The sequence below is a fragment of the Mesoplodon mirus genome (assembly GCF_964341445.2).
Source record: "Mesoplodon mirus genome assembly, chromosome: 1".
In the NCBI taxonomy this organism is placed as follows: Eukaryota; Metazoa; Chordata; class Mammalia; order Artiodactyla; family Ziphiidae; genus Mesoplodon; species Mesoplodon mirus.
Genome location: NC_138976.1, coordinates 38,209,231 through 38,281,319, shown reverse-complemented (window position 1 = coordinate 38,281,319; position 72,089 = coordinate 38,209,231). Strand labels below are relative to the sequence as shown.

The following is a 72,089-nucleotide window of genomic DNA, read 5'->3' as shown; positions in this document are numbered from 1 at the left end:
CAGCGCTCCCGCCAGCCCGGCTGCCGGGACACAGTCACAGCTCTGCGCGCTGGGCAGTCCTAGTTTTATCTTGTCTAATTCCCAAACTGGGCGGGGAGCACAGGCGTCGTGCTTAGAGAACAAGAGATAGGCGAGGGAGGCGGGGAGGAGCAGCCAGGCAGCGACGCGAGCGGGAGCGAGTTAAAGACACAGTCGAGGCGACCGAGAGCAGGAACAAAGAGCGGGCTGCGCGGGCCTCGAGGCGCCGCACGCAACGCGCCGCCCGGCCAAGTTACACTCGCCTCCCGGTCGCCCCTCGCCGCCCATCCCTCCCCACTTCCCAGAGGCGCTCTCCGCAGCCCGGGCCGCGGGGCCCCGGCCTGTGTGGGAGGCACAGGCCCGGCCGGCCCTGCAAAGGGCTGGAGAGAATCGCTAATGAGCTGTGCGGCCCATTGATCCGGAGAACACTTCCTAATTAACTCTCAGTCACCTACTGGTGACAGCGCCTCAAAGGACAGCCCCAACCCCGACCTGCCCGCGGAGCGCCTGGCGCCCGAACCCCGCGCCCCCCCCCCCACCGCTACCCCAGGCAATTCCGGCGAGTGGCGGCGTAAACCCGCACACTAAAGGCCAGCCTCGGATTAAACCTGGACGGCATATTAATCACCGCCATCTCCCCCCTTCCTCCTCGCGGTGAAATCATGCCCAAAATAAACACGGGAACCAACACTGCAAAGCACAGACCAGCTAACAGGTCGGGGGTGGAGTGGGAAGTGTCGAGAAGCAAATGTATTTTCCAAGTGTCCACGTACAGGAGTCTCGGAGGCCGACAATTAAAATGCCTTCCACACAAACAATTCTGTTGGCCAAACGGAATCCAACACCTCGTAAGGATTGATTTCGGCCCGCGGTGTCCGTTTCCAGTGCCACAGGAAGTGTCAGATGGCTACAAATACCCAAGTTTGTCTGCGTTCACCACCCACCACCTTCTGGGGTGGGCCATTTCCTCCTCGTTTTTATTCCCAACTCATTTTAAGGATTTGTCTCCAGAGACTACCTACCCCTAGAATCAAATACCACTACCCCTCCTCTGGCCTTCTCTCAAAAAAGAAAAAAAACAAAAAAAAAAAACCCAGCTAAAACCCTGAGCTGTCTACTCTAGACACAAGAGGCTGTACAAATACCTATTTGAAGCGCGCTGGTTTCTTTTTTTAAGGTTTGTTTTTAAATACACATAACCCTCCCCCCTCCTTCGCTCTCCCATCCCCGCAACCCCCCAACCCTTTAGACGCCGGCGGCGCGCGCCCTCGCGCGCGGGCACTCACAGCCTCTAGCTGGAGATCGCGTACTTTCTGGAAAAGATTCATTAACTGCAAATTAAGCCTCGCCCCGGCTTCGGCCTACACGCGGCCAGGCTCAGCCGTCTCAGGGACCCGGGGACGTGCCCACTCGAGAGTGCAGGCGGCGGGAAGCCCGCCTGGACCACGCGTGCCTCGAGCCGCCCTACTCCGCACACGGCGCCCCGGGGCTTGCTTGGTCAACAGCAGGAGCACTTCGCCGCCGCCCCGAGCCCCCTAGTTGGCGGAGGCTCTGCAGCGCAGCCGCCCGCCTGCTCCGAGCGCGGGCCCCGCGGCGCAGCGGCGCCTCGCCCTCCCCGCCTCGGCCGAGGATCGCGCCCGGGTGCGCAAGTTCCTCTTCGCCCTCAGCCTCTGCGCCGCACGCCCTTCGAGTGGGACCAACTTTCTCCGGCCGCAGACTAGCACACGCCCTACAGGGCTTTCCACCAGACTCCACGCTACCCAGAGGACCCAGGTCTCGCCCCCCCGCCCGCCGCCGCCCCCGCCCCCGCCCCCGCACGATCTACCCCCACCCCTGGGGTCTCACAACTTAAAACCAACCCCACGACGTCGCGGGGAAGGTGGGGGTGGACCAGGGTGGCAGATTAAAATTTTAAAAGAACATTTACAAAACAAAGCGTCTGACCTGACTGGCTGGTTGGCGGGCGGGCCGAGTCGGAACCCCTCGCTCTGCTCGATTTCCTAGTATTTTTTTTTTAATCCACGTGATTCACGCTTTGGAGCAAGCCAAAAAAACCCCCCCAAAAAAACAAAAAACCGGGACTCCCCTCCCGAGTCGCGCGGCAGCGGCGGCAGGTCGAGCTCGGCTCGGCCCGGGGCGCCCGCCACACACACCCTCGCGCACGCACACGCCGTCGTTCCACGAGCAAGAACGAGCTGCCCCCGGAGAGGCGAGACGAGGCAGCGGCGGCTGGGGGTTTTTACAGTTCTTTCCCGAGTCGAAAAAGAAAGCAGACGGGAACCCGCCGCCCTCCCCTTCCTGCTACTGAGCTAACGCCGAGCCGAGCTTCCCAGCTTCCAGCCCAGCTCACCCCCCCCCGCCCCCCCCCGCCCGACTCGCGGCACTCAGCGACGACCGCGCTCCCGCGCACACAGGCACACACTGCCTGCAAACTTCCACTCCGCGAACTCCCTGCTCTCCTCCCAGCCCGCCCCCCGCCGCGCCCCTCCCTCCCCGAAGCCCACGCCGGGCCGCTTAGGTTGGCTGCATTTTTAATAACTTACAGCTAGGAAATAAAAACGAAAGCGAGCAAAGCAGCCAAAGTGAAGCTCGAGGCACAAGCTTCGAGGGGTACGCGAGAGAGTCAGAGGAGCCACCCGCCGCTAGTCTGGGCCCCGAGGGAGGGGGCCGACTGCAGCCCGCCGCACGCACGCCCGCCAGCCCGCGCAGCCTCCGCGAGGAAAGGTGTTCCGGGCACTGACCTGAAATCCCCAGCCGGGGAGTAAGCAGGGAGCCTGCGATCCGGCGCTTTGAAGTTTTCCCCGGAGCAGAGTCGAGGCAGCGAGGAGGAGCGACGGGAGGTGGGGTGGGTGGGGAGAGGTGTGCGGGGTTGGAGGAAAGTGGGGTGGCGATGTTGGCGATGGGAGAAGGGGCCGGGCCGGGGAAGCGCGGCAAACAGCAAAGTTTGCCGCCCCCGCTGCCCGCAACCCGCTCGCGGCGCCGCGCTCGCTCACCTCCCTCGCCGTCTGCTGCCAGCCGGCTGCCCTCGGGGTCGGCCCCGCCGAGGGGTGGGCTCTGGGCCGGGTGGGGGCGGGGGCGGGCTCAAAGCCTCCGGGCAGGTGGCGACAGCCCCGCGCGATCCTCCGGGCTCCGGCGGCTGGGCCGGGCTCGGCCGGGCTCAGCAGCTCTCGCGTTGCCGCTGCTGCCGCCCGCGCTCGGGCAGGAGCCCCAGCGCCATGTTGACGATTAGCCGCGAGCGCCCGCTCGGGCTGGGTGTGTGAATGTGTGTGTGTGAGTGTGTTGGCCAAGTCTTCCCTGCGCGGCGACAGCGCGGCTTGGGCTCCCCGCCCGGCAGCTCGCGGGCTCCCCCTCCGCCGCCGCTGCCGCTTCGCTCCCGCTCTCGGTCACGGTCTGGGCTCCGGCGCGTCTTACCCGCTGCCGCCGAGCTCGGTCCGCGTTCAGCAAGGAGCATAGCTCCGCCTCACCTCGCCGCTGGGAGCCCAGGTTCCATCTGCCGCCGCACGCCGCGATCCCAACGCGTCCCCCCTCCCTAGGTCCCTCCTCTTCCCCCTCCCCCTCCCTCCGCCCTCTCGCCCGCCCTCCCTCCCTCCCAGCAGCCGCCTCCCCTCCCCCCGCAGGCGCAGCGCTCGAGCGACAGCCGCCCGCCCGCCGCCGCCTCCAGCTCTCGCAAGTTTGAGCTCCCCCAGCCTCCGCTCACCTTCCGCTCACCCTCCGTTGCAGCGCCTGGGCGGTGGGGTGTCGGAGGGGTGATTCCCCAAGAAAGGTTTGCCCGAGTTTCCCCAGCCGTCATCGATTCCCGGCGCGTTTCGCCTATCTGGGTCCGAACCCCAGACCACTTGGGTGGCGTACCCCTCGCCCCTTGTCCTCCCCTCCCCCGCTTGGACCGAGTTGGCTGCGCACACCCCGCCCGGGCGCGCGTCCTGGGCGAGCGAGAGACCGACTTGGGCGGCGGCGGCGGCGCGGGCGGCCTGTTGATCCTGAGCCGAGGGGATGGGGGGCGGTGGGGGCGGCTCTCCCAGCCGCGCGCCGAGACTCCCCTCGCTACCCAGAAGGCCAGTGGAGGACCGCAATTACCGTAAAGCGCCTAGCACTCGGCTCAGCCAAAGCTGTCAAACCCCAGCGGCAGCCGCCGCTGCCTCCTCTCGCCACCAGCGCTGCGCTCTCCCGGTCGTGCGTCCCCTCCGAGACCAAGCAGAGCCTGGCGAGTGCGCGTCGGTGCCCATCCCCACCCTGGGTCCCCCCTTCCTCCCGGAGAAGCCCTTTACCATTTCGGTGTCAAGAGCTACCTGAAAACACTATCTTGGGCAACGGTGGCCGTTCCGCCCGAACTCCGCGCCCGAGTTCCCCGGACGTTTCGATTGTGTGGGAATTGTTTGGAGAGGCGGGGGATGGAGGAGGCAGCCCGTGGGGCACAAGGAGGCGGGAGTGGGGGCGGTAGGGGAGTGGAGATCCACCAGAATTTCTCCCCGTTCTCGGGCATTTCACAGTCTGCATCTCAGATGATTAGAGGGTCTGTCCTGACCCCTCACCCCTGCCTTGGGAGATTATCTCCCGCGTTTTATTTTCCTTGGCAGGGAGCAACTTTTGTCTTACACCGTTCGCTCCATAAATTTCCACTCGGTAACGTCGTGCTGATCGGAGCTCGGCGGCGGCGTACAGCCTGCGCCCGCAGCAGTTCAATTCAATTAATACGTGTTGAGCTTCTCCGGCGCACCCGGCGCGGCGCTGGGCGCGGGGGGAGGGCAGGGGCAGGCAGGCGAGAGGGGGAAGCGGCGAGGCGAGGTTCCGGCCTCCCCAGAGCGCAGAGCCTCTAGGGCGAGCCGAGAAGCCCCAGTTCGTGAAGCGGGCGGGAAGGGGTGGGAGCGGGGGAGGGGTGTTCCGGCCTAACCGGGCCCGGACACCGCCGCAAAAGGTGACCCCACTCCGTTGCTGGATAGGCTCTTTTTATGCTGAACGTGTGCCGGAGTCCAGCTCCAGCGAGTCCAGGGATACCCGAGGGATGGATAGCGTCGGCGAAGGAAATAATTCTATTACACTTCTTAAAGTATCAGCATTGCATGTTTCTCTTATGTATTTATTCTTCACAATCACAGGTTTATATATTGTAGTTGATTACATTACCAGGTACGTGGCCAAACAATATTAGCACAATCAAACCTCAAAATATTCTATAAAGATTTTTTTTAAAAAAATATCCCCTAGTTTCTAGATGTCTTATTAAAATATTTCCCCAAGTTCCCATTAATCACAGGTTATTTCTTAGTAACCAAGCCAAGCAGTTATATGATTATTTTAATTATAAAAGTTGGAGCTACTTGTTCCTATTTCTCTTCTTGCATGGGCAACCTTTTACAATGGTTCCATGAAAATATTTTCAGTGTACCTGCATGCTCTTTCTCGTTGTTTCCTTCAACTGAGACAGTGTTTTCTCCCTATCCTGGCAACCAATTCTGCTCTAGTCATTTGCTTTTCTAATTAATCTTCCTTTATAATAGAACCATAAATTTCCTATGTCATCAGGAACTCCGGCCCATGGCCATAACTCCATACTAGAGGGTGTTTTTCATAAAAACATCCCCTTAGTTCCAGGCTCTTAATTCTTTACCTATTTCTCCGGGGCTTTAGTGGGTACTTCCCATTCTGTGGTAGTTTCAGGAGGGGGAGTCCTAGAGGAATTTTTCTTTCACGTGGAGCAACATCCCCCCAAAATTGACCCTGTATGTAAATTTATTATCATAAAGCATAACAACGGAGCTGTAGTCCACCTTCCTGGCATGGCGCTGCCTTGCAGTTTCGTCTTCCATTGCTCATGACTTTGTCATGGTGCAATGGCTCCAGAATGGCTTCCAACAGGGAAGTAGGACCAGCTAGCAAAAGCACTTGAGGAAAGAGAGAGGGGTTGCCCCAAGATTTTGTTGCTGTTTAGTGGTGTCCTTAGTGGACAGATGTTCCCCCTCTAACCCCCTGGCCTCGTCCCAAGTGGAATGGCTGGTCTGGTGACAGCTGTAACATTTGGAAACAAAGAAGCTGAAGCCACATTAACAGATGGCTGCATCTCTTTCTTTCCCGAAGGATTTATCAGAATTGGCTTAAGAATAATATTAGCATATACGTATATAATAAGCCCTTTCCTTCTCTCTTTAAATTTGTACCAGCTATTAACAGGTTTCTCTCTCTCTCTCATCTTCCTCCCTCCCTCCTTCCCTCCCTCCCTCTCCTAAGCTGACCAGATCATCAGTTTCCGGACTTAAGGGGGAAAAAAGGCCAAGGATGTGCTCTCTTTACAGCTGAACCAGGGTTTATTTTCCCAGTGTTGAGCCATTCCCAAGTAGAGAGGCTCTTTGACACTAGGGTTCTCTGTGAGTGAACTTCTCACATTCAGCTTGCTTTTGGAATTGCCCATCACTAGGTCCAGGCCAGTTTTATCCTTGGATTTGGCCAGCAACCTAAACAGTATAATTGCACAAGGCCAAGGCAGTACTTTTAATCTAGGAAGAGTTCCCAACTCTCTGTTTAGCAGTTCCAAAATTAGGAGGTAGTGTAGCAAACAGTTTCAACAAGGCTCAGTAAGAATTCTTGACCCTAGAATGCGGGCTTTTTAAAAGCTGGAACAACCTAATTCATCTCTCTGAGTTTCACTTTCATAAAATTAGACCTCACAAAAGAGCAGGGGATTCTTAATATGTATCAAAGTGTATGTGGAATCTGGATGGGAATATTACATCTTTAATTTCACTAACCTCTAACTGGAATTTAGTATTTAGAATTTCCTTTAAATCTAAATGCAGACAACAAACCACAATAATATTAGGAGTACCTGTGACTATATCACCAGCAAATGTCACAGACAATTTCCTAAGGCACTTTTTATAGATATCTCAAAGTATCACTACTCTGATGTTACAATCAAATCATCATTACCTTTTTTGTTTTATCTAATAGAATATATCTATTTTAGAATGGTTTTAGATATACAAAAAAATTAAGGGGATAATACAGAGTTCTTATATATCTCATTCCCAATTTCCTCTATTATTGACACCGTACACTAGTGTGGTACCTTTTTTACAATTAATGAGCCAATATTAATACAATAATATTAACCAGAGTCTGTACTTTATTCAGATTTCTTTGGCTTTTGCCTAGTGACCTTAATTCCATTTCAGGCCTCCATCCAGGACACCACATTACATTTAGTTATCAAGCCCCCTTAGGCTCCTCTGGGCTGTGGTAGTTTCTCAGGCTTTTCTTGTTTTTGATAACCTTGACAGTTTTTTTTTAATTTATTTTATTTATTTATTTATTTTTGGCTGTGTTGGGTGTTCGTTCCTGCGCGCGGGCTTTCTCTAGTTGCAGAGAGTGGGGGCTACTCTTCGTTGCAGTGTGTGGGCCTCTCATTTCAGTGGTCTCTCTCGTTGTGGAGCACGGGCTGTAGGCGCGTGGGCCTCCGTAGTTGCAGCACATGGGCTCAGTAGTTGTGGCTCACGGGCTCTAGAGTGCAGGCTCAGTAGTTGTGGTGCACGGGCTTAGTTGCTCCCTGGCATGTGGGATCTTCCCAGGCCAGGGCTCGAACCCGTGTCCCCTGCATTGGCAGGCAGACTCTCAACCACTGCACCACCAGTGAAGCCCAACCTTGACGGTTTTGAGGCACAGTGATCAAGTGTTTTGTAGCATACCTCACTAATGTAAACTGTCCAATGCTTTTCTCATGGTAAGACTGGGATTATGGTTTATTGGGAGGACAACCAGATAAAGTGCCTTTTTTATAACATCATATCAAGGGTACATGCTATCAACGTGATTTGACTGTTGATGTTGACCTTGATAACCTGGCTGAGGTCGTGTCTCAGATTTCTCCACTGTAAAGTCACTCCTCCACCCCTTCCACACTACACTTGTTGGAAGGAAGTCACTATGTGAAGCACAAACCCAAAGAGTGGAGAGTTATGATCCACCTCCTTGAGGACAGAGTATATACATAAAGTATTTGGAATTCTTCCACACAGAATTGTCTATTTTCCCCTAAATATTAATTTATTCAATTATTGATATTTATTTATATCAGTATAGACTCGTGGATATCTATTTTATCCTTTGGGTTATAATCCAATACTACTTAATTTTGTTGTTTGAATTGTTCCAGCTTTGGCCATTGGGAGTGTTTGCTTTTGGCGACTGTGCTCCTTTGACATACTCCCTTTGGGGTGTGTGAGTTTGTGTGTGTGTGTGTATCTGTGTGTATATGTGTTTAGCATGCATGTTTGTGTGTGTGTTTAACACTTCCTGACTTTCTGGTACCACAAGATGCTCCAGGCTCATTTTGTGTATTTCCTGCCCCAGTCCTAGAATCAGTCGTTTCTCTGAGGAACCCTGATTCCTTTTATTGGAGAGTAGTAATAGAAACCAAGAGCTGGGCTCTAGATGTGCTGTTGCTAATGGGCTATTATTTGATTAGGCTCTCTTAACTGAGAGAACAAAGAAATATATATGTATACTAACCCATGTATATACACATATCAGTAAATATTTCTATATATAACTATCTATATCTATATTGAGCTGAGTGTATACTGATGTCTGCAACTATAATCCATTAACGCTGAGATTAGTTTAGCTGTCTCCTTGTTTATCTGTAAATTCATACTTCAATATTGAGAAATGTGGCTACCACCATCCACCATCTATTTATTTAATTGTTCAATTTCAGTACACATGTATCAGAATGGTTAACCTATCACCCCAACATCACTATTTTTAAGTATAGTAGTTAATAGAGTCTCTGTTATATCTTGTTATTTAATGAGTTTAAATACCCATTCGTTTCTATATCACAAATTTGGTTTTTAAAATATTCTAATGACTGCATTTAAAACATAGTAACTAGTTTCTTTTTAGATTCTATGTATTATATTTTATGAATTTAAAAGTGTTATTTTAAGACTATTTAAATGGGCTACTCCATATTGTCAAAGGGATCCACAGTAAAAAGAAGGTTAGGATCTCAACCTCACAAAGATTATTGTCAGTTTATAATGAGATGATGTGAAATTGTCTGGTGCAAATGTTGGGAGTTCATGCTTGATAAGTGTTAGCTTTGTCCACTTGGGCAGGCTTCTTTCTCCTCTAAAGTTCTAAATACCTTGGAAGAGAGAACATGCTAAACCTTATGGTTAATAATTTATAATGTAGTGGAAGGATTTGCTAGGTATCAGTGTTGGAGGTAAAGGTCCATATAAGGTTGATGGAGGATGAGAAGAAGACAAGGATGACCCTGAAGGTCAGGGGTTTTGTAGTTGAACAGACTGGGGATTGGATCCTTCCATTCATAGCCTGACTTTGTCTCATTTTTGAAATAAGGAAAACAATGGCTATTACATAGGCTTGTCCTTAAGAGTGAAAGTAGATGTTTAATCTTTTCTTTCAATTTGTTTGAGACAGTGGGGATTAAGTGTGGCGATTTGGGACAGTTACATAACATATTGGATTGTCCTTCCTTGTATAGTTTTCACTCTGTGAAGCCAGACTCACTGGAGGTATAGATAGTTTCTCATGATAATTCAGTCTGCTTCATCCATGAAAGTACTCTTGCCAGGTGCTTTTTACTCATAGAAGACAATCAGTGTTGATGGTGCTTGGGAAAAACAAAAATTAAAGATATTAAATGGCAGGAATTAACTGCTTCAGATACTATACCATGGCGAGAGACATAGGGGAAAGAGAAAGAAAAAAAATGAAACGAGAAATGTCTTACATCAACATGTATGGTTTGAATCTATCTGCTTGGAACTTGACATACACCAGTATGCCAGATAATTTAATTTAATGAATAGTGGCTAGGGTGAGGTGAAATAGAGCAGTTTTTTAATCTATGAATTTTCATTGAACAACCCTTTTTTAAAAAACAATCTTTGGATCATGACTTTAAGGTCTGCAGTAATTCCTTTCTGATATTCTGGAATTAGAGATCAAATGGCCTCATGATATCATGGGTCTCCGCAAAGGACAATATGAAAACCTGAGCCAGAGGCCCTGGGTGCCTGAAGCTGCCAGCATTAGAACCACTCCTTTGGGTTAAGGAGTCCTTACAGAAAGGACTCATTTAAATGCAAATATACTATCAAGAGGGCTAACCATGTATCCAGTACCTGATTAGCAGCCATTAACAATTTAGCAGAGATTAGCTTCTCCGATTCATTATGGAGAGGAGTTGTCAGGGTGATTTGGCCCAGGCATCTGTCATCCACTGACAGCCAGGTCTCCTGCCCTCTTCACTACATAGGGGTCTGCCTAAAGCTGGGAACTTAGTTTACTAGGAAAGAATTGGGCACTCATTGCATGACAATCAATATTGTTTTACATAATTTTGACTTATGAGAAAGGGTAGGAGGAGAATTTCTATAATAATAGTACCTTCGTGTGTGTGTGTGTGTGTGTGTGTGTGTGTGTGTGGTAGCTGCTCAGCTTAGGTTGATTAATCGTACTCTACAGAAATCTTAAAATTTTATGATAAACATCTACCCTTTCAATGAGGCCAGAAAGTATATTATGTAAAATATGCACAAATGTAGTCCAGGGATGGCAAAGCTATAGTAACAGAAATAGAATTGCGTTCAAGTAATTATAGCTGGACTAAAAATTTCCTGCATTAATATGAAAGCACGGATACAAGAGTACAAGAAAATGATCATTCATATGAAGATTGATATTTCATATTGAATATCTGTAACAGAAATAGGAAAATGAAGAAGGGAAATGACTACAAACAGAACAGTAACTGTTTCTTTAGACATCGCTAAGAATTCACCTTGTTTTTACTGGTAAGGAGTTGACATATAATACCAGATCTGTATAATACAGGTAGTATTCTATAATTGGAAGTCTAGATTTAATTGCAAAATGTATGTGTACTTAAGTGAGATGCTTGGTAAATGGCACATGATACATTCAATAGTGTGGTGTAAGTAATTCTCAAATAAACCCTTTTTAAAAAAAATCATCATGTAAAAGTCATGAAATAAAACAATGTACTTAGGCATTGCTCTTTAAATTTTTTAACCTTAAGTTTTTAAAGAATCTAAGAAAACTAAAAAATCCATTCTGGAGAAAGGTATACTTTGAATAAAACTTTTGTGTTGTAATGAATAGATTATTAAATAGTATTTATAAAGAATTATGTCTCTATAGTTATTCATTTTTTATAAAAATGAATATTCAACTTTTCAAATCAAATTTAAGCTAATAAGAAGAGGAAATTGAAATTTGATTAAAAAGTAAGTTTCAATGAACTGTGTTTGGTCATCAGGCAGGTTGATGTTCATCCATTCAGCATATATTGATGGAGTGTCTAATATGTGCTGCTGTTCTAGGCACTAGAGCACTAGGCTCTAGGAGTGAAAAAATAAATCTCTTCTTTATGGATCTTATGTTCCAGTGGAAGGAGACCACCATAAATACATAAATATAGCATGTTAGGTAGTGGAAGGACCATGAAGGAGCAGCGTAATGATGCAAGGTTTAGGGCAAGTATATAGGGTGGTCAGGGAACATTTGAGCAGAGATTTGAAAGAAGTATGGGAGCAAACCGTATGAATACACTGAAAAAGAGGCTTGGTGTATGCAGGTGCGTGGGCTTATACTTTATGTGTTCCAGAGACTAGGAGGTTAGTTTGTTTGTAGTGAAATGATCAAAGGGGAAATTGTTAGAAGATAAGGTTTGAAGGCTAGGTTAGTGAAAAATCACTTAGGGTCTTTTAGGCGATGGTCAAGAGAGAACTTTAGAGGATTAAGAATTTGTTTTTGGACATACTAAATTTGTGATGGCATGTGTGGACATGTGAAGTAGACAACTGGATATACTAGTCTGAAATTCAGCAGCAAGAGATTATCATGGCTGTAGATGAAAATCGGTAAATCATCATGGTATTTAAAGTCTTTAGATTTAAAGATGAAATCACTTTATAAGTAGGTGTAGGCAGAGAATACATGACGTTGAAGGACTGAGCCAGGAGACACTCCATCATCTAGAGGATTCGGCAAAGGATATAAGAAGTGAGCAGGGAGATAAGAGGAACTGTCTCATGAGCCAAGTGGTAGGTGTTAGAAGGAAGAGGGAGTTATTATTAATCCTACTGGTAGATTAAGATGAGAACTGATCATTTAATATAGGACTTGGCAACATATAATAGATATCACTAATAACCTTAAGAAGAATAGTTTCTGTGTAGTGGAGAGGACAAAAATAGGTAAGTGGGAGATAAGGAAATGAAACATTAAGTAGAGCTATATTGTTTGAGTAGTTTTGCTCTAAAGAGGAGCAGGGCAATGGGGCAATGATTCGAACTGGATATGGGAAGAAAGAAAGAATTTTTCCCTTTAAGATGGGAGGTATTAGATCTTTGCATGCTAATGAAAGCATCTGGTAGAGAGCAAATAATGGAAGATACAGGGAAGAGGAGACACAGCAGAAGAGAAATCCCTGATTAGGCCAGAAGGGAGGTATCCAGTGCAGAGTAGAGGGTTCGGCCTTAGAACAGAGGACAAACATTTCTTCTGCCAAAGGAAGAAGGAAGGCAGAACACGTGGTTTCAGATAGATCCAGGTAGGATGGTAGACTTGGTGTTTGGAGTTCACGGATATTCAATTTTGATCCCTCCTGTATTCTCAGTGAATTAGGAAGCAGCTGAGAATTTAGAGGAAGACATGTTATAGATGTAAAGAAAGGGGAGTTATGGAATTGTTCTCTAGGACAGAAGAAAAGAGAATTGATTAAGCAATCAGTTTTCTAGTAAGTACTAAGAGTTCACATGGGGTAAAATGATTATGAATTTAACTGAGGCAAATTACAAAGGTTGCTCGTTTTTTTCTCCAGCCATGTTTAGTTGTTTGGCCCAGATGCTGAATTGGCATAAGTTCTATTTCACTAGGGCTGGCATTTTGCACTGCCAATATGACTGAGAGTGAGGACCAAGGGACTTCACAGTGTCTCTGCAAAAGAGTGATTCTAATGACAGACCATGGGCTCTAATCAGGGTAAGCAGAGAACTGAGGAATTATGCTTTGAGCACTACACTTGATTTTAACTGCATGTTGGAACACAAAACTGAAAATCTTGACTGATAATGGTATGGTAAGGGCAAACACAGCTAGATCCTCCACATTTCACTCTGTTACACAGGAATTCTCCATGTTTCTTTCAGCTGAATTCCTGTCTGTAATTTCTTGATCCTTAATTCAGTGACATTATCTGAGGTGAGGTATGCATTTTTGATAAAGTCTTTCAGAAATGCATTTTACAAGACTACTTTTAATTTTAAAGTTGTTAGACTAGAAATAAGTTTAACAGAGCTTGCAGTGTTTTCAAGTGCTTTTCTTTTCTCTAAAGAGACATCTGTTTGACTATTACACCGAGCACCATCCTTCAGGTGTTCTTCCTCTGGCATTGAAAATAGGAGTAAAATGTAAAAATTAAACAAACATATTATCTTCAAACAGATATGTATCACTGTTTTCTTTCTAATATGGGCCAAATCTTGCTATTGACACCATGTCTATTTTTTTCCCAGTGTAACTAGTTTATTACTAGTTTTCCCTTCATTGTGTGTATGAGACATGTTTGCCCCCTCACGGATGAATCTGGAACTGTCACCACAAATCTTTTCTTGTTTTTATTAGGGAAAAATAGACTGAAAGTATAGATATTGTGGTCAATGGGAATTATTTTTGAAGGAAAGGTTGAGGCTGACCAAAAGAGGTTGAAATCACTAGATGTTTAACCTTCTTCAATTAGTTTCAGAACTTGGGATTATGTTAAGAACCACACTTTAAGTGAATCTGGAAGAAGATGATAGAGAAAAAAGTTTAAATTTTGACATCCTTTTAAACTATGAGAACACAGAATTGTGAAGAAAGCTAGTCTCACTCTTATTTAAATATTAAAATGCTTAATGTTTGTAACTTAACTCAGAAGGATGAGATGGCTTTTCTTAAATTAGTTTAAGATTATATAAATATAAATAAAGGAAAACCTGCCATTGATTAGTCTTTACTTGCTACATATAGAATTATACAAGTTATGAGAAAGTCCATTCTTAGGACTGTGTGAACAACAATGAATCTGACTTTCCCTTAAGTGTTTTCCCTAACATTCTAGAAAACTTAACTTCAATGTGCTGAATTAGACATTTATGACTTATTTGATTGTCACTGTTTTAGTTTCTAGGAATAAGACCCAGTTTCTTTCCTCAAAAGAGGTGCAAGTTGATATAGAGACAAAAATTGCAGTAAAGTGTAATAAATTCCACTGCAGAAGTCTATACTTGATATCAATTAATATAAGTGCAAGCAATGTATTTTAAGTTCATTCTAGAGGAGTAGTTCAGAATAGCTTCATAGAGGAGAAGACCTGAGCTATCTTGGGAGATGTTTAAACAGATGAGGAGTGGAGCCGGAGTTGGGAAGGCAAAGGCAGTGTAGCCTTAGAATGCAAATGTTCACAGACATGATCTTGTGGCTTACTCACCATTCTTACCAACCTAATAAGGACACCTGCTGGTAGCTTCATCATCATCATCATCATTATCAACATCATCATCACCATCATGTTAATAAAGAATGGAGGGACTTCCGGGTAAGATGGCGGAAGAGTAAGACGCGGAGATCACCTTCCTCCCCACGGATACACCAGAAATACAGCTACACGTGGAACAACTCCTACAGAACACCTACTGAACGCTGGCAGAAGACCCCAGACCTCCCAAAAGGCAAGAAACTCCCCACATACCTGGGTAGGGCAAAGCGGAGAGATCTGCACACAGAGGATCGGTGCCGAGCGGCACTCACCAGCCCGAGAGGCTTGTCTGCTCGCCTGCCGGGGCGCGCAGCGCTGGAAGCTGAGGCTCGGGCTTCGGTCAGAGCGCAGGGAGAGGACTGGGGCTGGCGGCGAGAACTCAGCCTGAAGGGGGCTAATGTGCCACAGCTAGCCGGGAGGGAGTCCGGGAAAACTCTGGAGCTGCCGAAGAGGCAAGAGACTTTTTCTTCCCTCTTGGTTTCCTGGTGCGCGAGGAGAGGGGATTAAGAGCGCTGCTTAAAGGGGCTCCACAGACGGGCACGAGTCGCGACTGAAAGCGCGGAGCCCAGTGACGGGCGTGGGACGCTGGGGCTGCTGCTGCCGCCGCCAAGAAGCCTGTGTGCGAGCGCAGGTCACTGCCCACACCGCCCTTCCGGGAGCCTGTGCAGCCCGCCACTGCCGGGGTACCGGGATCCAGGGGCGGCTTCCCTGGGAGAACGCACGGCGCGCCTCGGGCTGGTGCAACGTCACGCCGACCTCTGCCGCTGCAGGCTCGCCCCGCACTCAGTGCCCCTCCCTCCCTCCCGGCCTGAGTGAGCCAGAGTCCCCGAAGAGGCTGCTCCTTTAACCCTGTCCTATCTGAGCGAAGAGCAGACGCCCTCCGGCTACCTACACGCAGAGGCGGGGCCAAATCCAAAGCTGAGACCCAGGAGCTGTGAGAACAAAGAAGAGAAAGGGAAACCTCTCCCAGCAGCCTCAGAAGCAGCGGATTAAAGCTCCACAATCAACTTGATGTATCCTGCATCTGTGGAATACATGAATAGACAACACATCATCCCAAATTGAGGAGCCCGGAGTCAGTGCTGTGCCTCTGAGGTGGGAGAGCCAACTTCAGGACACTGGTCCACAAGAGACCTCCCAGCTCCACATAATATCAAACGGCGAAAATCTTCCAGAGATCTCCATCTCAACACCAGCACCCAGCTTCACTCAACGACCAGCAGGCTACAGTGCTGGACACCCTGAGCCAAACAACTAGCAAGACAGGAACACAACGCCACCCATTAGCAGAGAGGCTGCCTAAAATCATAAAAAGTCCACAGACACCCCAAAACACACCACCAGACGTGGACCTGCCCACCAGAAAGACAAGATCCAGCCTCATCCACCAGAACACAGGCACTAGTCCCCTCCACCAGGAAGCCTACACAACCCACTAAACCAACCTTAGCCACTGGGGACAGACACCAAAAACAACAGGAACTACGAACCTGCAGCCTGCAAAAAGGAGACCCCAAACACAGTAACATAAGCAAAATGAGAAGACAGAAAAACACACAGCAGGAGAAGGAGCAAGATAAAAACCCACCAGACCTAACAAATGAAGAGGTAATAGGCACTCTACCTGAAAAAGAATTCAGAATAATGATGGTAAAGATGATCCAAGATTCTATTTCCCAGATCCAAAATCTTGGAAATAGAATAGACAAAATGCAAGAAACAGTTAACAAGGACCTAGAAGAACTAAAGATGAATCAAGCATCGATTAAAAACACAATAAATGAAATAAAAAATACTCTAGATGGGATCAATAGCAGAATAACTGAGGCAGAGGAACGGATAAGTGAGGTGGAAGATAAAATAGTGGAAATAACTGCTGCAGAGCAAAATAAAGAAAAAAGAATGAAAAGAACAGAGGACAGTCTCAGAGACCTCTGGGACAACATTAAACGCACCAACATTCGAATTATAGGGGTTCCAGAAGAAGAAGAGAAAAAGAAAGGGACTGAGAAAATATTTGAAGAGATTATAGTTGAAAACTTCCCTAATATGGGAAAGGAAATAGTTAATCAAGTCCAGGAGGCACAGAGAGTCCCATACAGAATAAATCCAAGGAGAAATACGCCAAGACACATATTAATCAAACTGTCAAAAATTAAACACAAAGAAATCATATTAAAAGCAGCAAGGCAAAAACAACAAATAACACACAAGGGAATCCCCATCAGGATAACAGCTGATCTCTCAGCAGAAACTCTACAAGCCAGAAGGGAGTGGCAGGACATACTTAAAGTGATGAAGGAGAAAAACCTGCAACCAAGATTACTCTACCCAGCAAGGATCTCATTCAGATTTGATGGAGAAATTAAAACGTTTACAGACAAGCAAAAGCTGAGAGAGTTCAGCACCACCAAACCAGCTTTACAACAAATGCTAAAGGAACTTCTCTAGGCAAGAAACACAACAGAAGGAATATACCTACAATAACGAACCCAAAACAATTAAGAAAATGGGAATAGGAACATACATATCGATAATTACCTTAAATGTAAATGGACTAAATGCTCCCACCAAAAGACACAGAGTGGCTGAATGGATACAAAAACAAGACCCATCTATATGCTGTCTACAAGAGACCCACTTCAGACCTAGAGACACATACAGACTGAAAGTAAGGGGATGGAAAAAGATATTCCATGCAAATGGAAACCAAAAGAAAGCTGGAGTAGCAATTCTCATATCAGACAAAATAGACTTTAAAATAAGGACTACTAGAAGAGACAAAGAAGGACACTACATAATGATCAAGGGATCGATCCAAGAAGAAGATATAACAATTGTAAATATTTATGCACCAAACATAGGAGCACCTCAATACATAAGGCAAATACTAACAGCCATAAAAGGAGAAATCGACAGTAACACAATCATAGTAGGGGACTTTAACACCCCACTTTCACCAATGGACAGATCATCCAAAATGAAAATAAATAAGGAAACACAAGCTTTAAATGATACATTAAACAAGATGGACTTAATTGATATTTATAGGACATTCCATCCAAAAACAACAGAATACACATTTTTCTCAAGTGCTCATGGAACATTCTCCAGGATAGATCATATCTTGGGTCACAAATCAAGCCTTGGTAAATTTAAGAAAATTGAAATTGTATCAAGTATCTTTTCCGACCACAATGCTATGAGACTAGATATCAATTACAGGAAAAGAGCTGTAAAAAATACAAACACATGGAGGCTAAACAATACACTACTTAATAACGAAGTGATCACTGAAGAAATCAAAGAGGAAATTAAAAAATACCTAGAAACAAATGACAATGGAGACACGACGACCCAAAACCTATGGGATGCAGCAAAAGCAGTTCTAAGAGGGAAGTTTATAGCAATACAATCCCACCTTAAGAAACAGGAAACATCTCGAATAAACAACCTAACCTTGCACCTAAAGCAATTAGAGAAAGAAGAACAAAAACATCCCAAAGTTAGCAGAAGGAAAGAAATTATAAAAATCAGATCAGAAATAAATGAAAAAGAAATGAAGGAAACGATAGCAAAGATCAATAAAAATAAAAGCTGGTTCTTTGAGAAGATAAACAAAATTGATAAACCATTAGCCAGACTCATCAAGAAAAAAAGGGAGAAGACTCAAATCAATAGAATTAGAAATGAAAAAGGAGAAGTAACAACTGACACTACAGAAATACAAAAGATCATGAGAGATTACTATAAGCAACTCTATGCCAATAAAATGGACAACCTGGAAGAAATGGACAAATTCTTAGAAATGCACAACCTGCCAAGACTGAATCAGGAAGAAATAGAAAATATGAACAGACCAATCACAAGCACTGAAATTGAAACTGTGATAAAAAATCTTCCAACAAACAAAAGCCCAGGACCAGATGGCTTCACAGGCGAATTCTATCAAGCATTTAGAGAAGAGCTAACACCTATCCTTCTGAAACTCTTCCAAAATATAGCAGAGGGAGGAACACTCCCAAACTCATTCTACGAGGCCACCATCACCTTGATACCAAAACCAGGCAAGGATGTCACAAAGAAAGAAAACTACAGGCCAATATCACTGATGAACATAGATGCAAAAATCCTCAACAAAATACTAGCAAACAGAATCCAACTAAACATTAAAACGATCATACACCATGATCAAGTGGGGTTTATTCCAGGAATGCAAGGATTCTTCAATATACGCAAATCAATCAACGTGATACACCATATTAACAAATTGAAGGAGAAAAACCATATGATCATCTCAATAGATGCAGAGAAAGCTTTCGACAAAATTCAACACCCATTTATGATAAAAACCCTGCAGAAAGTAGGCATAGAGGGAACTTTCCTCAACATAATAAAGGCCATATATGACAAACCCACAGCCAGCATCGTCCTCAATGGTGAAAAACTGAAACCATTTCCACTAAGATCAGGAACTAGACAAGGTTGCCCACTTTCACCACTCTTATTCAACCTAGTTTTGGAAGTTTTAGCCACAGCAATCAGAGAAGAAAAGGAAATAAAAGGAATCCAAATTGGAAAAGAAGAAGTAAAGCTGTCACTGTTTGCAGATGACATGATACTATACATAGAGAATCCTAAAGATGCTACCAGAAAACTACTAGAGTTAATCAATGAATTTGGTAAAGTTGCAGGATACAAAATTAATGCACAGAAATCTCTGGCATTCCTATATACTGATGATGAAAAATCTGAAAGTGAAATCAAGGAATCACTCCCATTTACCATTGCAACAAAAAGAATAAAATATCTAGGAATAAACCTACCTAAGGAGACAAAAGACCTGTATGCAGAAAATTATAAGACACTGATGAAAGAAATTAAAGATGATACAAATAGATGGAGAGATGTACCATGTTCTTGGATTGGAAGAATCAACATTGTGAAAATGACTCTACTACCCAAAGCAATCTACAGGTTCAATGCAATCCCTATCAAACTACCACTGGCATTTTTCACAGAACTAGAACAAAAAATTTCACAATTTGTATGGAAACACAAAAGACCCCGAATAGCCAAAGCAATCTTGAGAACGAAAAATGGAGCTGGAGGAATCAGGCTCCCTGACTTCAGACTATACTACAAAGCTACAGTAATCAAGACAGTATGGTACTGGCACAAAAACAGAAAGATAGATCAATGGAACAGGATAGAAAGCCCAGAGTTAAACCCACGGACATATGGTCACCTTATCTTTGATAAAGGAGGCAGGAATGTACAGTGGAGAAAGGACAGTCTCTTCAATAAGTGGTGCTGGGAAAACTGGATAGGGACATGTAAAAGTATGAGATTAGATCACTCCCTAACACCATACACAAAAATAAGCTCAAAATGGATTAAAGACCTAAATGTAAGGCCAGACACTATCAAACTCTTAGAGGAACACATAGGCAGAACACTCTATGACATAAATCACAGCAAGATCCTTTTTGACCCACCTCCTAGAGAAATGGAAATAAAGACAAAAATAAACAAATGGGACCTAATGAAACTTAAAAGCTTTTGCACAGCAAAGGAAACCATAAACAAGACCAAAAGACAACCCTCAGAATGGGAGAAAATATTTGCAAATGAAGCAACTGACAAAGGATTAATCTCCAAAATTTATAAGCAGCTCATGCAGCTCAATAACAAAAAAACAAACAACCCAATCCAAAAATGGGCAGAAGACCTAAATAGACATTTCTCCACAGAAGATATACAGACTGCCAACAAACACATGAAAGGATGCTCAACATCTTTACTCATTAGAGAAATGCAAATCAAAACTACAATGAGATATCATCTCACACCAGTCAGAATGGCCATCATCAAAAAATCTAGAAACAATAAATGCTGGAGAGGGTGTGGAAAAAAGGGAACACTCTTGCACTGCTGGTGGGAATGTGAATTGGTACAGCCGCTATGGAGAACGGTATGGAGGTTCCTTAAAAAACTACAAATAGAACTACCATATGACCCAGCAATCCCACTACTGGGCATATACCCTGAGAAAACCATAATTCAAAAAGAGACATGTACCAAAATGTTCATAGCAGCCCTATTTACAATAGCCCGGAGATGGAAACAACCTAAGTGTCCATCATCGGATGAATGGATAAAGAAGATGTGGCACATATATACAATGGAATATTACTCAGCCATAAAAAGAAATGAAATTGAGCTATTTGTAATGAGGTGGATAGACCTAGAGTCTGTCATACAGAGTGAAGTAAGTCAGAAAGAGAAAGACAAATACTGTATGCTAACACATATATATGGAATTTAAGAAAAAAAAAATGTCATGAAGAACATAGGGGTAAGACAGGAATAAAGACACAGACCTACTAGAGAATGGACTTGAGGATATGGGGAGGGGGAAGGGTAAGCTGTGACAAAGTGAAAGAGCGGCATGGACATATATACACTACCAAACGTGAGGTAGATAGCTAGTGGGAAGCAGCCGCATAGCACAGGGAGGTCAGCTCGGTACTTTGTGACCGCCTGGAGGGGTGGGATAGGGAGGGTGGGAGGGAGACGCAAAAGGGAGGGGTTATGGAAACATATGTATATGTATAACTGATTAAATTTGTTATAAAAAAAATAAAAATAAAATAATATGCTCATTGAAAACAAAAAAAAAAAAAAAAAAAAAAAAGAATGGATATTTTTGCCAGGTAGTCAAACAAGCTCTTTACATGTAGCACCTAGATGTTTTCTATGATCCGCCTTATGAGTTCAATCATTGTAATTATTCTCATTTTTCACATACAAAAATGAAGACTTAGAGAGATTAAGTAATTTGTTCCAATCTTGGTGTGTGCCCTTTCAACTCCATGCTCTGTACCTCTGTGCTTAACAGGCTAGGATGATTTGCCCATATTAAGGGCTCAAATATTGGTTGATAAGTATAATAATCTCATAAAAGGTAAAGTGAAGTAATCTGCTTTGATGTTTCTGATGCAGTTTGGTGAATGCATTTAAGTGCCAATAGATGAATAATAAAAGTTAGAAACACACAAAAAATAGAGAATAAAACTTCATATATGTATGTCTGTTGGGAACAAAAAATCCTCTTGAATGTCTAACTTCTTAGTAAATATCAGGATATCACATACACATCATTGGGCAGCATCAATGGAGGATCCTCTGTACCCTGCAAGAGGGCAATGTTATAGATGCACAGAAAGAAAATTCATATTTCATGCACATTATAAATAAGGACATACTATGATCACTCTTTAAGAATGAAGTAATTTGAATTTTTAAATTTTCCTTATCAATTGGTGTATATGAATCATGTTAGGTGAAGAATTATTGGTTGATTGGACATTTTATGTTTTAATTCTTTACAGAAAACAGTAAACAAATCCTTTTAGGCTTAAAATATCACATTCAGCAAATGAGTTATTATACTGAAGAAAGTGATGAATTCAGTTAGGTGTCTGGAATCTAAAATATTATTATATAAGAAGTAATTGAAGGAACTGGGAATAGATGACATGAAGCGAGACCAGGAGATAAGTAGGGGGTCGCTCTAAACTATTTTAGGAGCTGTCCTATGAAAAAGGGTTTAGACCAAGTAGACAGGTTTAGGTTCATAAAAGGATGAATATTTTGACAAGTAGAACCTTTCAACTATAAAATGGTCCGACTGCATTTTAAACTCAAGAACTCCCTGTTACTGAAGTGCTTTAACAGAGGTTGAAGTTAAGCAGTTGGAAAAGTAAGAGCCTTTACAGTGAGAAAATTCTATGATTCTATGGTTTTCAACTCATAAATCTGTGTAGTTCATTCATGTTACTCATTGTATACACTTAAGTATATTGTTCCTTGAAATGGCCATTCAAAGTTGTTTCCTGTGCCACACACTATGAATGTTAGGGCTGGTCCTGTGTAAATCTTACCCCTATTGAATTAGTATTAACCCTAAACAAGCAGCTTTCTTCCATAAGGAAACAAAAAAAGAGGTTCAGAAATGTCCAAACTAAGTTTTTATAAAACTGTGTTATCAAATCTTATTTATCAAAGAACTTCAAACAGGGGCTTCCCTGGTGGTGCAGTGGTTGAGAGTCCACCTGCCGATGCAGGGGACATGGGTTCGTGCCCCGGTCCGGGAAGATCCCACATGCTGCGGAGCGGCTAGGCCCGTGAGCCATGGCTGCTGAGCCTGCGCATCCGGAGCCTGTGCTCCGCAACGGGAGAGGCCACAACAGTGAGAGGCCTGCGTACCGCAAAAAAAAAAAAAAAAAAAAAAAAAAAAAGGGAAGATGCAGACCTGTATGCTTCAGGATTTTCTCAGCAAAACCCCACACAATTTCTTTACTATTCCAGCCAAGTATGGCCTAGCCCTACCCTCATCCCTGTTTTTCTTGGTTTAGTAATAAAGAAACATAGATGGAAATAAAGAAGAGATATCAGGTAGAAAGATATAAAATAGTGGGGAAAATAATATAAGTGAAGTCAAGTACCACCACCATTTACTAGAAGTGAACTTTCAGCACCAACATTAATATTTTTTCCTCTTATATCTGTAAATGATAATAACTAATATGTACATAACAATTTTCAATTTAATCAAATCTCATTTTTATAACTAACTACTTCACAACAAGTAACATGCTAAGGCAACATCAATAGATGAAAAAAGGTAGTCCCTGGCCCCAAGGAATGTTGCCCAGGAGAACACAGATAATATGTAAAAAATACAATTACAATACAGTGTAGCGAGTGCAACAATCAGGCATGCAGAAGTGCAAGGGTAGCAAAAAGGAGCATGTGATCACAACACTAAAAAGAAGACTGCACAAAAGACATAATATGTAAACTGAGGTTTGAAAAATGAAGTGGGTTGCCCAGGTACCCCATAGGGAGAAAGGAATTTTGAAGGAGGGAAAAGCATAAATGAAGACAGTGAATTGTTCATATAATCCAGAAGTGAAGTAGGCAATGGCAGGAGAAATGATTGGACACAGGCATCATGAATACTTGAGTGTCTGCATTTTAGCAAGTCCATTCTAAAGGAAACTTTGAGGATCAACTCGGGGGCGGGGGGCCGTGGGGGGACAGAACTAGTTATTCCTGCAAGAAACACTGGAACCAGTTTCTACCAACCCACCAAAATAACGACTTCAAAGGCAACATGGTATCACAGAAAGGGCTTGTTTGTTTGTTTGTTTTTAGTTCATTAGGCCTCACTTAAAATTCTGATTCCACAATGCACTTGCTTTGGGATCTTGAACAACACTCATAACCTCTGCAAGTTTCAGGGTAGTAAGTTTATGTGATTACCTTCATCTGTAATATCCCTGCGATGCAATCTTAATGGAAACTCAAGTTCAGGTCAAAGACAAGTTTCTCTGTGACTTCTCTGAATTGATTCAAAAGCCATCTCTCCCATCCTCATTTGGCTTCTCTTATGAAATCTCATAAAAACTTCTATGACCTCTTTCGGTTTTTTTTGTTGTTGTTATTGTCTGTTTGTTCGTTTGTTTTTTAATGGAAGTATAGTTGATTTACAATGTTGTGTTACTTTCAGGTGTACAGCACAGTGATTCTTTTTTCACATTCTTTTCCCTTATAAGTTATTACAAAATAGTGAGTAGAGTTCCCTGTGCCATAGAGGAGATCCTTGTTGTATCAATTCTATGCCTTCTTTGAATGACCGTAGCACTTGTTGTCTGTATCATTTTTATGTCTCTGGTTGCTTTGTGACTGAAAATGAAAAATTTCTATTTGTTCATGTCCTGGCCCTTCCTTAAAAATGTGTTCATTTATGTATTTCATATTTATTGACTACATCTTAGACACCGTGTTAACTGCTGGTTCTAGATGTTAGTAAAATATAGACCTTCCTGCTCAAAAGGTCACAGTATTTGTGGGAAAACAAAAAAATGAACAACCTATGTCTCAAAGAGCTTTGTACTTCCCAAAGAGAAGATACCTAGTAGGTACAATAAATACATGTATCATACATAAATGTATAAATAGTTAATGGGATTAAAAACTAGAGATAACTGCTTTTCGATTCTGAGGAAATGATGATTATATTTCACCAGGAGCTCAATACCACTCTGAGAATGAGGGCTTAACCCCCATCCTGACTCACTGCATCGCTTTTCTGTATAAAAATACACAAGCCTGTACATACGCTCTAGAAAAGGCTTATCTGGCATGAATTTTAGACAGCAAGAAGAAAACTTCAAGAGGTTCAGAGAAGCATCAGGAAGCTCACATGATTTTCTGGCACTAATACAACTTGCTTGACAGGAAAATAGAGCTGTAAATCTCACAAAATTATATGATCTTTGAAGAACTTCAAAGCCTCCTGCTATTAATTGGAAATCCTAGAAGAGCCGCTTCTTTTAAAGCATACTGATAATATGCTTTCCAGCTTAATATTCAGAAGCCTATGTTTTGGCTAAGTAGCTTCAGGAAAGAAGGAAACTTGTGGTTCAGTTCCATCTACTCTGGAACCTCTGGTCAAAACATCTACTTCTGTGCTCAGCCATCTTATCACCTGTAAAATGGAGGCAACTCTAAGAACACATAGTTACACAGATGTTGCACAGTTTCATGTGTCATTGTCTTCGTTTGTTTCAGAAAAACCAATAACATCTAAGCTACTCCTGCAAAGAGTGCAATGTTACTTGGAGTCATCTAGTGCAGCTCTGTCAAAGGAAAGAAAAGGAAAGGGGCCTAGAATAACTACAATTTTCCCAAGAGGACACTGTTATTTTATGGTAAATCTGAGTCAAGAACCCTGATCTCTTTGATGCCATTCCATTGTTCTTTTGTTGGGTTGTGAACAACCCAGAGAAAGAAAGAGAAATAAAACTCCTATGTGCTGTGTCACTGGTACAGGACGTGACAAGATTGGAATTGGAGAACTACATATTAACAGGTATTTGGGAAATTCTTCAAACTAATTAAGATATATACCAGGTACATAAAAAACAGTATGTTTTCTCAAGATGATTCTGTGGAATGAACGGAACTGGTAACTGAAGGTGTCTGTGTGCTGCAGTTCCAAACAGGATGGGTGAATGCTTGTTTTCTGGCACCATGAAGACTCCACCCCAACATACACATTAAAATAAAATTAACATTTCAACTGGGTCATATTTAATTCTGCATGCTCTTGTAAGTCAGCAAAATATTCCATATATCATTTAAGTTGTCACTCACTTTTTTTTTTTTTTTTTTTTTTTGCGGTACGTGGGCCTCTCACTGTTGTGGCCTCTCCCGTTGTGGAGCACAGGCTCCGGACGTGCAGGCTCAGCGGCCATGGCTCACGGGCCCAGCCACTCCGTGGCATGTGGGATCTTCCCAGACCGGGGCACGAACCCGTGTCCCCTGCATCGGCAGGCGGACTCTCAACCACTGCGCCACCAGGGAAGCCCCATATCTAATTTTTGTATTTGGACTCTTCTAATTTTTTATATACATTGGAAAATAACTCATGTCTTTCTAAGGTGTATATCTTTGATTATATTTTCTATTTTCATATAGCTTCTTGTATTCGCTACACAAAACAGGTGTAAATAATGGCTGCATATAACTAATCAATAATCAGCCATTTTGTCCAGATTTTCAAATGTGTTGGTATAAAGCTACCATAGTATTCTTTTGTAATTTAAAAAAATTCTCTCTGTTTTATAGCTAGTCCCATGTCTATCATATTTGCCAAATATTGCTTATTTTATTGGTCTTTGTAAAGAACAAGCTTTTGGGTTTTTTTCTCAAGTTTACTGCTTTTCTTCTCTATTTTTGACTTTTCTCTTGATTAATTTTGTCCTTCCACTCTTTGGGATTTACCTTGTTCTTTTTCTATGTCTACTGTCCATTTCCTGTAGCTTCAAGAGCCATTTTCAACAACTCAACGAGCTCTGCCAGCTGTGTCATGGCCACTTCATCATATGCTATTAAAACTTAATCTCATATACTGGGTGAAGACTCAGCAGTCTTATTTTGCTTTCAAAATTGTTCTATGGCCTTGGATCCTTCTTCTTCTCCTAAATTAGCACTATCATCAGGGAAAATTCTAGTGGGCCTAGAATTCTAGGCTTGCCTTTCCTGCAGTTTCATAATCAAAGAAAACACATTTCCACCCTTTTTTTGATGTTGATCGAAAATTTAGCAACACTTCTTTGCACTGTATTCAAATCCCAAAATAGAAGCAAGCCTTCATGCACACAGGCTCACTGAAATGTCATAATTTTAAACTATATATGACCTGGAACAATGAGCTTTCCAAATACTCCACACTCTTCCTAGGTGTTCAGACTTTCTCATTCCTACAACATCTTTTACACATGGTCGATTTGTGTCATAAGTTCTTCCTCACTCCCACTTCTGAGTATATATCCAAAGGAAACATCATCATGATTTGAAGAGATATCTGTACTCCCATGTTCATTGTAGCATTATGCAGAAGAGCCAAGGTATGGAAACAACCTAAATGTCCATAGATTAATGGATAAAGGAAATATGGTATATATATACAATAGAATATTATTCAACCTTAAAAAAGAAGAAAATCCTATCATTTCAGTCAACATGGATAAAGCTGGAGGACACTATGCTAAGTGAAGTAAGACAAAGACAAATAGTGCATGATGTCACTTATATGTGGACTCTAAAAAAATAATGAAATAAATCAACTATTCCCTCCCTGGACATTTTCCTCAGCAGAATCTAGCAGCCTCTACTATGAGTCTTATCTTTTTTTTATTGTTTGTACCAGATCACAACCCCAGGGAACCTATGTATTTACTGATGTATATCTAGATTATAGTTTACCATTGTTCTTTTCCTTTGTAATTCATTCCTTCCACTTCTGGCATCAGAACCTCATTTTTACTTTGGAGAAGTCCTTGTGATTCAGGTAGGCTGTGTGTCTCCTCCCTAGGCTGTGTGACTTGGGGCTGGCTAGACACAGTGTTTTACATATACTCTATATGTCTTAAGTACTTATTTCCCTGTTTTCCATCATTTTCCCTCCAAATTTTTGTGTAGTTATTTTTTAATTGACATTTGTAATCCTTTCTTTTGTTTGACTAAGGTACTGTTCAACCTATCTTCTGAGTGCTTAACTTCAGCTTTTTTAATTCTAGAAGTTTCTTTTGGTTGCATTTCACAGATAATTTTTGCTTAAATTGTACATGTTGTCCTTTTGTAATACATTAATCATAATTTAAAATAATAGTTTCATTGAGGTATAATTTACTTTCCATATTATTTAAAGTGTACAATTTAATGTGTTATGCATCTACCACCACAATCAATTTTAGAACTTTCATCCACCCCCCAAAAGAAAAAGAATCTATTATAGGTCACTCACTCCCCCATTTCTCCAAACCCTAGGCAGCCACTAATATACTTTGTCTCTACAGAATTGTCTAGACTGGACATTGCATACAAATGGAATCATACAATTACTTAGCATGTTTTCAAGGTTAATCCATGTTGTAGCATGCATCAGTACTTGATTTCTTTTTATGGCTGAATAATATTCCATGGTGTGGATATTACTATGTTTCATTTATCCATTCCCAGTAAATGGCCATTTGGGTTATTTCCACTTTGGGGCTCTTACGAATAATGCTGCTGTGGTTGGATTTACATGCAAGTTTTGTATGCAGGTCTAGATTTGTTTTTTAAATTAACAGACTATTTCAGAGAAATTTCTGGTTTACAGAAAAATTAAGCAGAAAGGACAGAGTTCTCATACCTCCTTACCTCTCTACCCAGTTTCCCCTATTATTAACATCTTACATTAGCGTAATACATTTGTTATAGTTAATGAACCAATACTGATACATTATTACTAACTAATGTCGATGGTTTACTTTAGACTTCACTCTTTGTTTTGTACATTATATGATTTTTGACAAATGTGCAATAACCTGTATCCACCATTACAGAAAGATACACAGGAGTTTTTTGCCTTTAAAATTCCGTGCTTCACCCATCCTTTTCTCCCTCCCCACAACCTCTGGCAACCACTGATCTTTTGACTGTCTTCACACTTTTGAGTTTTCCTAAATTTCATATAGCTGGAATCATATAATATGCATGTAGCCTTTGCAGATTGGCTTTTTTTTCACTTAGCAATATGCATTTAAGCTTCTTCCATGTCTTTTCATGGCTTCATAGCCTTTTCTCTTTATTGCTCAATGCTATTCCTTTGTACGATATACCATAGTTTGTTTATCCATTCACCTATTGAAAAACATCTTGGTTGATTTCAAGTTTTGGCAATTATGAAAGAAACTATTATAAACATCCATGTGCAGGTTTTTATGCAGACATAACTTTTCAGTTCCTATGGGTAAATACCAAAGAGCATGATTACTAGATCACTGTATGGTAAAAGTATGTTTAGTTTTGTAAGAAACTGCCAAGTATCCTGCTAGCAGCAAATGAGAACTTCAGTTGTTCTGCATCGTCAACAAATCTGGTATTTCAGTGTTTGGATTTTAGCCATTTGAATAGGTGTGTAGTGGTATCTCGTTATTGTTCTAATTTAAAATTCCCTGATGACATGGAATGTGTAGCATCTTTTCATATGCTTATTTGCCATGTGTCTATTTTCTTTGTTTAATCATAGTTGTTTTGTTTTGTTTTTTAACCAACACCTACTAACTCTTGTCCTCCTGTGTCTATTTATATTGTCTTTTTTCTTTCTTTCTTTCTTTCTTTTTTGAGCTTTTGATCATTTAGCCTTTTTCCTGGTATGTCCAATTATTTTTTATATTAAAATTGGGCTTAACTTATTTTAGGAAACTATAAAGATACCTCCACATTCTGGATGTTGTTATCGTTCTCTTGAAGATTTCCTTTTGCTCATGGAAGACAGTTACTATAGGGACTGGAAACCTTAGTCCATTCTCAGTTTGAGCTCATTCAAAGCTGTTTTGCAGTCTGTGTGAAGGGTGCTCTATTTCTGTCTTGTCCTTCCTCTATGGGTGTTGGTTGCCCTTTGGGATTACCATGTGAAAGTTTGGATTCTCCCTATTCCCAACTACCCTTGTATTCGTTAGGCTTTAAATGTAATGGTTCCCCCAGCCCTGTGAGACTAAGGATACGTGTAGCTTGTCATTCCATTAGTTGTTGCTTTTATCTTGAGCTCTTGCCGTTTGGCTTCTGTGGTTACAGTCTTTTGAACTCCTTGGCTTTTCAGCTCCTAGGCTGTATGAGTTGAATCAGCAAATGCCCCAAGGAGAAAAGCTGCACCAAATGTCAAGCTTGCGTCTGTGTTTCCCTTCTCTCCAGAACTTGGCCCACATGTCTTGGTGTCTCTCTAACATTTGGATGCTGGCGAACAGATGTTTTCTTACTTTATCCAGGTTTTCTAAAATTTCTTTAGACTTCACCTGATCTTATGTTATTATTGAAGTATCATCTCAATTATCCCTAGGAAGAACATTTACAATTTTATGGGTTTTTTTTTATTTTCTATATTACCGCAGTTTCTGTAGAGACCTTTTATCTGATTGTTCAGTCTAGTTCCTGTGTTACCAGTAAGATGGAGATAGGTGGAGGCTAAGAATATTGGGGGGAAAATCACTGATGAATGATATGTCTCGTTCTTTTTGTTTTTCCTCTCCTTATTTATTCTGGCAGCCTACATTTGCCCTTCTTGATTTGACCCAGTTGCCCAAATAAGCAACCCACTCTGGCAAAGACCTGACTTTACTCTCATAAATGTCTGCATGTTAGGATAAGCTAGATGATGAACACCATGCCAAAGGTCTTTGTGTGACCAGTCAGAATGGCCATCATCAAAAAATCTACAAACAATAAATGCTGGAGAGGGTGTGGAGAAAACGGAACCCTCTTGCACTTTTGGTGGGAATGTAAGTTGATAGAGCTACTATGGAGTACAGTATGGAGGTTCCCTAAAAAACTAAAAATAGAAGTACTGTACGACCCAGCAATCCCACTACTGGGCATATACCCTAAAAAAACCATAATTCGAAAAGAGACATGTACCACCATGTTCACTGAGGCAGTATTTACAATCACCAGGACATGGAAACAACCTAAGTGTCCATCAACAGATGAATGATAAAGATGTGGCACATATATACAATGGAATATTACTCAGCCATAAAAAGAAATGAAATTGAGTTATTTGCAGTGAGGTGGATGGACCTAGAGACTGTCATACAGAGTGAAGTAAGTCAGAAAGAGAAAAACAAATATCATATGCTAACACAGATATATGGAATCTAAAAAAAAAAATTTGTTCTGAAGAACCTAGGGGCAGGACAGGAATAAAGACGCAGACATAGAGAATGGACTTGAGGACACGGGGAGGGGAAGGGTAAGCTGGGATGAAGTGACAGAGTGGCTTGGACATATGTACACCACCAAATGTAAAATAGATACTAGTGGGAAGAAGCCACATAGCACAGGGAGATCAGCTCGGTGCTTTGTGACCCTCTAGAGGGGTGGGGTAGGGAGGATGGGAGGGAGACACAAGAGGGAGGAGATATGGGGATATATGTATATGTATAGCTGACTCACTTTGTTATAAAGCAGAAACTAACACAGCATTGTAAAGCAATTATACTCCAATAAAGATGTTAAAAAGACAAAAAGTGAGAGAGTAAAAAATTTCAAAAGAATTGGCCACACTTCTCCAACAGATTCTCTAACATTTAGCAAAACAAAATTCACACTGAATCTGGTTTATGAGTAAAAGACAAGTCAACTTTAAAGTGGATCATAGATGACATTCTTTTCCATGTGCCCGCTTTGGAGCCATATTTCTGCTGACCACTCAAAACCTTCCTCTTGAGTATTCTGTGATATATTAGAACCAGGAATAAGGGATGTTAGTGCTGGAAGGGTCAGCCAGTGGTCTGCGATTTAATTCACATATCCTTTCTGCACCAGACTCTTTAAGATCATTGAGTTAGCCTAAGAATTTTGAAGCTGTAGAATTCAAGACAGTACATTACAATATGCCAATATTACTATTCTCCTGCTCTGACATTCTCCACTGATGGACAGATGAAGGAGAAGGAAGGGCAGTCAGCAGTAACTGAGAGTAAATGAAACTGGAATATTATAATTCAGTATCATTTGAGTGACTGAATTGGCTGGCAGAGTGTTCTCCAGTTAAGGGTGAGGGAAGATTAATTCTGCACATGACACCACTACTGTGTTTATACAAGTCTACTGGGACAGTTGTTTGCCTTGAATTGTTTTCTTCATTCATTTCAGTCAGACAGTTGTGTTGACTGATTTTCCTTTTTGATGTATGAAATGACTGTTTGACTGAATTTACCATTTAATTTCCACTAATGTACTGTAAAAATGATACATTAGTCAAATTGGATTGGCAGGTATGAAAATGTTTACCCCAGAACTAGACAGAAATATAATATTGTCTTCTACAGAAATGTAAGTCATATGCCCTGGATTTTGGGGAAATGTTCCAATTTTAACTATTTTACCACGTTTCAAAAATGTAGGGTCACTGATCCCATAGTAAAAATAAGAAGATCTGTGAAGTCCAGAAAAACATAGTTTTGTGTGACTCTGACAATCACATAACACAAGAGAAAAAACTATTATGAGATAAACTTTACTGAGTTTCATACTTATCAAGAGGTGTTTCTATGTTAAACTTTTGAGTCTTATTCTAGAAGTTCTTTAGGAACAAACACTTCAAATATATTCATAGAAAACCCTCTTTATTTATAATTTCATTCTTCCAATATTTATAGTTACTATGACAGGCCATTTCTCCATGTCCCATCCCATGATTCTCTGCTCCTATTGAACATTTGGAAATTGGTGGCATGAGCAGGAAAGTGAAGCAGTTTTTGAGATTATTGAATAATGCTGATTTTATAAAGACTGCTTTATTCCATAGTTAACAAACTTATAATGGTATCGATGGTTGGATACTACTCTTAGAGATGAAAAAGGTCTTAAAGAAACTTCCGTATTCCATTCACCAATCTGTGTTCAAAGAAAAATTAATTCCATTCAAATTTAACATATTAGCTTAATAATAATTCTTAATCTTAAAATAATCTATCTGTGAGAATGGGAATTTTGGGTAGGAAAAAGTGACAGAAGATGGGACATAAAGAGAATTCATAGAAAGACAAAACAGAATTTTTTAAATGGTGGGTACGAACCTCTGTTTCCAACTGTATCAGTTTACCTTAGGAAAACATACTAGAAAGGCCAGATAAATCATAAGCAACATTTGACTGTGAGTGTTAGAAAGCTACTGAGGTAGCCATGACCTAGAAAAATAAAATAGAGAAAGAAACTCACTGAAGTAAGAACAATATTCTGCACATGCTTTTCTAGCCCAGTCATTTAGAAACTACTGATGAAGAGCAAAAGTCTGAGAAACCAAAGGTGGTTCCTTAGAGGTAGAAAAGCCAGTAGATCTTAGGACAATGTCATAGGACTAAGGAAACCAGAGTTGGAATTGAGAAATAACAAGGCAGCTAGAATTTTAACGACCAAAATCACAGAGAGAGTAAAGATTCAGAGAACGGAGCTGGATTCAGCAACAGTGTTCCTTTGCAGTATTTTCCATGTATAATAGGTAGACAAGGCAAGATTCTAAGATGTCAAACAAAAGCTAACTGAAGACAAAGCAAAGACTTAGTTGGCTCATAATGCTGAAGAGACAAAATTAGGGTTCAGAACCTATGAAAGATTTGTGGCCCAATGGAAAACTAATGATATGAATTAGGACATTGAAAGTCCCCACATATGTGTGTGTGTGTGTGTGTGTGTGTGTGTGTCTGTGTGTTAGGAAGGTTGATGCAACGTCTACACTGAACCTTATAAAGAAGGAAAATGAGTATGAAGTTGGTCCAGTGACTGAGGTGATCTTCCCCTCTGCTCCCTACCTAAGAATAGGAAATTCTCTTCTCAAGAAAATACAGTTGACCCTTGAACAAGGTAGGGGTTAGAGACGCTGACTCCCTGTACAGTCAAAAATCCACATATAACATTATGGTCAGCCCTTCTTATCTGTGGTTCTGAATCTGAGGATTCAACCAACCACAGATCATGTAGTACTGTATTACTTGTTGAAAAAAAATCCATGTATAAGTGGATCTGTGCAGTTCAAACCCAGGTTGTTCAAAGGGCAACTGTAATGTCATTCAGATTCTCTACAACTTGTCATATCCCAAGTCTGGTATTCACTGAAGAACCACCAAGACTACCAAGAAAAGGAGAATTAGGATAAAAAACAAAACAGAATCAGAATCATAGATAACCTAAACATTAAAGTTCATACATATTTTGGTAAATATTATCAAGTTCAAGAAAATAGATGACAAGGTGGAGAACTTAACTTGACAACTAGAAACTACAAACTGATTGAAGTTGAACTGATAGAATTAAAAATTATATGAAATTTAAAACTTGGTAGTGGATTGGACACAGGTAAAGAGAGGTAAGTGAACTGGAAGATAGAGTAGTAACAATATTAAGACTAAAGCATGGGAAACGAAAAGAATAAAAAGTACACAAAAGTGCATTTGAGACATATGGGCCACAGTAAACATTTTTATCATATGTGTAAACTGGAGTCCAAAGACAAAAGGAGAGAGAGATTGGGATGAAAACAATATTTCAGAAATATTAACAGTTGAGAGTTCTCTAAAACTAAAAAGAATATATGGAGCCATAAATAAGCACTAAAAAATGCAACAAGAACAAATACAAAGAAAACCACACCTAAGATCACCACAGTACAATTCATGAATAGTAAAGAAAAACATGATATCCTAAAAGCAGCCTGACGAAAAAGAGAGAGATTACTTTCAAAGGAACAATAGGATTAAGATTACAGTTTTCATCTCAACGAAACTGACTGGATACTAGAAAATAATGGAATAACATTTTTAAGTGCTAAAGAAAAGAACTGCCCATTGGGAATTCTAGAGGCAGAGAAAATGTTGTTTGGAAGGAAAGACGAAATAAGGAAATTTACAGACAAACAAAATTTAGAAAATATGTTCTCATCAGAACTGACTGAATTAAATTATAACGGGAGACCCGCAGGCAGAAGGAAGATTATCACAGACGAAAATAAGGACTTTATAAAGTATTATGTATAACAGAAAGGATAAATAAGTGGATTAACCTAAATAAAATCTAACTGCACAAAAGAGTAATAAAAATATATCAAAAATTATAATGCATTAAAACAAATGGAAGAGGAAAAAGTAGTAAAAGAAATTTAAGATCTCAGCATTGCTTGAGAAGCAGTAAAAGAGCTAATAAGTCATGGCACATGTGGAACTGCTACTTATGTAAAAATAACAAGCTAATACAAGGGAAAATGGAATTTGAAGAAATCTAAAAGGAAGAAAGAAGAGCAAAAGGGACATAACAAGGTGGGACAAATAGTAAACGAGGAGTAAACGGTCTATAAGAAAATACATTAAGTGTAAATACTCAAATTAAAGGACAAGGATTATTGAAACAAACAAAAAACCTAATTCTATGCCACCTACAAGAGACAAGAGTCAGACTGAAAATTAAGGGATTCAAAAATGATGTCATAACAACAATAAGTAAAATTGAAGAAGATTTTTTAATGTTAACATAGGTTTGAAAGCAAAAAGTATCACTGGCGATAAGGCAGGATAATAAAACCCACTGTTACTTTACAAGGAATATATTATAAATCTAAAATTCAATGCAATAGATGAAGGGAAATTCCAAAAAACTAAGTAGAAATAGAAAAACCTAAATTACCTAGATCAGTAACATAGAACCACAACAACAAATCAGCAGATTAGAGAAGATCTGAATAACATCATTAATAACTTTGGCCTAAATTTACATAAAACACTGCACCAACAATGATGGAATATATATATTACGCAGAAATTTTTAGGTGCACGTGGCACATTTATAAAATTGACTATATTCCGGTTATAAAACAAGACTCCGAATAAGCAAGAAATTTAAAAATATATAACCAATATTTTACCAAATAGTTGGATATTAAAAACATACTTCTGATCATTATGTAGGTCAAAGATAAAGTCGCAATGGGAATTAGAATTTTATTAATTGAATGATAATGAAAATATGCCATAACAAAACCTGTGGGTTGCAAATAAAGCTGTGGTCACAGAGAAGTTTATGTATTCAAATTATATTCTGTAAATGTAAAAGGGACAGGAATAAAGCAACTAGAAGATCACCTATCACCCTGAGGTAGGCAGCTCCTGAACTGTACCTGGTGGGGAAGGCAGGGCAGAACTTTAGGAGGCCAGCTGAGAGCACGGTGAACGCCACGTCAGGAGCAGTCTCCAAGAAAGAGCATTTAGTGGACAAAGGGATGACGAAAATATATTTAAGAGCTAGCACCTGACTCCTCTTAAGGATGACTTAACGTTGTTGGGGAAAAAATAAGAAGTGCTCGGTGTAGAAGGTGAATAGCTTTATAATTCCCAGGAGAATCTTGGTACCAGGACCACACAATGAAGAACTTGGAGTCCCCGTGGCTAATCCAGCAGAGAGAAAAGGAGAAACAGAGATGCGAGAGAAAATAAAGGGAACTCTTGGTGCAATTTGGTGCTGCTGCAGGCCCAAGTCCGGGTATGTACTCTCTATCTCCACATCTTAAATAAAAGCCACCATGTTCCTCAGTCTTTCAGGTACTTAGAATTTCTCTTTAGAACCTGAAAATGGGGTCAGGTTTCCTGTCTGCATTGCTACAGTACAAAATAGAGGCAGGATGTTTGAAATAGTTCTCCATCTGGCAGAGGAAGCCTTGAAGGTGTGAGCCACTCACTGCAAACTAGCAGGACATGAAGGATTCTTGAGCAGATCTGAAGCTACTGGGAGGCCTTTCAGGAGTTAAATCCCATAGTAAATACTGTACCTTCAATGGCCCCTTCTCCCTCTCTGTCCAGTCTTCCTCCACTCCCATGGGGGCCCAAAGGGGTTAAATGAGCACTCTTTGACTTGGATTTGGTGGTCCCAGAACTTGACTTGGGCTTGGAGACTTCCATGAAAAGTCTGCCTTCCACCTACTGGCTTGGATTTCTTGGTCTCTCTGCTCCAGGCTAATCCCTTCAACCTGCTTTTTCCATTTCTGCCAATAATCCCCCTCTCCAGACCTTGCTAATGCTCTTCTGGGGCAGGAGGAGACTTACTGAGGACAATGTTTATCTCTAGAGGGAGAGGTGACCACATGACTTCACAGTGGTCATCCCCTTGATTACTCAGTTTCTGTCTAGATTAGTCGTGGGTGTCTGTGCACCCCAGCCTCACCCCAGGAGGCTGTAGAACACTGTCCTTACCTCAGCCCTGAGCCTCTCTCTATCCTCCTTCCCTCTCTCTCCTTACCCATTTTTACCCACAGACTCGCAGGCTTTCTGGACCTCTGAGGAAGATAAGCGCTTCACAGAACCTCTGCTACAGAACCAAACATACTGAAATGACTCTTTACGAAGATATTGAAACAACAGAAAAAGAATACATGAGGATTGTTTCTCCTGAGCGTTCAATTACCTAGGGGGCCTTTAGCAAACTTTGATTGATAAATCTAACCTTTCTTTCCTTGGCAATAGTTGATCACACTGTGAGGAAAACAAGTTAGAGAATGGAAAAATAATACTTGGATTTCAAGGAAATAATAAAGATGCAGGGACTATCTTTGACTTTTGCAAGGTGAGAAGAGAGTTTACATTTTGATTATTTGATGGCAGGAATCCCTTTTAAAACAGGGCCAGTCTGCATGATGCATTTACAAATCAACCTTTTCAAATATAGCCATAACCCCCACAAGATTTCTTGATTTCTCTGGGGTCAGAGAAACCATCACATTTCACAGTGGTGCCCTGTATATGAAAGTGATAAACATAACCTGGAAGCACAGCAGTGGCTAAAAATATGGAGCTGGCAGCCATTCGTTGAAATAATTTTTTGCTTTTAATTCATTGCATAAAATGCTAATGTCCAAATTCAGGCAGGTAGATCTTACCAACCATCACGAGCTTCAACCCTGCTAACAGCTAAGTATGCACTTTTAAACCCTACTTTGACTGCTCCAGAAACTTACTGGGTTTCTTTAATGCCTCTGTTACTATTTCCTTTGTGTCATTTTGCTTTTCTTTAAAAACATAGCTGTGTGACCTTCGGGAAGTTATATTATTTCCCTGAGACTTGGTTGCCGTCTCTGTGAATATCTGGGTATAAGTTTAGTATTGTGCAATAGAATTTTTGGTGATAATGAAAATATTCTATAACTGTACTATGCAAAGCAGTATTCAATAGCTACATGGAGCTAATAAACATCTTTGAAATATGGCAAATGCAACTGAGGAACTGAATTTTTAATCTTCTTTTTAAATTTGTTTACATATAACTAATGCCACGTGGCTAGCATCTGTTGACAGTACAGATCTACATAATATTTTAAGGACACTCTCCACTCAAAAACTCTACCATTCATTAACTCAACCTAAATATTTTTGCCCTCTGACAAACAGAAAATAATTTATGCTTCCCTTGAAATTATCTGTCAAGACCTTTATCAGTTTGGGGACATTATATTCTTAAAATTGACTTTGCTTTATGAAATTTAATAATGTTGGAGTTCCCTGCCCTTGGTACCACCTTTGTGATGATGGGAAGTATTGTGGATGATCAAGTACCATTTCAAGAGATCATGGAGAGAAACCTCCTTCTGGATTTAATTTCATTATGAGGATGCCAAAATGCTAAATTACTTAAAATAAAACCCATACTGTTTTTATGCTAAGTTATATTCTACATGTAGGTGGAAAAATGTTTAAAATATTTTTAAAGAACTACACACCTGGGCTTCCCTGGTGGCGCAGTGGTTGAGAGTCCGTCTGCCGATGCAGGGGACACTGGTTCATGCCCCGGTCCGGGAAGATCCCACATGCCGCGGAGTGGCTGGGCCCGTGAGCCATGGCCGCTGGGCCTGCGTGTCTGGAGCCTGTGCTCTGCAACGGGAGAGGCCACAACAGTGAGAGGCCCGCGTACCACAAAAAAAAAAAAAAAAAAAAAAAAAGAAGTATCTGAAATAAACCTAAATTCAGTGTTAATCAGATTGGCCTACTTTCTCAGGTGGACTGGAATCCACTGCTCTTTCCCCTCAACTCCCTGATGTCAGTGGCACTTTCCGGAGATGAGGTGGCCTTCTCTGCCTACTGCAGAAGCTCAGTTCCCCTCGGGCCCACTCCCTGTCTGAATCCCACACTTGAGGCCAGATGCCAGCCTTCCCAGAACATTTGTGGTCTCATTTCAGTTTTTGACCTGCTCAGACTGAGTCCCTGTAGACTCTTTCTCAGCTTGAAACCTGATCTTCAACCCCTTTCCCTGACCTCGATGGTTACCTTCCTACTTTAGGCCTCAGGTGCTTTAGCTATAAAATGATATAGTTGCCCTTAATTCTAAAGTCTTATTTCTAAAGCTCTACAATGTGGTGGCTCCTTAAAAATGTTTTGTCTTTGCTGGTTTTAATTTTGTAGAGAATTAAAACCACAGCTACTCTAAAAGACAGTAAGTTACATTGGATAAGGAAAGTGTGCTTTGGTAGTTAGATTAACAGGGATGGAAGACGACTTATCATAAGATACTCATGATCCATTCTCGTGAGAGTCAGGTGAAGAAGGGGAAGAGAATTAATAAAATACCAAACCATTGTGACAAATTAAGTTAACCAAGATGTAGCTGATTAGTTACTACTTGAACAAGCCACACATATCCAATTCAAGTTTTCCATTATTTTTCTAAGAAGGGATCCCAGTGAACTGAGTCCCATGTTCAGGAACTCCACGTTCAATGGCTTAGTCTTTAAAAACTGTTATGTTGCTGGAAGATGAAATATTGCCCATCAGTCCTAATTGATGTTTAGCTATCACGCACATTTGAAATAAATTTATTACTTTGCCTGATCTCAGTGTAATACATTCCAAAGGGGCAAAGAGCGCATGAAAATTTATGGAGTCTCCATTTCTACACTAAAGTGTGCAATAAATTACATATTATTTGGCCGTGAAATTCACAAGCCATAGAAACCACACCATTAACAATGTATACAGTGGTAAACAGCAGGTAATGATAATGATATAAAACAAAATAGACTGTGTAGGTTGGCACTGCTGCCAATAAAGCAATCATTAAATGCATTCATATGCATCTATGCTAGGTAAGCTATTTGAGGGCAATTGTCATGAATTCTACATACCTGTCAGGATATTATATATAGCCCAGCTTCTATGGCCTGTTTTCAGAGACGCTGAGAAAGGGTTACTGTGGGTAAATTCAGACATTTTCTCAATATAGAATTTGGTCAACATGCATTCTGAACAGCAAAATTTCACATTGCTTTCAATTTTCCTACAGTAATTGCCACCTCAACAAATGCAGGATTAAGTATAATGGATTATAAGAAGTTAGAAAGGAAAGATGGAAGAAAAGAAGGAGGGTAGAAAAAAGGTGGGTATGGAGTACTTCAACATTTACGTAAAGAGTGGACCTAAAACTAACTTGAGGTTACCATAAACTATTAGCATATGATATAGAAGCTTAAATGAAAAAATAAAAAAACCCAGCAAGGGAAACTCAAAGATTCTTTGTTTTTTCACTTTACTGCATATACACATCCATCTTAAACAATCTATATGCTCAAATCCAATAAGAGAGCATTATTTTGCAAGGCTATTTGGGTTCTATCAGCATGTAAAGGTCGGACAACTCAACTTTAGCAGAGTTAGCCTTCAGGTGAATAATTGCTTCTTTCAGGTTGTGAGCATTTCAATTTTCCAGAAATGTTTCCCAAAAAATGAAAACTAAAAGAGTCCTAGGACAGCGTTCTTTAGAAGCTTTATAGTACCAAGGTTTTTGGAGGAAGAGTATCCTTGTCGATTATCAATACAATGATTCCAAGCAGGTCAATTTATGCTGAGAATATTATATAACAGAACCCACTTCACCTCCATTATACTGACAATGATCTTCCTTACTTCAACCTTGTGCTTCTTAGTAAAGTTGAAAATACTGAGCCAAGAACAGACAGTGACAATGCCAGAGACTCAGATGTACCTATAGGTGCCTCCAGACAACATCAGCCACCCAGGCTAAAGCCCTGGTTGAAAACATCCCAACATGAATGAATCTCAAAAACCATATGCTGAGCAAGTGAAGCCAGATCAAAAGGGCGCCTACTGTATTATTCAACCTACATGAAATTCTAAACTGGGCAAAATTCATCTCTAAAGATAAAAATCAGATCTGTGGTTGCCTTGGGGTGGGAGATGGGGATACTTTTGCAAAAGCCTAGGAGGAAACTTTCTAGGGTTTTAGAATTATTATCGATCTTTATGAGGGTGGTAGTTATACAAATGTATACATTAATTAAAAGCCACTGAACCGTTCACTAAAAATGTCTGCATTTTATTGTATGTAAATGATACCTTAATAAGGTTGATTACAAAATGAACCAAAACCAAAACAAAGCAGAAGAAAAACCTCTCAAGACCTCAAAGGAAATACACTGTTTTCTTCCAGGGTACCAGATTGGAAATGAGGCACTGCTTTGTTCTACCCGCAGATTATCCCGAGGATTATCTAGTCTATTTTAAAGCACTAGAGTCCCCTATCAGAAAAACTCACCCCATGTTTAATTACTTTGATTTCTTCTCTGCCCCTTCTCCCACATGGTGAAGTCATTTACGGAAGAAAAACCAGCTTTTTCCAACTTTGCATCATCACATATTCTTTCCAAAGCTATTATTTATGGAATAAAATTTGGCTACACTTTGTAAAAATCTAGCTTTTTGAGCCTTACAAATCTTAACAGTTAACCTATTGCCTCCTTTGGAATTTGGAAAAAACATTATTTTCAAAATGAATAGCTGAGATTTGACATTTTTGTTTTTTGTGATTTTCTCTTCCCCTAAGAGAGAAGTGAGTAGGAATGAGAAACACATACATAAAGAAAAAACAAATTATCTTGCTTGGCTTCCCTGGTGGCGCAGTGGTTGAGAGTCTGCCTGCCAGTGCAGGGGACGCGGGTTCGAGCCCTGGTCTGGGGAGATCCCACATGCCGCAGAGCAGCTGGGCCTGTGGGCCACAACTGCTGAGCCTGCGTGTCCGGAGCTTGTGCTCCACAAGAAGAGAGGCCGTGACAGTGAGAGGCCCGCGCACCTTGATGAGGAGTGGCCCCTGCTTGCCACAACTAGAGAAAGCCCTGGCACAGAAACGAGGACCCAACACAGCCAAAAATAAATGAATGAATGAATGAATGAATTAAAAACAAAAAACAAACAACAAAAACTGGTGTGGCTGCTGCCGGAGGGAATGACTCTAAGCACCGGGTAAACGATCCTCTGCAAGTAAATTTCCCATTTAAAAAAAACAAATTATCTTGCTGCCTTTGCATGGTTATAAGTTATAGGAGGCCCTTTTCAACAATAATCTATTATCAGAATCAATAAAATATAATCTCCATGAAGCCCAGGCCAGGATATTTGTCTCTTTTTCAGCAGATTGCAATACAAACCACATTCATGGATATGCTTCTTCATGATCTTTGTAATACTGTAACAGCTGACCATTTCCTCATGCCTCTTCACCTTAACTTAAACTTGGTTTTTCATTAATGACCTCACATTTCCTTCTCTATCACCTGGTTGTCAGCCTCTTTTCCAACTCCAACTCGCATTTCACTCTGGAACCTAAGGAAGACTCACACCTTCCTGCTATTTAGTGGTACCTCAAGGTCATTACCATATTGTGATCACCCTGAAGAACAGCCAGACAATTGTTATTGCAGAGCCATCTGACAGTTTGTAGCTCTAAAAATTAACTAAGGACCGTATTTGTCAAAAATACCCTAGTTTAAGATTTTGGTAATATAGCAACAGTAATTCTGAAGTCATTTATGACGATCAGTGTGGGAAGCACCCTCCTTCGGGAAGATCCTTTGCCATACAATACACTTTCCCTGTCAGGTAATAAGGAAGCACGGCCGTGGAAATTAAACTTTTGCGGAAGGAAATACTTGGCCTCGAGAAGGCTTGAAGTTCATACATTTTTCTTGAATTAGATTCCCCATTAATGACTTTATCCACAGAGAGGTAATTATCAGAATTATGTAAGCAATTAAGGAGATGCTACTCCACATTCTTTCAGCTTGTTGACCTTTCTCACTTTATTTCATGTGGCTATCTGAAACATCAGTGATTTACATGTCTTTCTTTTTCTTTTTTAACAGATTTCTCTGTGTGTGTGTGTCCCCATGATGAAAACATCATTAAAATAAAATATCATGAATAGACTCTTAAGAAGCAGAGTCTACTTAAAGTCCTGGAAAATGTGAAAGCACTAATATTCATGGACAACTCTACACTCTGAACGCTACTCCAAATTTTATTGATCTCTATTTTGTCTAGGAGTTTTTCAAATTTTCTACCATGATCATTTGTTAGTTTTATAATTACATAATAAAGGCATTACATCATACAATCTTTTGTTATCCATTGCAGTTTTAAAACTATTCCTTTCCTTGTCCTCAGCAGATATGTCATAGATTATTAGTACACAAGCAAAGACTTTCAACGTAACAGTACTTTATAGTGAGAAGAACTATACTGAGCTATCTCTATCCTAAGACAATGCACCAGGAAAGCACTAGGAATTCTTAAGCACTAGGAATACAGAGATGATCAAGGGGCAAGTTCCTTGCCTTCGAGTATACATAATCATTATAGCAAATGCTTAAATAGCACTTAGTATATAACTCACCACAGCAGTCTTATTATACTCCTTTTTAATAGGTGAGGAGAGGAAGTCACAGGGAAGTCATAGGGTAAAGCCAGAATTTGAACCTAGGTAGACTAGTACACTCTCCACGGCTTTAACTACTACAATAAAATATATATATATATAAAAGTTATATATATATATACATATAGATAACTCCAAGTATTCCAAAGTTACAAAACACTTATCTACCAAAACTCAAAAAGGAGCACACAAACTCGCATAGAAAATAAACATGTAAAAGTTCATAAATAAACCACAATATAACCTGCTCCACATAATATACTGACTGCAGTGTCCTGGGCCTCTCCCATCATTAGGTAGCTAGAAATTACAACAAAATAATACTTTTCACTTTGGAAGCCACACCATCTCTCATACCAACCAACCAATTACTTCCTTAGAGAGAATAGGAAATTAACTTGAATAGCAAATATATATATATATATATATATATATATATATATATATATATATAGCATTACTGATGTAGAATCTTTGTTTAAAGATAATAACTTCAATAGCAGAGGGAACTTTACCATTGCAGGCTTCAGATAACCTCTATATTTCTCAGATTTCATGCTAAATCATAAAATGCCATATTGTGTCTGAAGCTATTTTTTCAATAGTCCATTTTCTTAAATGAACTAGCAAAGCAGTAAATACTGAGGAACATTTTGGCTCCCAAATCCTAAAGCCATTCTGATTATGCTGATTATGATCATGGGGACATCACTGGAACTACCAGAGGACTGGCTGAAATACCAGTGATCTGGCCAGCTTATAAATTAGAAATTATATGGAATCCAATTTTATTTTTTTGTTAAGTAATTCCTATGAGGCTTTTGGGATGTCAGTGTAAAGTCCTTTGATGTGTAATCTTTATCCATTAGATAGGGAACAATGCCAATCCCCATCATAAATACGTTCACAATCTGACACTGAAAATCCACTGTAGGGCATAGGACCTGCAAATAGGATATGAATCACACACATCCATCCACTCATTCAGACAATCCACAGATATTCATTTTTAAGTCTACTATATGCCAATAATGTACCAGGCTCTAAGATGCTAAACCATGTTAAATGCTGAAACAGACATACTCAGTTCTGGCCCTCCTGGAACTTATTCCCTACAGAAGTGCCTTCACTGTAAATGGTCAGGTCTCAGCCAATGCTATTATCATCAGCAGGTGACCAAATGATAGAGCTTGCTTTCTAAACAAGCTCCACACTCTTTGCTTTCAACATGTTTGCTTTCCTTCAAGGCACATAATCCAGTGGTCAGTTTCTCCCAGTTAGTGAGGTTTGGGGAAAATGTACCCAGTGAACAATTCCTTGTGGCCTCACTCTTTCCTCACACTCTCCTCTGTGCTCTTGAGCTAAAGAGACCTGGATTAAAAGTCACTTGCTCTAATCTTACTATTTTAAAATAGGGCCGCTCCTGCTTTGAGGATTTCCACTGGACCAACACAGTAGCAAAGCAGCACTGAATCAGAAGCAGGTAAATTTCAAAATGACAGCTCTAAAAATATCCACTCTCCTTTTGTTCTCCTCCTATCCCTTTGCTCTGAACGCCTCTGCTCTGAGGCTTTGCCTTTACCCTTCTCTGATTACTGCTCCAAAAGCGTTTCCAAGAGCAGGGAGTATTTATGGTTTCATTTGCTCCCAAGTCCTTGGTGGAAAAGGATGCTTGCTTTCTGATTCTTACTAATTCCACACTCACATCATTAACACAAAAATCAACATTAAAAAAAAATTTCCTCAGCTTCATATTTCTTCTCGGCCAACACTGAAAGAATATTTTCAAAGAAACAATATCCTCTCTCCTTTGCTCTTCTGAGTTTCACGTTCCTACCTCCACTCTCATTTTCAACCCTTATTACGGGATGCATCACAAAAATAGAAGAAAGTTCTTTCTGCTTTCCCTGTACCAGCCAATTACTCTAATTTCTTCTATCTCTAACGAACAGAATGCAAAATCAACACAAAGCCTGATTATGCGACCTCTTCCAAGGGAAAGGTCTGAGAGTTGTCTATTTACTAATGAAGCTCAGTGTGTATTAAGGGTTGACTGAAGCAATCATCAGGAATTTTCATCCCCTAAATTAGTGTTTTCCACCAAATGCACATCTTTCATTTCAGATAATATAACTTTTAAGTTCAGGTTACAACTGGACAAAATAAAAGAAATAAAGGTAACCAACACAACATTTGCAGTAATAACACAGTAACAGCTATGATCCTTCCCTGAGGAATTCAGCCTACTTTATGGACACAATTTAGTACAAACTCATAAGAAAGCTAACAAAGCCCCAAACCACTTCACAATAGCGTAGAGAGGTAAAGGTCAAAACTTATTACTGCCAGGCCCAGCAGACAATGGCACCTACCGGAAAGAGCACAGGACAGGAAAACCTGGAAGCCTGTGTTTCAGTTTCGGTTATTCCTGTAAGCATTAGTGTGATCTGAGTGAACTCAGCCTGCCCTGCTTTTTCCGTTTATAAAAGCCTACATCATCCTCTCAGTGGAGTGAAATGCCACATCTGAAAAGTTGCAGATCTCTTTAGGAAAGAAACAAAACTCATGCTTTCCAACCAAAATGGAGTAATTCAGTCAACGGAGACAATAAAAATCTGCCATAAAGCAGCAGTTCACTTGAAATCTATCTTTTGTGGTATAATTTATTGGGGTAAGGAGTGTAAAGAAATCATAATTAGAGTTACCAATTATTCCAGAAATCAAGGTCATTGAGTTCAGATTCCAACTTTGACCCTGACCCAGGCTTACAGAGACGTAAGATGTCCCAATGCCTCATATCCAACATACATGGGAGAAACAAGGTATGCAGACAGATCCTCTTATGTAGTGGTTTTAATACAGGGTCTCAGATTCATTGCCATTCTTTGCATCCAGATGTGGGCATTTTCCCTTGAATTTAGGCAGGCTTTCCATGGCTTCAAACAATAGAGCAGGGGTCAGTAAATTATGGCTGGTGGGCCAAATCTAGGCCTCTACCAGCTTTTATAAATGAAGCTTTATTGGAACACAGCCATGTTCCTTAGTATATGTATTGTTTGTGTCTGTTTTCACGTCACAGCAGCAGAGCTAAGTAGTTTCAAAAGAGACTGTATGGCTTGTAAAGCCTAAAATATTGAGTGTCTGACACTTTATGGAGAAAGTTCTCCAACGCCTGCAATAGTATATAATGAAAGTGATGCTATGTAACATGTAAGACTAGGTCATAAAAGGTCATGCGGCTTTTGCATGATTCTCGTGGAATGCTTGAACCCGGGACACTCATTCTTGGGATACTCTATCTTGAATCCTAACTACCACGTTATGAGAAGTCCAAGCCACATGGGCAGCCATCTATAGGCACTCCAGGCAACAGTCCTTGTTGGGCCCAGTCTTCAAGTCATCCCATCTCAAGGGCCAGACATGTGAATTAAAATTATCTAGATGATTCAGCCCCAGACATTTGAATCCTCATGAGCTGAGGTTTCAGACATCAGTCATTGAGTAGAGACAAGCCACCTACTCTGTGTACTGTTTGAATTGCTGACCCACCGAATCTGGGCACATATTAAAATTTTTGTTTATTTCACCACTAAGTTTGGACTTCTTTATTATGTAGCAATGGATAACTATAGCACTGTGTCTTTACACAGGAGATCTACATTTCACAGAGCACATACTTTTAGATGTGAACGTTGACTGCTCAATTTCTAAGAAGAATGTATACACACATATAGGTACAAAATATTTATGTATATGTAAATATTAGACCGATATAAACTCATCTATATTATCCATAAAATGAGGGGCCCTTGATCACGGCTAACATTTCTTTTCGGTATTTATCGTGTTCCAAGAGCTGATAAATTCTTGCATTGTATGAATTTTCTCTTTTAACCCTCACAGCAACTCGCTGACAGAAGTAATGTTATCTCTATTTTATAGATGAGAAAACTGAGGCAAAAACAGATAACACGCTCAAGAGTACTCAACAAGTAAATTTTAGAGTCAAGATTTGAACCCAAGTTCTCAAGTTTTAGATCCCTTCCTCATAGTCACCAAGCTATAGACTGAGGAAGGGGATGAAAGCTGAAGCCATTACCTCATGCTCAAGAAGTTAGACAGAAACTTAGCAGGTATGGTTGAAAGAAGACAGGACTTGGAGTCATAAGTCCAGAGCCTGAGTGATGAAATGAATTCTCCTCTCCTCTAGATACAGGTTTGTTTTTAGAAAATGAAGAAGAGCACTGCATATTTTGATTGTTGATTTCTGGACTTAATGATGACCAAAGAGTGGAATTTTACCAGGGAGCTATTTTTGCAATGACATAAATTATTGATTCAAAATCAAACCTTTATTATAAATTATTGATTCAAAATCAAATCTTTATTAAGTCTCCCTTGCATCAGAATTCCTTCCCACTCTTCATTTCTTTTTAAACCCTTTCCTGTCTACTCTTGGCCAAAGCTTGAAGCCTAATTGAACATTTGGAAATAAAATAGTGAAATAGTCATAACACAGCAATTCCAATGCCTACTGAAACGGAAGCTCTAAATAATTTTTCAGATAATTTAGGAAATTTAAAATATTTACATCATAGACGCAAAGACAGAAGTTACTTAAGTAATAAAATAAATGGTGAGACAAAAAGTTTCTGGTCAGGTATATTTGTTTAAATATGAACACTAATCTGAGTTCTACCCCTGTGCTAAAACCCAGTGACAGGTTGCCTACAGCTTCTAAAGGGATAGTTCAGTGCATTGGGTCAAATTCATGCCATAAAATGTGGTATTAGTAGTAGTACTAGAAGACAGAATGGGACTGTCTTCTTTGGGACATAGATGAAGACCCCAAGATAGACAATATCAAGGACAAATTATGTAGAATTAGATATTATCTCAACCCTTGGAACATGTCATCCAGGACATAACAAGAGGTAGATTTATTATCAAGTACATGAAGCCAGAGACAGTAAGCAATGACTGGTAGTTGGTTAAAATAGACAGGCTTTAGAAGTAGAGGCACGGATATAGAAAACAAACTTAGGGTTACCAGGCGATTGTGGTGGGGAGGCTAAACTGGGAGATTGGGACTGAAATATAAACACTACTCTACATAAAATAGATAACTAATAAGAAGCTGCTCTTCTTATTAGCACAAGGAACTCCACTCAATACTCTGTAATGGGCTATTTGGAAAAGACGCTAAAAAAAATAAAAGTGAATATATGTATATGTATAGCTGACTCACTTTGCTGTACACGTGAAACTAACACAACACTGTAAATCAACTATACTCCAATAAAAATTTTTAAAAAAATAGGTTTTAAGAACCATAGTCAGGGAGCAGTGTGGATTGGAAAGACCTGGCAAGAAATATTTCTGCGTCGTCAGACAGTGCTCCCCAAGCTGGCTATTGCAAGGGTGAGCATTTAAGGGATCTTTGACCTAGGGAGGACATGAGATTAACAATCTATCCCAATGTGCGTGAATTATTCTCCTCGGTGCTAGCAGAAATCAGATGGCATCCTAGAGCAAGGGTCAGCAGATCTTTTCTGTAAAGTGTCAGATACTAAATACTTTGGATTTTGTGTACCATACGTCTCCATTGTAACTGCCCATCTGCTGCTGTAGCACAGAAACAGCCATGCACAATACGTTAATGAATGGGTGTGGCTGTGTTCAGGCAAAACGTTATGTACCAAACCAGGAGTCAAGCGAGATCTGATCAGTGGGCCAGAGTTTGCGGACCCCAGTTGTGGGTCAGTGTTCACAGCTGAATGAGTCATGAGGCCTTAAGTTCCAGTTCTCATTGTACTACTTTCTACCTGGGTGAACTTGGGTTCATCCTTTTATTTATATGGGCCACTATATTAGTCAAGGTTCTCCAGGGAAAACAGAACCAATAGCATGTGTATACAATGTGCCCGTATATATTGATAGATATAAATCTAGATATCGATATTGATACCTAGATCTATATCCATATTTATATAAATATAGAGAAAGAGAGAGAGAGATTTTAAACAATTGGTTCACACAATAATAGAGGCTTGGTAAATTCAAAATCTGCAGGTTACGCTGTCTAGAGACTCTAGGAAGAGTTGCAGTTCAATTTCTGTAAGTCTTCTGGCAGAATTCCATTTTGCGACAGGGAGGTCAGTCTTTGTTTTATTAAGAGCTTCAACTGATGGGATGAGGCCCACCCATATTATTGAGGATAACTGCTTTACCCAAAGTCCACCACCAATTTAAATATGAATTTTATCCAAAAACACCATCACAGGGACTACCCTGGTGGCACAGTGGTTAAGAACCTGCCTGCCAATGCAGGGGACACGGGTTTGAGCCCTGGTCTGGGAAGATCCCACATGCCGTGGAACAACTAAGCCCGTGCACCACAGCTACTGAGCCCGTGCACCTAGAGCCCATGGTCCGCAACAAGAGAAACCACCGCAATGAGAAGCCTGTGCACCACAACAAAGAGTAGCCCTTGCTTGCTGCAAATAGAGGAGAAAGCCCACGGGCAGCAACAAAGACCCAACGCAGCCAAAAATATAAATAAATAAATAAATAAAAAATTTCAAAAACACAAAAACACCATCACAGAAATATCCAGAATAATATTTGACCAAATAACTGGGCATGGTGGCCCAGACAAATTGACATGGAAAATTAACCACCTAAGCCATAGTTTTGTCATCTTTTACTGAGAAATTTGACTTATCTGAACTATTTTGATACCTAGAAGATACCTTCTAGAGGTAACACCCTCAGGTTTTTACATGGTAGGCAGCAGAGGGAAAGAGCCCATTTGCCCAGTCAGATGACACCTAAAAGGATAAAATTCTGTCTTCTCTCTCCAACCCACAAGGATGAACGCCAAAATTACATCACTTATATCTGCTTTAGCTAACATGGGATAGGTCTGGAACAGACCTATGCTCCCAGTAAGTCTCATGAAATGCTGCTTCGTTAAGGGGAGACTTTACTTGCTAAGGTTAGAAGCAAAAGAGGGTGGTGGATGAAAAACTGCCCAGGCATATAAGTTCATGCAAGGAAGCAGGAGAGAGAATGGGTATCCGAAGGTGTGCGCTCTAAGCCAACACTAATTCCCCAGCATCACCTTGTAATTCAGGGAGCCCAACTGCTGGGGGGTTTTTCCCCCAAAGAGGGACAAATCAAGCATACTGACAAAGGAAGAGAATTAGTCACCACAGATAATAAATTCCTTTTTAGAGGTGATCTCGCAAATGATTTGGCTCAGTGTAGACTATGATTTGGCTCCAAAAACCATAAGCTAGAGCATTTCATTCCAGGTCCCTCCTCAAATATCCATGATAGGTAGAAATTTGGCATCAGTAGGTCTTGAAATCTCCCCAGGTGATTATAATATGCAACCAGGGCTGAGAATCTGGAGATGTAGAGAGAAGTTAAATTGAACTTTAGTTAAACAGTAAAACAGGCTCTGACTCTACTGGCTGGAGCTAGACAAGGGATATGCATTTAGTGGGATGAGAAGATAAAGAACACTAGGGAGTAAATCAAATGCTTTACACCTGTGCTTAGCTAATTGTTACTCAGATAATTCAGACAATCTTACAGCACCTGAACCCTGAAATTCCTCAGTTCTGTTTAAAAAAAAAGTAACTCTTCAAGTAACTGAACTCTGAGAATCATGTAAATCATAAAGAAAAAGAAGAAATCTTATGTTTTGAATTAGTTGATTTCATATATACTGTTTCACTTTCATGATATTAACTAGTTATCTTTCTTTCCATTTTATGTTTGAGGAAAGTAAGGCTTTAAAAATCTCAGTAATTTTCTCAAGGTCACTTGTTAAGGGTGTGGTAGGCAGCATAATGGCTCCTAAAAAGGCCCTCACCCTAATCCCTAGAACCTATTAATATGTTACCTTACATGGTGAAGAGGACTTTGCAGGTATGACTGAAGTTATAGACCTTGAGATAGAAAGATTATCCTGGATTACCTCATGGAACAAATCTAATTGCATGAGTCCTTAAAAGTAGAAAACCATTCCCAACTGTAGAAAGAGAAAGAGAGAGATGTCCTAATAGAAGCAGAATCAGAGAGATGCAACATTTTGTGTTTTGTACGTGGAGAAAGGGGACTCTGTGTCAAGGACTACAAGTGACCGCTGGAAGCGGATAAAGTCCAGGGAACAGAAACACCCCTAAGAGCCTCCAGAAAAGAATGTAGCTCTGCCAACACTTTTTTTTTTCTTTTTTAACCACCTTTATTGGAGTATAACTGATTTACAATGGTGTGTTAGTTTCTGCTTCATAACAAAGTGAATTAGCTATACATATACATATATCCCCACATCCTCTCCCTCTTGCGTCTTCCTACCACCCTCCCTTCCCTATCCCACCCCTCTAGGTGGACACAAAGCACAGAGCTGATCTCCCTGTGCTTTGCGGCTGCTTCCCACTAGCTGTCTATTTTACATTTGGCAGTGTATATATGTCCATGCCACTCTCTCACTTCATCCCAGATTACCCTTCCCCCTCCCTGTGTCCACAAGTCCACTCTCTATGGCTGCATCTTTATTCCTGCCCTGCCCCTAGGTTCTTCATAACCATTTTTCTTTTTTTTTAGATTCCATATATATGTGTTAGCATACGGTATTTGTTTTTCTCTTTCTGACTTACTTCACTCTGTATGACAGTCTCTAGCTCAATCCACCTCACTACAAATAACTCAATTTCATTTTTTTTTACGGCTGAGTAATATTCCATTGTATATATGTGCCACATCTTTATCCATTCATCTGTCGATCCTGCCAACACTTTTATTTTACTCAATTGAGACCAATGTCAGACTTGTAAGGTAATACATTTACGTTGTTTTGAGTCACTAAATTTGTGGTAATTTGTATGAAAGCAATAAAAAACAAATACAGAGGTCCTACAAGAGCCAGGCTATATATTTATACTTAAGTATTTCTGAAATGAATTTAACCTTGTGATTGACAGCAGCAGCAGCTTCCAAGGGATCCCACCACACACCTGAGGCAAAAGCAGCCTAATACAAAGCATTGACAGCAGCACGTCACTGCCCCACACTTGGGGTAGAGGGGGACTTGATCTACTGTAGCAGCAGCATAGCCTGAATGGGAACCCATCCTCCTGTGGCACTAGTCCCATCAACATTAGTCTAATCTGCTAGCATCTGCTGTGCCAACAGGCCCAACATATACAAACCCTCCAACTCAGTAGCATTAAGTGAGCCAGGCTCAGTGTTTCCTGAAACTGATATCCAATGGCACTGGAAAGCCCAGATGTCACCTACGGTTATGGAAACATAAAAAAACATAACAGAAGACTGGGAACTTCAGAAAGAAAAGGGGAACAATGGAATGGGTGAAAACAAATGGGGTAAATATAAGAGACTATCATTAGCCTCACGAGTTCCTTAAATTCTATATGATGGTCAAATCAAAAATTATGACACCATCTGATGTGGTTCTCAATGTAGAGAAAGGAAATACTACAGAAAATCACACTTTAAAACCGGGGAATATTAAGAGACCTAAATGGCAGTAAAATTTTGAAACTTCACTTGAAGTAATAAAACACTGATTCCAGTGGGCTATGATAAGTTACATATGTATAGTGTAATGACAAAAGCAACCACAAAGAAAACTATGCAAACAGTATATACAAATGATTATAAATAAATTAAATTAAAATTGACTTATTAAAAAATGTTTAAGTAACTCACAAGAAGGCAAAATAAGAGAAACACAGGATTGAGAAACTAAGGTAAAAGACAAAACAAAAAATAAAATGGCAGACCTAATCTTTTTTTTTTTTTTTTTTTTGCGGTATGTGGGCCTCTCATTGTTGTGGCCTCTCCCGTTGCGAAGCACAGGCTCCGGACGCGCAGGCTCAGCAGCCATGGCTCACGGGCCCAGCCGCTCCGCGTCATGTGGGATCTTCCCAGACCGGGGCACGAACCCCTGTCCCCTGCATCGGCAGGCGGACTCTCAACCACTGCGCCACCAGGGAAGCCCCCTAATCTTTAACATGGGAATAATTACACTAACTGTAAATGATCTAAATAACCAAGTCAAAGACAGAGATTGGAAGAGTAGATTAAAAAATCGCAAGCATGATCCAACTATATACTGTCTAAAAGAAGCTTACTTTAAATGTCACGATATAGGCAGTTCAAAGTAAAAGGATGAAAATGATATATCATGTGAATGTTAACCAGAAAAAGCAGGAATGGCTATATTAATATCAGATAAAGTAGACTTCAGAGCAAAGGAAATTATTAGGGGCAAACAGGGTTATTACATAAAGATTACAGGAATAATCCACCTAGATGATCCAGTGATACTAATTGTGTGTACACCAAACAACAGAACTTCAAAATACATGAAGCAAACACTGAAAAAGGTAGTAAAAGGAGAACATTTTAAATCCACAATTATTATTTGAGGCTTCAACACAGCAATTTACAGAACTACCAGAGAGAAAAATCAGCAAGGATATGGAAGAACTGAAAATATCATCAATCAATAGGATATAACTGACATTTAAAGAACACACTCAATAACAGCAGAATAAATACTCAAGTGTCCATGGAACATTCACTCATATACCATATACTGGGTGATAAAAAGAACATTAGCAGATTTAAATTGTAATGTGCTAAGACTCAGAGGTCTTCTTATTTCTTTCATTTATATATTCATTTAAAAAATTAGCAGATTTAAAAGAATTAAAATCATAGAGAGTATGTTCAGAGCCATAATGGAATCAGACAAGAAATCAATAACAGAAAGACAAAAGGAAAATGTTCAATCACATGAAAACTAAACATCAAAATTCTAAATAACTCATGGGTAAAAAAGACAGCATCAAGGAAAAATGTTTAAATGCATAGAATAAAAGAAAATGGAGATATGACGGATCAAAGTTTGCGGAATGAAGTGAAAGCAATACTGAAAGGGAAGTTTATAGCACTAAATTGGGAAAGAAAATATTTCAAAGCAATAATCTAATTTTCTGTATTACAATAGTAAAGATGGAAGAGGAAAAAACACTAAACAAGCAGAAAGAAGGAAATAATAAAGATGAAACAGAAATCCATGAAACTGAAAACAGGAAAATAGGGGGAAAAATCAATGAAACAAAAGGCTGGTTCTTTGAAATAAACAATCTAATCAATAAAGATCTAGCAAGACTGATCAAGATAAAAAGAGAGATGGCACAAATCACAGATATCAGAAATGCAACCAGGGATACCATGACATATCCTGCAGGTTAATAAGGGACAAGTTATTATGAACAAGTCTGCACTATAAATTCAAAAATGTAGATGAAATGGGCCAATGCTTCTACACCGAAAACTACCAAAACTCAGCCAAGATGAAATAGATAATCTCAATTTTCCTGTAACCATGAGAAACACTGATTTTTCATTTTAAAACTCCCAAAAGAAATATTCAGGCTTAGATGTTTCACTTTTACCCAAGACTTAAAGAATTAACACCAATTTTACATGATTTGATAAGAAATAGAAGTAGAGGGAACAGTTCCTAATTAATTTTATGAAGCCAGTATTACCTTGATACCAAAACCAGACAGGGATAGTATAGAAAGAAGAAAATGACAGACCAATCGTTTTTATGAAATTGGCTGTAAAAATCCTCAGCCAAATATTAGCAAATTAAATCCAGAAATATATAAAAAGAATAATATACCATGACCAAGTGGTATTTATTCTAGTTATGCAAAGTTGGTTAAATATTTGAAAATCAAACAATGTAATCCACCATATCCAATAGATTAAGGAGGAAAAGTCATGGGATCCTATCCACTAATGCAGAGAAAGCATTTGACAAAATCCAATCCAATTCATGATTTTAAAAAAAGAAGAAAAAAAAAAAAACTCCAAGCAAAATAGGAATAGAAAAGGAACATACTGAAGCTCATAAAGATGATCTACAAACAACCTATACCGACATTATATTTAACTGTGAAAGACTGAATGCTTTCTCTGTAAGATCAGAAACAAGGCACAGATAGCTGCTCTCACCACTTTTGTTAAATATATTACTGGAGGTTCTAGTAAGAAAATAAAGCAAAAATAAATAAATATATAAATTTAAAAGTTAAAATTTTTAAAAAGTTTGTTTAAAAGATAAAAGGACTATTCCTGCTATGCTAAATAGGAAGGAATATATCCTACTGAATGTTGAATAGTAATATATCCTATTATATTGAATAAGGAAAAGTAAAACTGTCTGTATCTGAAGATGAGATGATAATCTAAATGGAGAAAATATCAAGGAATCCACAAAAAGCTTGAGAAATAATATTAGTTTGTAAATGTTTTAGAGTACAAGATCAACACAATTTTATCAAATTATATATGAATAACAAATGTGTAGAAGCTTAAATAAAAATATGTGGTGCCATTTACAACTTACCTAAATAAATACTTAAATATAAGCCCCAAAAGACATTTATAGGACCTCTATACTGAAAATTACAAAATGCTGATGAAGAAAAATTTAAAAGTCCCAAACAAATAGGGAGATATACCTTGTTCATAGATTAGAAAACACAACATAATAAAGATGTCAATTCTCCCCAAGTTAAGAGGCTTAACACAACTAGTCTTAAAATGCCCTCAAGGTTTTTGTGGATATAGACAAGCTTATTCTAAGATTTATATGGTAAGAAGAGGCTGAAGAATAGCTAAAACAATTTGTAAAGGAAGATTAAAATGGGAGGAATTAATCTACCCAATTTCAAGATTTTGCAGTAATGATGGAGGGTAGATACACAGATCAATGGAATGGAATAGAGAACCCAGAAATAGACTGACAGAAACACATTTAACTTGTTTTTGACAGCAGTGCAAAAGCTGTCAAGGAAGAATAGACTTTTCAAAAAATGGTACTGAAACAGTTGGACATCCCTCGACAAAAACAAACAAAAAATGAACCTTAACCTAAACCTCCACACCTTACACAAAGATTAAGTCAAAGTGGATCATAATCTTAAATGTAAAAGCAGGACATTTTTAGAAAAAAAAATAGGAGAAAATCTTTGGGATCTAGAACTAGGTGAATAATACTTAGACTTGACACCGAAAGTATGATCAATAAAAGCAAAAACTGATAAATTGGATCTCATCAAAATGAGTTAAAAATGCTTCATAGAAGATCCTTTTAAGTGGATGAAAACTCAAATTACACAGTGGGACATATTTGAAAATCCCATATGAGACAAATGACTTGTATCTATAATATACAAAGAACTCTCCAAACAACTTAAAAAAACCCAACTAGAAAATAGGCAGAAGACAGGAACAGACATTTCATGGAAGAGAATATACACATGGCAAAGAAGCACATGAAAAGATGCTCAACATCATTAGCCATTAGGGAAATGCAAATTAAGACCATAATGAGATATCAGAGAATAACGAAAATTAAAGTATAGTGACAACATCAAATGCTGGCGAGTACACAGAAAAATTATACCACATCACCGGTGGGAAAATAAAATGGTTTAGCCACTCTGAGAAACAGCTTGACAGTCTCTTTTAATCCTAAAAGTAGATTCACCCTACAACGCAGTAATTGTACTCTTCAGCATTTATCCAAAAGAAACAAAAAGTTCATTAAGTTCCCACGGAAACTTACACATAAATGTTCATAGCAGTTTTATTTATAACAGCCAAAAACTGGCAACTACCCAAACGTCTTTCAATGGATGAATGTTGAAACAAATTGTGATTAAATCTTATGATAGAATACTACCGAGTAACAAAAAGAAACAAATTATTAATATATGCAAAAATTAAAATGAACTTCAAGGGAATGATGCCGAGGGAAAAATTTTAAAAAGCCAATCTCCGAAGATTAAGTAATTCATGATGATGTTTACATATTATTCTTAAAATAACAAAACTGTGGAGATGGAGAACAGATTAGAAATTGCCAAGGGTTAGAGATGGGGGTAGAAGGTACAGCGGGGGAACTTTGTGAGGTTTTTGTGGTCCCAGTACAAATAATACAGCAATCTTGGTTTTAATCCCTAAAGATGTTTAAAAGCAATTCCTAATAAGAGGTGTCCAGATATTTAGCAATGGCAGCAGATTAGAGGTATAGCTACCCAACGTGGCAACTCCAAAAGAGATCGTACTAATTCAATGCATATGTTAATTTTAAAAAGGCCAGTCACAATACTTAAATGGTATATATCTTAATGATATTATTCTAAGGATCCAGCTATACCAGATGGATTAGCAGGATTTTCTGTACATTCAATCTTATTTAAGACAGTAAATCTAATAATAAGACAGTTAAGAAAAGAAAAAGAAAAAAAAACAAACCTCAACTACAGTTGTATATTCTCATGGGAAGATGAGTTGAAAATATGTAGCAGCAGTTCAAAAGCTTAAGCAGTGGCACCTAAATTTGGCTGCACATTAGAATCATCTGAAGCACTTCTTAGAAACCCGCACACCGACGGTTGGTCATCCTAGACCAATAAAATAATTTTAAATCTCCTCAGAGGATGCCAGTGTCTAGCCAGAACTGAGAACCAGCGGACTAAGCAGAAGGGGGTGTTTCTACAAAGATTTCTTAACAGTAAGTCCTTTCACACAATCAGATTTACCTCCCCGCAAAGGGGTAAAGAAGGCTAGATGTTGTCCATACTTGCTTAGCTTTAATTAGCACTTGTGACTCACCCAAAACCTAGATCATGTTTCCCCTAAATTTCATGTTATTCCCCTAAGTTTTTCAAACCCAGGCCTAAGGGGTTTGCCAGGATGAGATTTTAAGTGCTCACACAGAGGAAGTCCCTGGCAAACCAGGACAGCGGTCACTCTACATTGAAATGTAAAGCATCCTAAATAACCCTGCCACTGCTCCCAGATACTAGTCTGTGCCAACCAGTGGAGAAAAGGCATTCTCCATTACCACCACGGCAAATGCTGCTGTACTTGCCTTGGCTACTCCCTATCTTTTCCAGGCGCCACTCCCCTTCACCTGCTGGTGGACGCTTTGGCCAGCTGACAATGCAGATATTTTCAAACTTTAAGGTGCATAAAAATCATCTGGAGGGCCTGTTATAACAGAGATCACTGAGCCCCACCAGAGTTGCTGATTCCATAGGGCTGGGACAGGGCCCTAAAACTTGAATATCTGACACATTATCAGGGGACGCTGGTAAAGCTGCTCAGGCTGTTACCCAATGCAGGTTCGTGTGCCTGAAGCACAGTGAGGCCAAACCAACCTAAAGGCTGGAGTCTGGAGCAGAGGAAGGTTTATTGCAGGATCGAGCAAGGAGAGGGGTGGCCCGTGTTCCAAAACACCCTGAAATCTCCAAAGGATTTCAGCAAAGCATTTTTAAAGGCCAGGTGAGGGAGGGACGTCCCAGGGAATGTGATCAGCTCGTGCACAATCCTCTGATTGGCTGATGTTGAGGCCACGGGGAAGGTAACATTATCCATCCTTAGGTGCCAGAAGGTCTGGGGGCTACGTGCTCATGATCATCAAGGAGTTCATTTCTTCCATTGGATGGTGGTTTTTAGCATCTGAAAACTCAAGAAATATGCCTGACATACTATTATCTGAGGACTTCAGAAAGAAACTACAATAGAGGATATGGTGGATGGGTCTGTCCTAGGAAGGCCCCATAGGGTACTGCTTGGTTACAAGGTGACCATACTTTGAGAACCACTGCTCTAGTGGCTTGGAATGTTAAGAAAGTAATGGAAGAATCCCTTCCCAGATCGAGATTCTAGCATCGCCAGCTATTTTGGTGGGAGGAAGGGTAAGTTTTGCCCTTGCTTGGACTTCTTGTTCATTTATATCAAAGCCTATTTGAGGCAGTGCGCTTGGCAGTCCTGCAGATCTGTCTTTTGCTTCAACAGTGTTTGGAATGAACAGACCCAGGGACGCTCCTTGCTCCAGCCCCTGACCACCCTCCAACATTTCTTCCTGTCGCAGCTTTTGGAATCAGACACTCAGCTATTCTCAGCCTCCGGGACAGGCCAACACCATTTTTTGAGCTTAGCTCCTTATCACTGATCAACCACGAGTTCCCAGGTTCGTCAGAATTATTCCACCGAGGTGGAGGCAGCCGTCCACCGCCTGTTCAACATGCATCTGTGGACACTTACCTCTCTCCGAGCTTCTATTTCGACAGCAACAATGGGACTCTGGACAGTGTGGGCCACATTTTTCGCCAACTGGCTGAGGAGAAGTGTGAGGGCGCCCAGCGTCTCTTGAAAATGCAAAACCAGTGCTGTGGCCGTGCCCTCTTCCAGGATGCGCGGAAGCCTTCTCAAGATGAGTGGGGTAAAACCCAGGACACTGTGGAAGCCGCCATTCTTAGGGAGAAGAACCTGAACCAGGCACTATCGGATCTGTGCGCCCTGGGTTCTGCCCGCGCAGACTCTCACCTCTGTGACTTCCTGGAGAGCCGCTTCCTGGAGGAGCAGGTGAAACTCATCAAGAAGATGGGCAACCACCTGACCAACCTCCGCAGGCTGGCTGGTCCGCAGGCTGTGCTGGGCGAGTATCTCTTTGAAAGGCTCACCCTATAGCACAAACAGGAGTCTCTGGAGTCCAGCGGCCTCTGAGGAGCCCCTCTGGCGTCAGAGCTTCTGCCTGAAGCCCCGCTCTGCGGCCACTAGGCAGCTTTGTAACCGCCCTGGAGCCCTCTCGCAAGCCTTGGACCAAATGGAAACAATAACGCTTTCTGCAGGAGGAAAAAAAAAGCCTATCTGAAACACAAACAGAATAAAGAGAAAAAAAGAAATATATATATATATTCATGTTCTTTTAACATATGAATTGCCCCACTTTATCTGTGTGAAATAAGTTTGTTCCCGATATTGGGCTAGTTCTCAGGCTTTGCTGCTCCTATGAATTACCTAAAGAGCTTTTAAGAAAAACATTGGTGTCTGGGTCCCAGCCCCAGAGATTTTGATTCAGTAGGTCTAGGGAGGAGCCTGGGCACGGGGAGGTCTCAGAGTTCCCCAGGTGATTCTAATGTGCACCAACTTTGTGAATCACCTCTTGGCTTCAATCCAGCTAGTGATCAGATATTAAATCTAAGACATATGGGCTAGTGCCCGTGAGCTCTGTTGCTAGGTGTATTCCATTTTCTTCCTCCTGGAAGATTCGTGCCAGGGGAAATGACTGATAGTTGTGGTACTTCTCTGAAATGGATGGAAATTTCCAATTAGCGTGAACAGGGGAGGGTGAATGGGTGAATGCAATAAGGTGTATCATTTACGTATTGCCCTATGTGTATGGCTAGAAGCTTTTGCAACTGAGGTCTGCCCTACATTTCATGCTAATGGTAATGCTTGTCCTCCTAATGCAGCTGTAAACTTTATAAGCCCATAGGTAGACAGCATCACAAAATATTTACCCCTCCCCACTGGCCCACTCTCAAGCTTCACTCCCCTTCCCCATTACACAAATGTACATCAATGCGCTTGAGACCAATATCAACATACTGACCTTCAATTCTTCTACTTTGCAGCTTCCCTCTTATCAGGAGATGTCAGCATTTAGTGCAAGAACAAATGCTTGCCTCTTGGTGAGTAATGTAGACAATGCCTCCAAGAGACAAATAGCCCTTAGGGAGGGGGAAAAATTCTTTCAAAACGGTTGATGTCCAGAGGAGGCATTTCCAGTCATCTCAGCTTAGAGGTCAAATATCCAAAATAAAAAAGGTTAAAAAAAAGAAGAAGAAAGCAAGGAAAGAAAGAAGGAAACAATTTTCTTATCTCATAGTAATAAGGCAGTTTTCCTTAAAAAGGCTTAAGAAAAGACTTTTAAAAAAAGGCTTAAGCCTTAAATTCTCTTTCCTAATCAAAATGTGCTTTTCTGTCTTTAGACTATTCCTCTTATATCCTGTATTATTCATGATGTTGAATTCTTGAAATAGCACATGGCTGAAAACAGAAGCTAACCTCTTGTCCACTATGAATTAAATCTTCTTTTCCTAGGACCTGTCTACAATGTACAATTTGGGGTTTGCCAGCATAATGATTTTCTCTGAAATAAGGTACAGCATTTTGCCTTTTCAATATATAGTTATACAATATATTGTTAACACAACATAGTTAATATAGTCAATATAGTCAATACAGCCATAACACACATAGTATGCTGCCACTTTGGTGATTTTCTTCATCCATGTAATTCTGAAATTTGACAGTATAGTTTTCATATTCTAATGAGCTGAGTATTACCTTTACAAGGATAGAAAAAGAAAATAAATTCATAATATTCTTGTGTGGTTTGCCCCTGGGGTGGATTACCATAATGGGGGGATATTTGAGCCTTTCCCCAAGTCATTAAAAATCCTCCAGCAAGCAGCCCCTTGTCCTCTCCAGGGAGTGGGGGGAAAGGATCTTTAATCATAATAATCCTGGGGGGAGAAATCTCGGAAATAAGACATCTGCTTCTGTGCCTTGTTGTTTTGCAGAAAAGCAATGATTGCTTTAGCAGCTTCTATTGCCATATGTGTACAATAAGCAAATGAACATAAAATTGAATGAACACATAAAAGAAGGATAAGCCCACCCAGCTTAACAAATCCACTCTCTCACCTGCTGTGCCTTGAAACATGAAAGAAAGAATCACGGGATCATAAGGTTTAATAAAATAACAGTCTCTGTTAACCATATTGACAGGAGGAATAAGGATAATTTGTCTGATGTGGGACCAACAGCTTAACTGCTTAATTCTTTTTTTTTTAAGGGCAACTCATTCATTTATTGTTTAAAGTTTGCAAGACAACATCTGAGTTTCTTAGCACAATTTAAATGTTTTACTTTTTTGATAAAGCAGAGTATGATAGAGAAAACAATTAGTTTCAAGTAATATCTATATCTCTATTCAGAATTAAGCCTTCCACAGACATGTTACCTGGAAACAAAAGCCTGTTACAATAAGCAAAGCCTCAATGGAGTGGCTACTTTTCGGGCCAGGGAAAGGTTCATCCCTATAGGAGGATGATGTGCTGTGTAAAATGGCTGCAAGGTCACAGCCTCGAGGGCATTGGAAGTCTATTATCCTATTCCACATTAGTTTGGTGAACTTCAAACGTCCGTTCATCTGCAACCAAGCTGGCAACCTTTAACTGATATTTCAAGCAGGTAAAAAATAAATGAAAAGAAATCCCTACACTGATGTTCCTTGATTTACACTGTTAAATGGTTCATTAACATGTAATTCTGGCTAAGAATTACATTTGAGACTCCTTGCTCAGATTTTGGTTAAAATCTTTCAGAAGTTCAAGTTCTTATTAATCAATAATTTGTCAGCTAGGATACATTCAGGCATCAGCTGCAACTACAGAATAGGTGCACTGCCTCAGCGCTTTGGAGAGACATAATCTAGAACACTACTAGCAGGCAAAATATCTGTTACTAGACAGCACGTGTGCAGGACAGCAAGACACAAACATCTATTCATATGTTGGCTTGTTTAAGCCTCAAGCCCTCGATCCTTTGTTGAAATACAATAATTTCATTCCTATGGTTTTCAATACCAAAAACTCAACCTCCAGGAGGGATAAAGTCTAATTTGTACTCCAAACCAAGTAGCAGTGCAGTTCGCTACTACTGAGGCTGAATCCATAAAGGCTTCAAGACCACGTCCAGAAGACAAGTTATTATATATAACACCCTAGAAGTTCTGAAACATAATTATCTTATACATAGCTGGTCCTTTTTACCTATAACATGTTTTTTGATGAAAGTTATTTAATGTACTGGAAATAACTGTGACTTACTGATCAAATAGTTGAATACTTATACTTACCTGGGATTTCATTTCTGCTGAAAGAAGAAGGAAGAACAGGACTCACTTTTAAAAAAACAAACTTTAGAAATGAAAGTAAAAATCTTATCACACACTATCACTTTTGGAAGCAGCATAGAGGGGCAGTCAATGGTAAAACACTGGTGAAATAGGTCAAAACTCTAGGCCAAAAATCCATTATTATTATCATCAGTGACAGTACCACAACTGTGCCCTTCATAATTCATAAGCACTCCTAAGAATCTTCATTTGGCACCAGATGATGTGTTTAAGAGAAACACTCTGGGAGGTTTTGAATCAGACTTGGTTTTTTCTTAACCAAGTTACAGGAGAATTTTTAAAGTGGGGGGAAGGGAAGAAGGAAGCGGACCAGAAAAAGAATTGAAGCCATCATCTACAAACCAACAAAGCACCGAGAGTTCCAAACGTTATGTCAGACACTAAAATGACTGATATAGGCTCAAGTGGTTTATAAAACCTATAAAAAGACAACAACAGCAAAGCCCCCATTTATCTGTAGAGTTCAGAAACTAAAACAAGGAATATTTTAGCTTAAAACCTTATCTCAAGAGAATCATATACACTTCACATGAATAAAAATACCTGAAACCAAACATTTTTAAAAGCTCCAATAGGGCTTCCCGGGTGGTGCAGTGGTCGAGAGTTCGCCTGCCGATGCAGGGTACACGGGTTCGTGCCCTGGTCCGGGAAGATCCCACATGCCGCGGAGCAACTAGGCACGTGAGCCATGGCCGCTGACCCTGCGCATCCAGAGCCTGTGCTCCGCAACGGGAGAGGCCACGACAGTGAGAGGCCCGCGTACCAGAAAAAATAAAAAAGCTCCAATACGCAAAATATAAAGAAAAAAATTTATTCAGAAGACTCAATCAGTCTATGATAATCACAAAACGGCTGGGCAATCTCTGTCTCCCTTCCACACTAACCATCCATCCCATGGAAGAGCAAGGACGGTCAGACCTTCCAGCATTCTGCAACACCTGGCGGCTGCAAAATTCTATGGAGACTCCTTGTGCAACAGCAGTTTCCCATCTCTTGTGTCTCTCCCTATCATGATCATGCAGGAAGCAAGTCTGGCTGTGCTATTTCTTATCATTGTCTGTCACCCATCTGCAACATGATACTGAAAAAGTAGTTCCCTATCCCCCAGAAGGTTGAGGCTCAGCTAGAGGGGTAATTCTCCTGTGCACACAGTCATTATTTAGGCCGACTCAGTGACTTCAACAGACTTAATCATGTGATCAGGTTTGTTGCCAGCTGCATAATGCTCCCACATCTGTAGATAGAGCCGCTCTAGTTCCATCGTGTATTGTTTGGTGTTGAACAGAGGGCTAGATGTTCTCTGCTTCCAGACTTTGCCACGAATTTTCTTCAGGTAGTCTAGATCCGTTCCCAGTTTCACAGCTATATCTTCATATTCTTGTCTATTTTTAGCAATAAGCTCAAGACAGCCTAAACAAGTGAGCTGGGAAGCTGCAACTCGGGAAGCAAGAGTCTCTCCTGGCATAGTCACCATGGGGGTCCCTGCCCAAAGGACATCCATCCCTGTGGTGTGTCCATTACAGAGTGGAGTGTCCAAGCAGACATCAGCCAGCTGGCCTCTCCGAACATGTTCCTCTTTAGGAGCAACGGGTGAAAAAATGATACGGTTCGGGGGAAGGTCCATATTTTGTGCGTACTGTTGAATATTAGCTTCTCCTGCTGCTGGAAAACGCAACAGCCACAGTACACTATTGGGAACACGCTTCAGAATATTTGCCCACATCTGCAAAGTAGATGGGTCAATTTTATATAACTGATTAAAGTTACAGTACACAATGGCATCTTCCGGTAACCCGTACTGAGAACGTGTGGTTACAATAATGGTACGGGGGACCTCCTCTCCAGTGGCAGCCTTAGTGTTGATCAGGGTAGTTGCCAGTCCATTGCTAATACTGAATCCGTTAATTGTTATCTGAGTTTGTCCTCTGTTAATCATTTCAATAACCGCTTCTGCAACAGTATTCACAGGAATGACAGGCATATTAAGAGCTGTATTACTGCTGTCTGTGTTGTCTTCTCCATCAGGACATTTCATCTTGACTATTTGCACATCTGATAGACTATCAAGAAATGCTTGGAGGTCGATGCCATTCAGCACAATCCGATTGTCATAAATGTGCCCATTGGACTTAAAATCGATGACGGCTTTTTTCTTCAGGTGAGGGAACATATTAGCATGATCACCAATAAAGAAAGTATGGGGCATATATGCCAGTTTCTCAGAATACTGCTCAGCAACTTCAGCAGGTGAAGTCTCTTGATCAGTGATGATATAATCCATGAAAAGCACGCCACTAGTCCCAGGGTACCCCAGCCACATTGCCTGAATAGGAGCTGGCCTGAGAGCAAAGAGTTCATTTCGAGCACCCTTGGTATAACCATTCATATTTACAAGGATGTGTATACCATCTTGATGTATTCGATCAGCTGCTTTCCCATTGCATGGAATCTGAGAAAGATCAATGAAATGATTGGCTTCTGCCATCACCTTCGCTCGGTAGTTTGTGCCATCATGTGGGCTCAGGGCATAACAGAATACCTCAAATTTATCAGGATTGTGCATTCCTGGAATAGACTGCATAAGATGGGAAGTAGGATGATTCCCAAAGTCAGAACTCACGTATCCTACACGCAGTCGACCATCACTGAGCTTCAAGTCTTTTGGATGTTCATACGGTGGTTTATGAAGGACACTTATATTAGCCAAGCAGAGGTTCCCATGCCTCTCAGCAATAGCCTTCCTGAAGCCATGAGGAAGAGGATATAGAATACTATGATGAGGCTGCACAGAAGGCAACCTATTCTTCTCCAACTGGTCAGCCACAATGCTGACCAACTTCTTCATTCGCTCATCATAGTCTGTCCAATCACAGACAACCTGCAGGCAATGAGCCAAATTACAGTAAGCGTCAGGAAAATCAGGTTGAAGCTTCAGAACAGTGCGATAAGAAGCAATTGCTTCTGGAATATTCCCTGAATCCTTGTGAATGGAAGCCAGATTGTTGTGGGCACACGCAAATGCAGGGTTGATCTGAATGGCACGAGTATAACACTGCAAGGCTCCCTGAACATCCTGCATCTCCCATAGAGTGTTTCCCATATTACAGTAGGCCCCAGCAAAGGTAGGACTGATTCGAATAGCCTCCTTATAATGCATCAGAGCTTCCTGCAGTTTTCCCTGCTGCTGCAATACACTTGCTAAATTTGAATGGGCAATAGCAAACTCTGGGAAGACTTCTAATGCTTTATGATACAAGCGAACTGCCTCTTCAATGTTTCCCTGTTCTAGTTTGATATTGGCTAGGTTACTCAGAGAGTCTGCATGGGTGGGACACAGCCGGAGAGCTGTATTATAACAATCTTCTGCTTCAGCAACACTGCCCTTCTCTTTGAGAGCGTTGGCTAGGTTGCAGTAAGCTTCAGGGAAATGTGGTTGCAATTCAATAGCTCGCCTGTAGGTGTCTATTGCCAGATCCATCAGGCCTTGCTCATAGTATACACCAGCCAGGTTGCCATGTACCACTGCATGATTTGGACTCAAGCTTAGGGCACAAAGGTAAGCTACCACAGCTCTGTCAAAAATCCGTGCCTCTTTGAAGACATTTCCTAAATTGATATAAGCATCCAGAAAATTGGGGTCAAGGGTGACAGCCTTTTCAAAGTGATGAATTGCAAGCCAAATCTTCCCTTGTGCATTAAAAACACAGCCAAGATTACTCCAAGCTACTGCAAAGTTCGGTTGCATCTCAATTGCTTTCAAATAACATGCCTTGGCTTCTTCCAAGCCACCCATGGCTTCGAGCAGTTTCCCCAGGTCACTGCAAACACAGTACAAATCAGGATTGTACTGAAGAGCAGAGACGTAAGCTTGCACTGCCCCTTCCATGTCGCCTGCTGCTACCAAAGCGGCTGCCAGGTTAATATAACCATCGATGAAATCTGGTTTGAGACGCAATGCATGCCGGTAATGCTCAATTGCTTCCTGCAACTGCCCTCTTTCCTTGTACACTTTCCCCAAATTCGAATAGGCTTCTGCCAGAAGAGGGTTCTGTTTAATTGCCAGAGTACTAAAGTGGGCAGATCTGTCCAGCCTTCGACACTGGAAGTGTATAGATGAAAGTAATAAAAGTACACCAGTATTGTCTGGCTCTTGTCTCCAGAGCTGCATGCAGTGTCTCTCAGCTGCCTCAAAATCTCCTGCCTGATATTCTCGATGTGCCAACTCAGCTAACCCTTGGAAGGAAAGCATACGTTCCGTTGGTTCTGTGCTGTCGGCCACGTTGCCTACGGAAGACGCCATCTGGAGCTTCTGGAGAGAGTGAAAAAAGGGGGTAATTGAGTCCCGCTGCCGCCACTACTGGCAAGAATGTTTCTAGAGGTAGCAACCACGAGCGCAGCAGCCGTACCACTGCTTTGGCAGGCTTAAGCGGCGGCAACAGTTACAGGCACCGAACCTTAGGAACTCTGGTTGGCCATCTACCTTTCACGCTCTTGAAATCTTAATTCTTAACCCTGCCCTCTTCCACCATTTTTCTCCTAATCAGGGAATAAAAATTACCTATCCATTTGCCTTAGAAGAAATCAAAAGTCAGTAGTCCAAACACTTTTTACAATTTTGTTTTCTGTCCAGTTGGAAAAGAAATACATGATTGACTTTTCTTCATCATTCATATAGTCAATGTCGAAAACATTAGGGCCGTGGATTTCAATACAGTAAGATCAGAAAATTTTAAACTGGCCTTCCCAAACCACTAATAAGTAACCGATGTTGTATATAATGCTAAAATCTTAGAGACTGAGTTTGATATTTTAAAAGTTCTGAAAACATTAGCTAATTTCTCCTCATCATATTTCTCATGCCTCAAACCTGAGTATTACTTTTTTAAAAATAAATTTATTTATTTTTATTTTGGCTGCATTGGGTCTTCAATGCTGCGTGCAGGCTTTCTCTGCGGCGAGCGGGGGCTACTCTTTGTTGCGGTGCCCGGGCTTCTCATCACAGTAGCTTCTATTGTTGTTCCACAACTCTATGGGTTCCTTTTTAGGTCCTATGAAGAACCCTAGAAATTAGTTCATGTAATTATAGGTTTTTGCAAAATTGTTAAAAGTGAGGTATTTTAACTTCCATCAGGTAAGACCAGCATCTCTTTCTTTGCCAATTTTCCTTCTATCATATTCCGCTACGTTGGATCATATTGGAATGGCCACAGGCGTTTTTGAAATCTGGCTAAGGAGATTTTTTTCTTTTTTTTTTTTTTTTTTTGCGGTACGCGGGCCTCTCACTGTTGTGGCCTCTCCCGTTGCGGAGCACAGGCTCCAGACGCGCAGGCTCAGCGGCCATGGCTCACGGGCCTAGCCGCTCCACGGCATGGGGGAACTTCCCGGACCGGGGCATGAACCTGTGTGCCCTGCATCGGCAGGCGGACTCTCAACCACTGCGCCACCAGGGAAGCCCTAAGGAGATGTTTGAAGTGAGGCTATTATGTGATTTTCAGACACCACATGTAATTGACTATATACTATCCCATTACAGGAATAACTTCCAGTACTCTTACTGACTACTCTACTGACTTAACTAGCACTAGACATAGAAGCGTAAGGACAAAAACCACCTTACAATATAGCCATGTCTTGCACTTTACAGCTCTCAAAGCATGTGTGTTTGAAGAAGAAAAAAAGGAACTGAAAAGTATAAAACCAGAAGCTATTCTGTGTAAAATTATTTTAACCATCAGGCGTGTGATAGATAAGTCAAAGATTCAGTTCTCATCAATGCTTAGTCAAAACGGAAATTTTCTTCTATCAAGAATATACTCCAGGGCCTCCCTGGTGGCGCAGTGGTTGAGAGTCCGCCTGCCGATGCAGGGGATACGGGTTCGTGCCCCGGTCTGGGAGGATCCCATATGCCGCGGAGCGGCTGGGCCCGTGAGCCATGGCCGCTGGGCCTGCGCGTCCGGAGCCTGTGCTCCTCAACGGGAGAGGCCACAACAGTGAGAGGCCCGCATACCGCAAAAAAAAAAAAAAAAAAAAAAAAAAAAAAAAAAAAAAGAATATACTCCAGGGGCTTCCCTGATGGTGCAGTGGTTAAGAAGCCACCTGCCAATGCAGGGGACACGGGTTCGAGCCCTGGTCCGGGAAGATCCCACATGCCGCGGAACAACTAAGCCCATGTGCCACAACTATGGAGCCTGCGCTCTAGAGCCCGTGAGCCACATCTACTGAGCCTGCGAACCACAACTACTGAAGCGTGCGTGCCTAGAGCCTGTGCTCTGCACCAAGAGAAGCCACCACAATGAGAAGCCTGCGCACTGCAACAAAGAGTAGCCCCCACTCGCTGCAACTACAAAAAGCCTGCACACAGCAACAAAGACACAACACAGCCAAAAATAAATAAATAAATAAATAAATAAATAAATAAAAGAATATACTCCATCAATAATGTGTGTAATGGAATTGTGTGAATGAGTATTTTATCAGAATTCCTGTAATGCACAAACCTTTAGCAGTACTGAAATCAGATGCATTTAAAATAGTAAATATTTATGAGGGAGTAATCCATAGAGGTTTTCTCAAAGTTAACAATGAAAATTACTGTGACATTATCAATAATAAATTGTGAAGCTGAAATAAACTTTTCTAAACTATTAATAACTAAAAGCAAATTCTAATCAACCATGTTAAAAGAAATCTATGTCTATAAATTACAAAGTTTATTTCTTAAAATTTTATTTCTAAAACACATAAACTGTCATATGAGGAGGCAGTTAAAGAATATATAGCTAAAAGAGTGGGGAAAAAGTTGTATAGAGACACATCTGGCGGTAGTTAATTTTCAAATGTCATTTTTCTAGATTTTGTGACACCTATAGTATTGATATTTGCAAGCATTTAAAAAATTGTAATTTGAAGATTTGCTACTTCCAGGTAGAATAAAATATTTTGAAGCAAAACAACGTTTCCACTGAGAAAAACAAAAAACCCCAAATAAAATAGCCAGCATTCAATCAAAAAGTTCTAGACATAATAAGAGATAGAATCATATGATTAAATTCTAAGAAAAGAACAGGTAATACAAAAATATTTATATAAGATATTGTGTATCTTTATCAGGAAAAGTCTTTATCAAGAAGAGACTTTAAAATCATCAGAATTAATATTATATCTTATTTATTTGTATATTTTATTTATATATAGATATTTATATATTTATATAAAGAACTTAAAGATAAAGCCCTAGTTAAGGCAGTGACAATAGCAGTAGCAGTGGGTGTGAAACGAAATGGCTATATTCAAGCATATTTTGTCAGTAAAAGTCCAAGATCAAATGTCTGACTGCATACATGGGATGGATAGACGGAGTGGGAAAAATCAAAGTTAACTATAGAGGTTCTAGTGAAGATGGTGTTGCTATCACCCAACCCAAGGGGTTGGGATCATCCCCAAGGTCTAGGAGACTCAAAGGGAAGGTCGTGGTAAGAGGAAAAGTTAATTGGTGGGACAATAAGACTCCCAGTCTCTATATCTCCTTATACCAGTTTTTTTTAACATCTTTATTGGAGTATAATTGCTTTACAATGGTGTGTTAGTTTCTGCTTTATAAGAAAGTAAATCAGTTATACATATACATATGTCCCCATATCTCTTCCCTCTTGCATCTCCCTCCCTCCCACCCTCCCTATCTCACCCCTCTAGGTGGTCACAAAGCACCAAGCTGATCTCCCTGTGCTATGCGGCTGCTTCCCACTAGCTATCTATTCCTTATACCAGTTTTGTATTTCTGCTCATATACGTAGCAGCATTTCACTCAAGGGGAATGCCATTGATCTGACTGGTCAAATTAAATAACATAATTCAAGGCATATTTACAGTGGTTCCTTCCTCCACAATTTAGAAAGTCATGTTCACAATTTCCCTCTTCCTACACCGTGGAACACATTGGCCATTCCTCCAAAGTTTCCACTCCAGAGAGTGGACCAGAGATGATGTTAGCCCAGAACTCAGAGCTTGGCATGAGATGGTGTGAGCCCCACCTAGGGCTCTGGCATATGTTATAACCCAACCCAGCTCTACAGAGAGATCTGTATGGAATCTTGGGAGAAATCTCAGCCATAATAATGTGATTTTGTTTTTCATTTGGTTTTCTTCCTTGCTTAACTTTCTGTGGCCGCTCTGACAAACAAACTTTCAGGCATTCCTGGGCCACTCACTAACTTTATTCCATTTAATGTCATCCAGATTCCCAAGAAAATTACTAACAATAAGGAGGGAAATTTGGAACATGGTGAGTTTTAGATGCCTGAAATATACAGGTAATTGAATCCAGTTAAGTAGCAAATTATCTGGATCTCAAATATGCCAGTAGAAGAGCAGACTAAGCTCAATTTAATGTACTCTTACTGGAGACACATGTAAATTCTGGGTGAATTTTGAGAAAGTTAAAAGCACATAGCTGAGATTAAAAGAAAGAAAGGAACACCTGCATGTTTCAGAAAGTAACAGAGAAATTAAATTCAGAGAAATAAGAGAGGACTGATGTCTAGGGGTTCCGTTCTTTAGTATAGGCCTTATGTAAATAGGGGCTGGAGCTAGAAATCTAACATTACCTTGAGGCCAGGAATTTAGACTCAGGATGGAACAATACTGAGAAGTTAGTACAGATATCCTACAGAAATTTTATGAGGAACTCCTTAGTCCATTAAGAGGGCCAAGGGAGGTGGTGAGGAAGATTGATAT

General features: G+C 40.6%; 1 protein-coding gene and 1 pseudogene across 2 annotated transcripts; one reads left to right on the top strand and one right to left on the bottom strand.

The window, feature by feature from the left end:
• The first annotated feature begins 11,904 nt into the window (after positions 1 to 11,904).
• Positions 11,905 to 60,058, top strand: LOC309806757 (ferritin light chain-like; annotated as a pseudogene). The gene is made up of 2 exons: positions 11,905 to 11,924; positions 59,552 to 60,058. The product of its transcript is annotated as a ferritin light chain-like (transcript).
• Positions 60,059 to 64,439: 4,381 nt separating this feature from the next.
• LOC309801446 (UDP-N-acetylglucosamine--peptide N-acetylglucosaminyltransferase 110 kDa subunit-like) lies at positions 64,440 to 67,752 on the bottom strand. Its single transcript, XM_082616298.1, has one exon. It carries the CDS (start codon positions 67,654 to 67,656, stop codon positions 64,516 to 64,518), a length of 3,141 nt encoding a protein of 1,046 aa, XP_082472424.1. The 5' UTR covers positions 67,657 to 67,752; the 3' UTR covers positions 64,440 to 64,515.
• Positions 67,753 to 72,089: the final 4,337 nt, after the last annotated feature.

Bases quoted from the DNA above. Each gene is read 5' to 3' on its own strand.
- LOC309801446 (XM_082616298.1), bottom strand. From the start codon at position 67,656: ATGGCGTCTTCCGTAGGCAACGTGGCCGACAGCACAGAACCAACGGAA.